Raw genomic sequence first — 70,166 nt, forward strand, 5'->3', positions numbered from 1 at the left:
TTCAAGCCCCATTACTTGTCAGGTTATCCGTGAACTCATAATCCTCCTGTCTCAGCTTCCCAAATGCTAGATTACATGTGGGTTGTCTTTTGTACATTGATATTTTTTTGTATGTGTGGGGCAGTACTGGCGGTTGAACCTAGGGTCTTGCAGTCTTGCTTATCTTTTTCTTTGTACCCAGGGCTGGAGCTTTCCCACTTCGCATTTTACTGGTTCATTGGAGATAGAGTTTCTCAGACTTTTCTGCTCAGGCTGGCATCAAACCAAGATCCTCCAATCTCAACCTCCTGATAGCTAGAATTACAGGCATGAGCCACTGGTACCTGGCTACATTGAGTTCTTTATATAGTTAGTATATCAGAGTTTCTTCTGATAAATGATTTGCAAACACATTCTCCCTTTTTTTTTTTTCCTACAGTTGTCTTTTCACTTTCTTAATGGTGTCTTTCAAAGCACAAATATTCTTCTCTGTTTCCCTTCACTTCTTGTGCTTTTGGTTTTACATCTAATCAGGAATGCTTTGCCTAGCCAGGGTTGCTAAGGTTTATACCTATGCAGGGAAGTCTTAGTTGCTTGTAAGCATATTTCTCATTTTTAACTCTTCCATTTAGGCTTAGGATCCATTGTAAGAGAACGTCAGAGCGGGATACAAGAGAAGGATCCAACTTCATTCTTTCACATGTTGATATGCAGGGTTCCAGCACTATTTGTGGAAAAAGAGTATTGTTTTCCTCTTTGAGTGGTCTTGACACCCTTTTCCAAGGATGCCAAACTGTTGACTTTATTTCTGGGCTCTCAGTTCTGTTCCAGGTCTGTCTCTCTCTTTATGTTACCACATTGTCTTCTTTGCATTAGCTTTGTAGTGGGTTTAAAAATCAGGAGGTGTGACTCCGACTTCATGCTTTCTCTCATTTGCTTCAGCTATTCCTGGGTTCTTTAAATTTCCATATGAGCTTTAGGATCAGCTTGTCCGTTTCTATAAAATAGCCTGCTGGGATCTTGATAGGAATTGCATTCAATTTGTGAATCAATTTGGAGTGTATTACCATCTTAACAATATTAACTTTTCTTATTCATGGACAGGAGGGGTTTTTCCATTTATTTAAATTGCCTTTAATTTATACCAGTGGTATTTTATGGTTTTCTTTTAGAGTGCAAGTTTTACCTTTTTTTGTTAAGTGTATTCCTAAATATTTTATTATTGTTATTTGTTTTTTAGCTTGAACTCAGGGCTAGGCAGGTACTCTGTCACTTGGTGCTATAACTACAGTGTTGTTTCTCACTGGTGTGTATGTGTGTGTGTGTGTGTGTGTGTGCGTGTGTGCGTGTGTGCGTGTGTGTTTCTTGAGTCTTGAATTTAAGGCCTGAGCTCCGTCCCTGAACTTCTGTTTGCTCAAGACCAGCACTCTACCACTTGAGCCACAGCTCCACTTCTGGATTTTTGGTTCACTTTTTTTTTTTTTTTTTTGTCGGTCATGGGGCTTGAACAACTCAGGGCTTAGGCACTGTGCCTAACCTGTGCTCAAGGCTCGTGTTCTACCACTTTGAGTCACAACTCACTTCCAGTTTTCTGGTGTTTAATTGGAGACAAGAGTCTCATAGACTTTCCTGCCAAGGCTGGCTTTGAAGGGTAATCCTCAGATCTCAGCCTTCTTGAGTGGATAGGATTACAGGCGTAAGGTACCGGCGCCTGGCTGGCTTTACTTGTTGTTTTTGACATAGGGTCTCTATTCCTATCTAGGCATGTACCTGAGCCATAATCTGCCTACCTTAGGTTTCCTGTGATTGCTGGGATCACAGACACATGCCACTACACCAAGCTTTCCTTAGAGAGATGGAGACTAGTTTACTTTTCTCTCTGGGCGAATCTGGAACTTTGGATCTTCCCAATTGAAGCGTCCTGTGTATCTTGGGAAGGGAACCATGGACCATGAACTGTGTTCAACAATGGATTGAAAAGGGCCAGAACTAGCATTGCATCACAATCCTCTCAACTCCAGCCTTCCGAATAGTTAAGATGATAGATGTGAACTCTTGGTACCCAGAATTTTATTATTTTTGATGCTATTATAAATGATTTTTTTCCCAGAACTTGGTTTTGAGCTTAGGGCCTTGTGCTTGCTAGGCAAAATGCTCTACCATTTGGGCCAAATGTCCAGCTTTTTTGATTTAGTTTTGATAGGAGGCCGAGTGTTCTGGTTAAACATGTTAGACCTTCCCCCTCTACCATTCCTATCTCATCACGTCTGAACATTACTAATCAAGGACTACATTAAAGGGACATTTCTGCTTCAAATATATTGACCTGCAAAGCTAGCTTTGAATCAAGGTGCTGGCTTTCCCCAGGGCTAGCTTAACTTATGCCTCCTCATTGAGAATATTTCTTCCCATCCATGACATCTCACTTAAGATGGGCACCTTTTCTCACTTCTCTCTTGTGTAGTGGAGCTATTTACACATTTGACACCCCAGTTTCCTGAGGACCCTCAGTAGACTCTCCATCTTGGACCAGCCACATTCCTTGACTAAGTTGTGTGTGTGTGTGTGTGTGTGTGTGTGTGTGTGTGTGTTGGTGCTGGTGATATGGAGAGGTGTGTGCCTGACATATAAAATCCCCTGTGACAATTCGTCATCATCCTGGGCACACTCCTGAGAAGCGTGGCTTGATAGTACTCGCTGGGGTCCCCCAGGTGATGGTGCAGCAGGGAAGAGGATGGAGCAGGAATGACAGCAGGTACAGTGATCCTGACAGGGATAGTAATTGTCATGCTCTCTGCTCTCCTGAGGCAGACTTTCCCCTCACAATTCTAAGCCAGCCAGCTGATCCTGCGTGCCGAGGGACTGGTTATTTCTTAAGGCTACCCCTGTGTGAAGACTTCATCCAGGATGTAGCTTGGGAGCCACAGGCCTTTAGAGGGGGAGAGCCATCATGGTGCCAGTGGAGACCCAGGCCATGCTTAGGAGAGGAAGTCTTGCCATCACAGCCAGGAGGATGCTGGGAATTTCCACCTATGGCAGCCCAGGGCCCCTCCCATGCCATACCCTGCACTAGGATTGGCCCTATTCTGGGGGGATAGCTGCAGTGGTCCCAGTAGCCCATGTTGCTGCATCTTGAGAGCATGATAAGCTGCCCTGTTCCATGCAGCATAGGATAAACAGCTTTTACAAATGGTCCCGGAGGAATCAGGAGTGAACAATCCAAGACAGGAGGGGAATGAAGTCCCTGTGCAAATGGGGTGATCTGGGCTACATTTCCTGAACTCCAGCCTCACCCTGGACCCTGAGGCTGTGTCTTCTCTCTACATGAGCTCAGGGATGTGAAGGTACCAGTCTCTGGCCACCCAGCTGGTGAGTGGAGAGGCCCCAGGGTGGGTGCTCCTGTCCAGCTCAGTCTCCAGCAGCTCAGGCTGGGGCAGCATTGGATCAGAAGGCAGGCAGCCTGCGTGTGCAGAGGTGGCTGAGAGGACCTTCTGTGAGCGTCCCAGGGGACAGACGCCCTTCCCCCACCCAGGATGTGTCATCATCCCAGGGTCAGCCAAGGGTGAAGGGTAAGTGGGCTTGGGGAGGATGGGACTAGAGAGGGTGACGTCACCACAGCAGTTAGTAATGCTTTGGCAGAGTCTAGAGCGTCTGCTTTGGGAGGGGGCCGCAGGGAGAGAGGCAGCGGCCAGGAGGGGACCAAATGGGGACAGGACTGGGCTCTCTGCCAGGAGCCCCTCGGCCTCAGGAGAGGAGAGCCCCCTTAGAATTTGGGAGGGGTCTTTGAAAAGTGATGACCATATCAGACTGATTGTTGAACGATCCTCAGGCTGTCGGTGTGTCTGAATGACTGGCAAGGCCTGATTGATGGCTGACTGTTGGACTGGCTTCTAGGATCAATATTCAAGAGGCCAGGAAGGCTGGGCAGAATCCCTGCCTCCTGTCTGAGAGCTTGGGCTCCTTTCTTTGATTCCATCTCTACTGAACACCCAGGTGAGATGGAAGGCAGGACACAAGCCCTGATGTTAATCCAGCCCACCTGGCGTGGTGGCAGGGGCCGCAGGGGGCAGGAGGGGGGCAGGTAGAGCTGAACTCTAAGCTGAGGAGACAGATTTGTCCTATGGCGGCTAAAACCGATGCCCTGGGTGAGATGGACTCGTGGGAGGGACATGGAGAACTACTTTATTCTTGTCTCCCAATGTCATTTGCTGAGTCCTCAGGAGGCATGGCCGCCATACTCATAAATAAAGTTCCCAGTCCCAAGAGTCCTCTGACCTCTATGAAGTGATACAGGTTCTTAGGTGGAGAAGAGACAGTTCCAAGACAGCCTGGTGTGTCCCCCCTGCCCCCCCGGCCCCTCAACTTTCAAAGCCTCCATGGGAGCTGGATGTGGTGGTAGGGCACATGCCTGTCACCTCAGCCACCGTGGAAAACAGAACTAAGGACCTCTGAGCATCAGCGGCTCACACCTGCGATCCTAGGCCTCAAGTTCAAGACCTGACACTGGTGGGCATGCGTGTGTGCACACACAGACACTCAGACACACACAGCACACACACATACAGACACACCCACATGGCATGTGTCCTAGTAAGGCAAAGACAGTTGAAGGCATGGTCCAAGAGGTAGAATGCAAGCACAAGTCCCTGAGTCCAAAGTCCAAACTCTAGGTGAGGGGGAAGGAGGGGGAGATTCTTAGGCCATTAGAGGTGGCAAATACTAGCAGCTTTGAACTGGTTGAGGCCAGTTCTCCTTTCTGCCCTCTCCAGGCAGCTGGCTGGAGAAGGCTTGCATTTTCCTTCTTTGGACTAGTCCTGCTCCCAGCCCCTTTCCTCAGCTGGCTATTTGCTGTTTGCAATCCTGGAGGCTTCTGGGAAGTGGCAGGGATAGAGAAGGGATCATGGGAAAGGAAGGATTTCTCTTCCTGGTTCTGCTGGGGTTGAGGGGCTGACTTTGGGGGTTCCCATGTGTCCCACTGTATGGGCCATGTGCCTCTACAGGGGGCAGCTCCCCCGCCCCCCTGGAAGCTGTATTCTCTCTGGAAATACTTGGCCATAATCTAGTGGTGGTGATGGTGGTGGAGGGGGAGGAAGAGGAGGAGAAGGAGAATGAGGAGGAAGAGGAGGACGATGATGACACAGGGACAGAGGGACATTCTCCATCAACCCCAACCTCTCTGGCCTTTTATCCTTCCAGCCCTGGGCTGCTCTACACAGAGCATAGGGAACATTTCAACATAACTTTTATTTTTCAAGCCACAGATGCGTGGCCTTGGTGCGATCATTTCTGCAATCCTAGCTACTCAGGAGACCGAGATCTGCGGATCCTGGTTCAAAGCCAGCAGGCCAGGAACATCTGTGAATCTTCAATTAGCCACACAAAATCCAGGAGAGCTGTGATGCAAGTGGTAGAGTGCCAGTCTTGAGCGGAAAAAGTTAACTCCTCCCCCACCCCCACCCCAAATGGCAACATTGTGGCAATGGAGGAGATAACCTGCCCGAATGCAGCCAAACCTGGAACCTGGTCCTGTCCTGGCTACTTAAGTTACATGGCCCTCGGGGTGGCCACCTCACCCTCCGCAGCTTCAGTTTTGTCACCCATAAGGAGGGGACAATCCTCACTCTGGCTGGGAGGACCACAGGGATGTAGTGAAGGCCCAGCACTCAAAAGGGACAGAAAGTGTGTCACAGAAGGAAAAACACCCAGGAGACAGGCATGTAACCTTGCCCTCCGTAAACACTTGCCAATGAAATCAGAGGTGATGTTAGAAATGAATCGCCATCACCCAAGGGTGTTGTGTATGCTTCTGTCTCTCCAGGAGCAGCCGGGCACGCGGCTCTGGCAAGGGGGATGGAGAGCAGGGTGAGATGTGACGTAATTCCCGGGAAGCGGAAGGAAGGCTGAGAACATCTGTATGATGTCAGCTCCCGTGTCCAGAATACATTACACCTCTGAGTGCTGCTGCTGCTGCTGCTGCTGCTCTGACATTAAGAATCATCTGGAAGGAGACCAGCAAGTGAGCATGTGAGGACAGACTTAAGTCCTGTCTTGTCTGCCTCTGGTGGCTTGCAGGCTTGCAACAGGTCACCATCACCCCAGAGCCTTCATTTCCTGGTCTTAAAGCTGAGCATCCAACACCAACCCTTAGGCTTCTGGAAAGACCCATTGAGTCTGTCAAGGGTTCACAGATGGGCCTGGCGTACAGTTGGCCCTCAATGCTTGTTGCTCAAGGCCCACTTTGTATTAGTCAGCTGCTGCTATGTAACAATCTGCCCCTAAGTTTTTGGCCTAGCAGAACCTTGGTTTATGCAGCCTATGCTCCAGTGGATTGGTGTTTAACTTGGTCTCTCCTGGGAGGCCAGCTGACCTCTTCTACCTGGACTGCAGGAGGGCAGGGGCTCTACAGGTGAAGGCAGGCTGCTGTCAGCCAGGACCTATCAGGACCATTTCTTTCCATCTTCTGTCAGGCTCACCTGGCTTCTTCACACTCTGTGAAGGAGTGTGCATGTGTGAGGACTCCAGCTCAGAATGGGTACACTGTCCCCCTACTTTTTGGTGTCCAGGATAAGTCACAAGCCAGGATTCAGAGTCACGGGGGCCAGGCATCTGATTCCCAGAACAGGGCTCTGCCTCTGCTGCCCTGTCTGCCCACAAAAGCCACAGGATGTGCTGCACCTGCATTCCTGTAGACCAAGCCAGCTGGGGCCCCTGCCCTTCAGTTCTCAGAGGAAGTCCTCACAGTGTACTTAGTCCACCCCGCACCCCTACCTCCTCAGATAAACTCAGCAAACTCCCTGATGGGAGTCTCAGACCAACCAACCTGTAGGCAGCTCCCATCCTCCTGAGAACAACTAAAAAGGTTTTCCCTGTAGGGCCTTAGGGGCACAGGGAAATCCCAGGAGAGACGCTCGTTTATATTCATTGTCTTTTTTCCTTCCGGTAATGCAGTCTGAACTCAAGGCCTTGCACTCAGTCAGCTTGCTTGCTAGGCTGGTGCTCTGTCACTTGAGAGACATGCCTCCAAGCCCAGTTGTTTTATTGCTGGTGAACTGGAAATGGCGTCTGGAGGACTGTTCTATTTGGGTTGGCTTTGAACCTAAATCCTCTCTCTGATCTCAGCCTCCTCAGTAGCTAGCAAGTCAGCCACCAGTAATTGGTTTTTCTCTCTGTTCCTGAATTTCAACCTCCCAGCCCATAACTTGTGTTTGTTCCCCCCCATTCCGCCCCTCCCTCCCCCCCCCCCCCCCCCCCCGTCCATGCCTTGCTATCCCAGGCTATGTGGACATCAGGTGATAGAGTACCCATTTGTATTAAACTGAGTCAGAAAGGGGCCACTTTCTCCACTAACTTCCTGAACCAAGGTCTTCATCCCCACCGGCCTTGAGGCTTAGGGGAGAGGGCAGTGACTGAGCCACCGGCCCCAGAGGCCATTCCCAGCTTCTCTACGGAAGAAGCCCTCTTTGTAGAAAGCTATCATGCACTGTGTACAGGTTGCTCGCTGCCAGTTGCAAAGAGAGCTATTTGTTTAGATGATAATGTGAATGACTGCCCCTGGATGTGTTTTCACAGCCATGTGGGGGTAAGGGAGACCTTATTCATCCCGCCAAGCATGGTGGGGGGTTCAAGGTTAACACAGGGTAAACAGAAGATGATGGTGGTGACAGGAAGTTGTGCCTGGCTATGCCTGATGGGGACTATGGTCCCCTCTCTGAGGACTCTTATTTCTTCTTTGCCTAGCTCTTCTTGCCTGCTGGGTCCTGTTCTCAGACCTGTGCTCTTTCCTCTCTGTCCTGGCCCTTCTCCTCGCTAGCTCTTTGGTTGGGAGCCTGATCTTCTGTGGAAAGGTGTCTCTCCTCCTCCTTCCTGCTGAGGTGGGCCAGGAGCTCCAGACCCTCCCCAGAGGCCTGTGTCCTCCACAGACTCCAAGATTTGGCTGCTGGATCCCAGGGTCCCTGTGTCCCCTTGTGAGCCTGAGCTGGGCCCATCCAGGTATGTGGCACAGGGGTTGGGGGGCAGGCCCGTACTGCCCCAAGCCTCCTCTAGCACCCCTTCCTTCCACACAGTCCAGCAGGCTGCCGGGGCCTCTCCAGCCCCCGCCTTCCACTCATCACCCCCACTCACCCACCTGCACACTGCTGGAAGCTCCTTCCTGTCCCAGAGGCTGCTGGGGCAGGTGTGGGGGAAATGATGTCAGATGGGCAACAGGGGACAGCTGGGGCCAGGACATTGCTCTCTGCTCAGATCCCCCTGACCTTCCTCTGAGTAGATTCTCACCTAGGGCCCTCTCCCAGAGGCCCAGGGCCTGATTCTCCTCATTCCTGTCCAGGGAAAGTGTGGAAGATTTCACAGGCCCAAGGTCCCAGGAGACAGGCTGCTCCAGGAAGCAGCTCAGCATACACAGAACCTCCGTAACTCCCCCAAGAACTTCAGGAGAGAGGAACCCATCAGAGACCCCATTTTCCACATGAGGCCAGAGGCACACGCTTGTTGTTCGTCCGTCCTTGCGAGCTGGGCTGCTCTGATCTGACCCTGCCTGGATCAGGGATGTGGAGGGAGGAGCTGAGTGATGAGCGAGCGCTTTTCCCTTTCCTGTTTGTTCCACTCTGGTCCATTCTTCTACTTCCTTCCCCAGGATGGGCTGGAGCTCCCCCAGGGCCCCGCAGCAGCGCTGGACTTAGGTTGTGTGCAGTAATCAGCTAGCAGTCGTGTGCAGATAAGCATCTCCATGTGTGTTTGTGTGTGTGTGGTGTGGGGGGGAGGGGGGTTGTGAATGTGCCCAGGTGTGCAGGGCCATGGGCTCCAAAGAGCCTAGGACTGGTCTATTCCATTCAGCGTGCGTGAGCTGTTTGGATGATCCAAACAGACCCCAGGATCAAGATCCTAGAGGACATTGGACATTGGCCCTGAGAGTGTGACAAAGACAGGGCCACATAAGGAAAATGAAATAGATCCTTTTTTTTTCCCTAAAGCATGTTCTGAGTTGATTTTTATTTTTTTGTTTTTCTCCTCTAGGCTGGATGTTAATTAGAGTAGAATGGGCTAGTAATTAAATTATTTGATATAAAGAAAAGAAAGGAGCTGGTGGCGGCCCTAGCTGGGCTACCCAAGCTGGAGCCCTAGGTGAATGGCTCCTTGGAAGGCCCCCAGGGCTAGGAACAGGCTGGGTGTCACACTTGGGGTGCTGAGAGTACCCCAAAGGAAAGGCTGTCATGGGGTCAGCCATGCCCACCATGGCTACCCACAGCCCAGTTTAAGGGAAGATAGCTGGGGTCCTTCCTAGCTGAAAGTGGACTGAGCTCTGGGCAGGGGAGGTGGGCTTTAGGGTCTCTGACACGTGGAGGGGTAAAGCGAAGGGCAAACACATGCAGGCACATCAGGCTGATATCCCCAGTTCCCCCACTCCCCTCCCCCCCACCACATACACCAAGCCAGGGAGTAAAACAAAGTTCTCTACCACTAGCTGACGAAATTCCCCGCTCACCCTTCAGAGGTCTGTGCCATTCTCCAATCCACACACAAGGATCCTGCCCAACTCAGTTCTTCTGCTCCCATTGGTCAGTGTCTATGTCCATCAGCCTCCCCCGTGGCACTGCCATTGACTCCCCAAGCAGCCCTGAGAGCCAGCTCTGCCTAGCCCAGGGAGAGGCATAGGCACCAAAGGGCAGCCTCGTACCCCCTGCCCGCTAAGGCCCACAAGCCCGTTCTCTGCCCAGTGTGTCCCTTGGTCTAGACTATGGCAGGAATGAGGGCAGCCTGCAAGCCACCATGTCTGGCCCTGAAGGCCTAGCATTGGCTCAGAGGGCCCATCAGCCCCTGGCTTGCCTTGGGAGAGAGGATCCTGGGGCCACAGGCTAGGGACAGGCAACAGAACACTTTAATGATTCAAGAAAGAGGGCTAGGTGCTTCCAGCCAGAACTTTCCAGGCCCAGAGGGGACAGGAAGTTGAAACTGAGATGTTATGAGAGATTTCATTAAAGAATGTCACAGGGCCCCTCTCTCTCACACACACACACCTGGGAAAGCCGTGTAAGTCTGAGGTTCAAATTCTGAGGATGTCCTAATAGAGATCTCCCCTGTCCTCCCCTCCCCACCCCCTGCAATCTATCCCAAAGGCAGAAAAGCTCCGTGCACCCAGTCCCCTCTTCCTACCTCCAGAGTCCTCCTGTCCCCGCCCACCCCCATCCCACTCCTGGGTCCTATCTCCCTCATCGCCTCTCCTGTAAAGCCCCAACCTGCAACCGATCTCCATGGTTACACTCTGGGCTGGAGGCCCAAAGCCAACACCTTCCTGCCCTTCAGTTGGGATGACCAGGTGAACCTGGTCACCCCTGCTGAACAATCTGCACAGTGCACATCCCAAACAAGAGCCCCACACAGCCCTGTTCATACTGCTCAGTGCTCAGCAGAGGCGTGCTCAGAAGAGGCTCAGGGGGTCTGGCAGGGCCCTTGAGGCCACACAGCACCCCCAGTCTTCACTAAATTTAGTCTGTCCCATTTGTCACCCAAGCCCTCCTCAGAGTCAGGCCACCAGGAGCCTCCCTGTGGCCTAGGGACTTGGAATCTGCTGTTGGGACCAGGGATGTCTGAGCTGGACCAGGCCACACAGTTCCACGTTCAGAAGACGCCCTGGCTTCTAGCTGTGGGTACAGGGCCAAGCCTGCAGGGAGGAAGCAAGCTTTGCCTCTTGGCTTAGCCGGAGCCCTCACGCTGCTCATTCAGCTCCCTCCCTGCCACAAAGCATCCTGGGGCGGGGCCAGCAGCGTGCCCTGTGCTGCAGAGCGGACAGTAAGCCTGGGACAGCGTACTCCAGCTCTCTCTAGCACTGCATGTGGCTGGCCCCATGATTTCCTGCTTGGTCCCCTGGCTTTGCAGTTCCTCCATGGTTAACAGTTTGGCTTCGGAGCTCTCTAATAACCAGCACACGACCAAGCACAGTAGCTCCTTTGTGTGTGTGTGTGTGTGTGTGTGTGTGTGTGTGTGTGTTTTGGTCCAATGACTTCTGTTGTTCTCAACATGAAGGCTATCATGGTTTGCATGAGTGTGCAAGTGTGTATCAGAGTGTCTGAGTGAGTCCAGCTAGCCGCACTTCTCAGTGCTAAGAAGAGTATCCTTTAGGAAAGGAGAGCTATACAACTATATAACTGATAAAAAAAAAAAACAATTGTTTTTGTTTTGTTTTTGCTTTGGCTACCAGGAAGCTCAGAGGCAAAAATTGTTTGACAAAACAATGACAGCTCTAGGATGCGGACGGCTTTCATCTCACATTCCCGTAAACTGATGGATGGTGCTGAGCTGAGAAGAAGTGAAGCCACAAGAAGTGATGTTGGCCATTAAGTAGGGCCAGGTGCATGTGGGCTAAGAAAATGGGACCAGCGATCAATTAGTGATGTCTGCTGGGAGCACAGCCATGGAGAATGCGCTCAGCACACTGCAAGCATTTGCCATCCTTAGGTGAGTTGCCTTGTGGAGAACTCAGCTGTGTTGGCTTCTTCCAAGCTTATATTTTAATGTAGGCACTCGCTTTGCAGAGCAAGGTAAGTTATGGATAAAATATGCTGATGGGGCTCTGCCAGGAGCCCTCAGCCCAGGGCGAGCAGCTGGAAGGCGGAGCCGCCCAGGTCTCCTTCAGGGCTGAGTGGTACAGCAGGCCCGATTTCAGCCACAGAAAGTTCCCTGAGGAACATCCGTTTCAGGGCACTCCCCTGAAGTAAAAGGGTGCCACCCCTCCTAGTCCATGACTAGACCCACAGCCCATATCTCTTTGGGGCCACAGTCTGTGGCTACATCTTACCAGGGCCTGGGGATCTAAAGCAATGTGACCCAGGAAGCACTTCAGAAGACTGCAAGGGGGACTCCTTGTTTCCTTCCCAGCCCGGCTGTGCCAAGGTCCCTGAGCCCTGCCTGCACCCTGGGCTTTGCACTGTCACCCAGACTCTGGGCTAAGGTGCCTGTAATCAGGGAGTCTCCAGGCCCCGCAGGGATCCTTGGCTGAGGTGGCAGCTCCCCCTAGTGGCCACTGTGGAAACACCTCCGTCTGCAGGGGCCCGGCCCCCTTTCCTCTTCTAGGTCAGCAGAGAGGAGCCCATGGGGTGACATTTGTCCACTTAGCTGTGCCCCACCCCACCTTCCACCCCTCCTATGCACTAGGGAGAACCTCTCTGTTGCATGTCTAAAGCCTGGGCCCATGAATGCCCCCGGCTTCAGTCGGAGGCCCAGGCTGGGCAGGACGTGGCCCAGCCGTGGAAGCCCTGAGTTCTGCACAGTGGATGAGGCTGATCTGTAGACCATCTGCACCTGTCAACACACAACATGGCTCCAGGCACTGCGGAGCCCCTGGTCCTTCAGGCCGGACACGGGCTGCCCTGGGGGCAGGGGTGGGGGTAGCAGCAAAGCCCCTCCACTTTTTACAGCAGCTGCAGCCTCTCTGCTCACACCCTCCCCGGACACCTTGGCCCCTCATCCCCGTGGAAGCACCCCTCCACCTCGGGCTGATTGTGACAAACTTTTTTAATAGCCTTCCAATGGTGAGGGTGTGTACAGAGCACAGGCCCTCTCTGGCCACGATACCACACAGCCTCACCCGCCCGCAGCCTGAGAGATAGGGGACAGCTGCCATGAATGGCCAGTCCATTTTCTTCTCTCTGGCCCCTGAACAGTTCGGAATCCTGGAGAACGCAGGGCCACTTCTGTGCTGTGCCTTGGGGGACCGGTGGCCCTGCACCCAGGTAGCGCTTGCTAGTTCCTTCCCACAGTGTGGCCCCAGCTGAGCCTGGAGGGGCTGTGTCAGGCCCCCGGGAAGGGACGAAGTCCACCCTCTCCGCTACCTTCCATAAAAATGTTTAAAGACAAAAGGTAGAAGCATTATGATAGGAATAAGTTGACCCACCCAGTGGGCAGTCCCCCCCCTCCCAACCCCAACAGTCCTGGGGCTTATTCGAGCCTCTCCCCGCCATTTTCAATCCATCTGCCTCTGTACCCTTCTCCATGGCATCCTGGGCAGGAGCAGCCCAGCCCAGCTGCCTGGGCAGGGACAGAGACACCACAGGGAGCCGGTCTAGTTGCTCAGAGAGCCTTAGCAGGCAGACAGCACAGGGGCCACAGAACCACCAGGGCTCGTGGTTGGTGGCAGGGAGAAGGGTCCAGGCCTCAGAAAGTCCCCGCCCATCCAGCCAGCCCAGGATAGGCAAGAAGCCTTGGCAGTGAGGTGGGAGATGGGCCTGGAAGAGGGAGGGGGTGTGGGGACCCCTCTGGGAGGTCGGGGTAGGAGGTGGGGAGGTGGGAGAGCAGCCTTAGTACTTGGGGACCTTGCTGTAGTCTTCCGAGTGGATGCGTCGGCACAAGCAGATGGACAGGAACATTCCGAAGAGCTGGGAGGGAAGAGGCTGAGGGTCAGGGGATGCTGGCCCACCTGGCCCCCTGCCTGCCCCCCACCATCTACACCAACACCCAGGTCTGCATTCAGAGAACAGATCCTCCGCTGTGCCATGAGCACCCTCCTGTCGGCAACAGAGCAGCCCAGAGAGGGACATGGCCTGACTGAGGACACAGAGGCACGTGGGACTCTGAGAGCCAAGCCTTCCCCGCCCTCCTCCTCCCCCCGCCAGCCTTGGGCTCCCCAGGACCGAGTGCAGGAAGGGCTGGGGGGAGGGGAGAGCAGTACAGACCTCAATGACCGCAACACCCACGCACACGCCCAGGATGATGCCCAGGTTCTCCTGCAGCCACGCCTGCACCTTCTCCATGCAGCCCTGCAAGGGAGCACGGGGCTGCATCACCCACACTGTGTGGGGACACCTGGGGCCCTCCCCTGGGGGCTCCGCTCCCGCAGCCAGCGCGGGCCGGCCGTGCACGTACCTCCTGGAACACAGGCCAAAACTCGGGGTCGTTGCCGCTCTGGGTGCTGTTGTTCTGGGAATGGCAGAAGCCCTTCCTCACCAAGAGGCTACTGTCCCCCTTCTCGCAGGAGCAGGGGTAGGTGACCTCCGAGTGGCTCATGAGCTCCTCATTCTCTGTCCAGTTGTAGGCGCTGACCCAGCCACAGCATTTCACCTGGTGGAGAGGGGGGCAGGCTGATGGGCCACTGTCCGTGGTACCTCAGTGGGCCACGCGCCCAAGCCAGAGGCCTGGATCTGCCCACCCAGCCCTGCCACTTCCAGCCAAACCACCAGCATTAGACTTTGGGCTTCATTTCAGCTCTGTGAGCCAAAAGGGACTTAAAGCAGCTTTGGGGGAAATACCATAAACCACAAAAAGTAAAAGTAAGCTGGGTGCTGCTGGCTCACGCCTCTAATCCTAGCTGCTCAGGAGGGTGAGATCCGAGGATCCTGGTTCAAAGCCAGCCAGGGCAGTAAAGCCTGTGAGACTATCATCTCCAGTTAATGACCAGAAAACTGGAAGTGGACTATGGCTCAAAGTGATAGAGTGCTAGCCTTGAACAAAAGAGCTCAGACAGGCCCAGGACGATTCAAACCCCATTATTGACCAGAAAAAAAAAGTGAAAGTAAAAATCAGGGCACAGCTGGGCGCTGGTAGCTCATGTCTGCAATCCTAGCTACTCAGGAGGCTGAGATCTGAGGATCATGGTTCAAAGCCAAGCCAGAACAGGAAAGCCCATGAGACTCTATCTCCAATAAACCACTAGAAAACCAGGAGTGGCGCTATGGCTCAAGTGGTAGAGCACTCGCCTTGAGTTGAAGAGCCCAGGGACAGCGCCCAAGCCCAGAGTTCACAATGAAAGACAAGAGGGAAGTTCAAGTTATAACGACTACATAGGTGCACAGGACATGAGGCAAATGGCTGAGTGTGTACTTTGGTGGATTTAAACCTCAGACCTGCCACCATAGCCGAGGTCCTAGCCTTGGTTTCCTTATCTGCAAAAAATCAGTGACAACCACAGTTCCTATCGTGGGGTGAGGGGTGGGGGTCTTAGGAGGGCCAAATGCAGCCTGCACAGGCCTGGGAAGCCCTGTAAGAGCTCAGTCCAGATCATGTGCTGAGCATGTGTAGGCAGGGTTGAGATTGGGCTCTGAGCTTCCTGGTTGGCAAAGTGAAAAGGGAGATGTGGTTAGCTGTGCTTGTTGTACAGGGGAAAATGCTCTCGTCTGGAGGGAACGGTGCCTTTCTGGGCTTTGTGCTAACAGCTGCTCTCTTGGCCCAGAGGAGGGGACTAAATGAGACAGCTTGGGTGAGCTACTGGGGTCAGTCCCCAGTTGCTGCCTGGTCAAGGAGGATGTGAATCCCTGACTAAGCCAGCAGGGGGCGAAAAAGGCACATGCAGGAACGCTGAGCTCTAGGCAGGAGCCCCTTTCCTCCCCCCCCCCCCCCCCCCCCACCTCCCTTGGGATGCTTCCTTTGGCAGCAGGGCTTGGCTGGCGCCTCTGGGGGTGTGGGGACACAGAGGCCTGAGGATTTGGGGCACAGAAGACTCCAGGCAGCCCTCCACGGTCTGCCTTTCCCAGGGACCCCAAGTGGCCGCTGTAGCAGTGGCTGGGATGCCAGGGAGGGGGCTGTGAGGAGATGCCTTCCCAGCAGGAACACACTCTTCACACTTACTCCTGCATCCCCGGCTCTGCCAGCCCCACCGTGCCCGGGCTCACCTGCGCCTGCACGTAGTCCCAGGCATCCTGCAGGCTGTTGGTGCTGTTGGCATCGTACTTCCGGATGAGGTCTGCCACCACGTTGCCCATCTCCTGCTTCAGCTGCAGAGTGGAGCAGGAGGGTCAGGGTGGGAGGTGGGCGAACCCAGACACTCCAGCCTCCCCTCGGCCTCCCTCCGTGGGGCTGCCAAGAGGGACGGGAAGACCATGGCCACCCCCTGGGCTGCAGGATCCTGGGCTGGCCCCCTGGGCTCCCGAGTTGCTGGACGTGGGGACACCAGACATGGGTGCTAGGCAGCGCTTCTGAGGCAGGGAAGCAGCAAGGAGAGTTGAGCAACATACCTCCTCTCCCCTCGCTTGGCCCCCCGAAGCCTGGCTCCCCAACACTCCCCAGTGTCACCCCGGAAAACCAGCGCTGGGGACAGCTCTCCTCTCAGCATCTCCCCTCTCCGGAAAGCTCCCAGTGTATTTATTTATTTAAGGATAAAAGAAGCCAGGTGCTGGTGGCTCCTGCCTGTAATCCTAGCTACTCAGGAGGCTGAGATTTGAGGATCGCAGTTCCAAGTCAGCCTAGGCAGGAAGTTGGTGAGACGCTTTATCTCCAATGAACCACCTAAAAACCAGAAGTAGTGTTGTGGCTCAAAGTGGTAGAGCATTAGCCTTGAGCAAAATGAGCTCAGGGACAGCGCCTGGGCCCTAAGTTCAAACCCTATGATTAACATTAACACACACACACACACACACACACACACACACACACACACACACACACACACACACACACACACACACACACACACACACACACACACACACACACACACACACACACACACACACGCTGAGGGCCGACATCAGGGCCTCACGCATGCTAGGCGAGCCTCTAGCTTTATCTCCAGCCCTTCTCTTGGTACTTTACATTTGGTCTCAACTCCTGGGCAAACTAGATCCTTCTGCCTCTACCTCTCACGTAGTTAGGATTACAAGTATGACCTACAATGCCTGGCTGAGTTCCACAACTTATACAGCTTTCTTGTCAGTAATCACAACCCCTATAGATGCATTTATCGAATGTGAGTTGTGTATCGGGACGGTGGCACACATTCTCTAAATTGTGTCTCACAGCGGGCCAGTCACCTAGGAATTGACCCATTCCCTCATTACAGAGATGCAGAAGACAAGGCTGGACAGGCTAATTAAGTCAGCCAGAGTCACACACAGCCAACACGAGGAAGAGCAGAGGTCTGGATGAAAGCGTGTCTTAGATCAGGACCCCCTTGTTCACCCAGGAAGCTCTGTCAGCATCCACATCACAAGGCTCCCAGATGCATCTGGGCAGAGTCGCCTTTCGGCACCTTCTCCACCCACTGGCTGGGCACCAGCAGCCCTCAGGTTCTGTTTATACCCTGTGTGGTTGCCATGGCAGCCGGACTCCCCAGTCTCCCTCCAGGGTCCCCCTCCCCCCACCCCAGACAGGAGAAGGTGAGGAGGCCGGTGGTTTCCACAGGGGTGGGTAGTTTCCGTGGGAACACCACAGCATCTTGCGGTTTAGAATGGGGCTGAGACACAGCAGGCCGGGCTGTGGGGACCAGGCCACACAGCTGGCCCAGCGTGAGCCTCTGCCTGGGATACCAAGTGCCCAGGGAGGTCACCTGGAGAGGTCACCAGAGAGCCGAGGAGGGAGGGGCAGGGAGGGACCTGTCACATGCCCTTCCCTCGTCTCCCCCCCCCCCACTTTTGGGGCAGCCAGTCACCCCTCTGTGGCTAAGCAGGTATAAGACCTGCTTCATGGCTACGTGGTGCCACATGCTTACCCTGGGAATGGCCGGTGACACAGACTCCTTCCGCTAGGATTGTTTACAAGGGTCTGAGCTCACTTTGGGCTCCACTGGGACCCAAGAAGGGGACCAAGAGAGGGGAGAAGGGCCCCCGGGGGCGGGGGGAAGGGCTGGGGAAACCCAGATCTGGCTGAGGCTCTAGCAAAGCCACTCTAGCATCTCAGCCTCTTCTTCCCAGTCCCTAGCTCACTGAACCACCCAGGATGGGTGCAGAAGGCTCCTTCCCCACAGCGACATGGGAACCCAGGATTTTCCTCTGGGGTCACTTGGCTTGCCCCTTCCAGCAAGGCTACAAATGTAATGCCACCATCCATGCTTTCCCAGGACATCAAATCACCCTTAGTGTGGGACTCCCCTGTGGGAACCCCATCTCGACTTCTAGCAGGGGAAACTGAGGCTCTGAGGCCTGGAATACATTCCCAAAGGAGGCGATAGGAGGCAGGGGCCTCTTTGGAGGCCATTCCTGGTCTATCATCCCTCTGCGCTGCCCCTGCCACATGGTGGTCACCAGGGATCCCCGGCCATCCCACAGGCCCATGGGAGAGGGGCCCAGTGACTAAGAGGACGGGCTCCAAAACCACGAGCTATGATACATCCTTCCTCCTTTCCAATGGTGCCCTCAGGTAGTGTGGTCACAGGCTAACATCCGGCCATAACCAGGTCTGTGCAGCCCCCGGGGCCTGAGTCCCCTTCCCCATAACTACCTGCTGTCTCCACCTGACCCTGGGTTGCCCCTGGCCTTTGCTGTTTTACCACACAGGGGTCACCGGAATCTTGAGTCAGACCTGGAAGATTCGTGGTGCAAGCGTGAAAACTTTCCAGGCACTTCAGGCTGCTTAAATGCCCCTGGCCACAGGAAACGCAGTGCCTTGCACAAGCGTGCAGGGCGGGGCTGGGGGCTTGGCTACGAGTTGTGACTTCCCAAGTGACCTCGGCCAATACCCCCAGCTGTGACCGCACAGTAAAAACCAGGTCTCCCTTCCCTAGGATCCCCCGATGGGGCCCGGCCAGACCTCTCCCTGGCCCCTCTAGTGCTCTAGTATTGGGGTGCCCTATTCAGTGGATGATCCACAGCAGCCTGCCCTTTCCAGGGTTCCCGGGCAGCTGCCTCTAGCCACTCCGCTGGCTGGGGGCAGTTGCCAGTGAGCTTTTGTAGGCAGTCCTCCAGGTAGTCTACACAGTTGGCTCCCCCAGTATCTTGGGAGCTGCAGCTGTGTCATGTCACGTCATCAGGTGAGTCACGTCCTGAGCTGTCCCAGCCACTGTCACCCTCTCCCTGGGTGGAGGGTGGGGAGCAGGCCTGAGTAGTCACTCCTTGCAGAGACAGGCCCCAGGCACCCGCGAGAAGCCCCCTCCCCTAGGAACCTCTGACATGGAGCAGCCTGGATGCCTCCTCCCTTGCCACAGGGGAAGAGAAAGGTCATCTGTCTGACCGGCGCGGGCTGGTAAGCCAGGGTGTTCTCATCGCAGTGGTCTCCCAGGTGGAACCGGTCCTACTGCTGGAGCCATGCATGGCGTGCACACCCGTGAGTGTGGGCTTTGGGGGTGGGGGAGCCCTGGTTCTCCTGACCAACCCTTCAGCCGCCAGCCCCACCCTGGTGGTCACAGGAGCCTCTCCTCCTCCAGGCTACCCACCCCAGGCCCTCTGCTGGTACCCCTTGACCCCATCTGCTGGGGTGGTTGGCAGAGTTAGCATATGGCCACCATGCTACCCAGCCCAGCACCCGGCATATCATCAGAAATGGCACATGCTCCCTGCTGCCCCAGGGGGTAAGTTAGAACCCCAGGCTCACAGCTGGCCTAGGGCCATACACAGCTCAGAAGGCAGGGCCACTTCTAGGAAGTTATACAGCACCATTGTCAGAGTTGGTCCACAAGTCAGGGTACCTGAATCTCAGACCTAGGCTCTGCCTACCTGGGAGTGGGGAGATAACACAGAGAGGAGACAGGGATGGCTTCTGACCCAGGATGGGGAAGTCTGTCTTTCCTGAGAAAAAGACCAGCACTAGCTGGCGTTTTCCTTTCCCACCTTTTCTGGCCACAGCAGTGTAGCTGCTGTGCCTGAGCCGGTGGCCACCATCTTGTGACCATGGGGTGACTGGCATGCTGCAGAAAATCCACCACAGAGAGGGTGCTGAGTGTCAGGCCAGAGTCAAGGTCTCTGGGCTCCCAAATCAGAGTTGTAGATAAGTTAACAACAAATGTCTTAAGGGTTTAGGGCATGGGAAGCCTGGTTTTCTATTCCTGAAATTTAAATGCTTTCCTCACAAAGGACCATGTTTTTATTAGCAGTGTCATTCCTGGGCCTCATCTGTGGCTGAGTAGCTCCAAGATGCCTTCATCACAACATGACAAGAACTTACGAAGTACCCACTGTGCTCAGTGTTTTTCCTAAGATTCCCCGCCCAATCCAACCCTGAGTTAACTTTTATAACTGTCCTCAGTTTACTGATGGTGCAGCAGGCAGCGAGGGAAGCGTGAGAGCCCTGCCCAGCAGTTCCAACTGTAGGCACTGCCTTCCCCCCTCAGGGAGGCCGGGGGCCTGTCGCTGTCACCTGCCATGTCGTGACAGCTGAGCAGCAGCTTGTCGGTCCCCCAAGCCTAGAGCCAGTGCCCAGCGATGGGCCCACCCGAGGGCCCACTGACTCACCTTGCCCGAGTTGAAGTAGAAGAGGGTCCCCACGGTCACCTGGGCTATGAGGATCAGCAGGAGGAAGGCGAAATACTGCAGAGAGAGGGGGCAGGGTCAGCCAGGCTGCCCTCTGGCAGGTGTGTGTGTGCGTGTGCGTGTGCGTATGTGTGTGTGACAAGCTGGGCACCCCAGGGTGGGCGGGGGGATGGGGACTCACCAGGCCCAGCAGGCAGCGGACCTCGTTGACAGCACCGATACAGCCCAGGAAGCCCATGACCATGGTGAGGGCTCCCACGCCCAGGAAGATGTAGGCCCCCACTTGCATGGTGCTGGAGGAGTTTTCTAGAAGGCAGGAGAAGGGGACATCAGGGTTAACAAGTATCAGGGGTCACAGACCCCCAGGGGTGAGGAGACCCAACCCACAGCCAGGGTCTGCTCCCCTCAGAGCAGTGGGGGGCTCACGCCCCTGCGAGTCACCCACATGGAGGTGTGTGCGCAGTGACAGCCCACCCCCCTCCAGGCAAGGCCGGCTCTGCTGTGGCTTTCCTCCCCAGTGCTCGCCACAAGCCTGGACTCTATCTTCTTCATCACTGGCCCTCAGCCCCTAAAATACGAACCTCAGGAGGCGGGGGGGGCCTCAGCTCGTCCTTGCTGATGGCAGAGCTAGCCCAGGGAGGTGCATACAGCGGGCAGGCTGGCTCTGTGCTGGCAATGGGCCACTGACACTGATTCCAGGCTGCTTCTCACCCATTGGCCTTCTGATTCTTTCCTGGCCATTCACTGGGCCTCCAGGACTCTGAACCTGCAGCCCTCCGTTCTGACATGGCCCTGCCTAGCAGCCACCAATGGTACTACTCCACAGAATGGAAACTGAGGCTCTGAGGCTGGGGTCAGAACTGAGATCTGGAAACCGCCCTCTGATGCCAGGCTCTCAGCCCTGCTGCCTGGCCCCATGCTGATGCAGGCCCTGATGCCTGGTCATCCGGTACCTGGTCACCCACTGAGCCATCCACCATGTCCTGGGTGCCCACCCTGTGCGGGGCCTGGGCCCTGTGCTGGGAATGCAGAAGAGCGGGGTGGGGGGAAAGGAAGGGGAGGTAAGTGGACAGCAATCTTTCTCGTGAAGGGTCATGAGGACCATGGGGCATGGTACAGGTGGGTGGTACAGGAAGGGAGGGGTATTCTAAACTGAGGGCATTTTCAGAAGCCAGGGGGAGGATGGAGCTTTGCTTTAGTATATTTGGGGAAGGGGAGAAGGGGAGCTCTGCCAGCCCTGACCTTGGTTGGACTGCTGGGGTTGTAGCCTGGCCTCTGCTTGCGGCCATCTCCCTGACTCCGCCTCCTGGGTGCTTTCAGATCTGTGTCAGAACCTGGGTGCCTGGGAACCACCTGGGGGTGTTTTAAGGAGCACTTGCCTGCGCAGGCCCCACCCAGGCCAATGGGCTGGGTTCCAGGAGAAGGGGGAGGGACATGGCATGTGTAAAAACCACCCTGGGAGTCCAGTAGCCTTTCAGGTCAGGCCAAGCCTGGGGGCAGGGTGCAGCAGGCATTCTGTGGGTGGGCCTTCAGACTTTGCCCAGTGCGCAGTGCCTGATGGGTGTGGTGAGCCCTGGTCAGGAGGGTGTGTCCCCAGTTGGGAGAGCATCTAGAAGGAAAGTAGTCCCTAACCCAGAAGGCAAGGCTGTATGGGGGAGGGGGCAGGGGAGAGGAGATCAGCCTCCCTTGTGGCCTAGAGCAGCAGGTGTGACCCCCTCCCTCCCCCCAATTCTGCATCCTGGCGAAGTTCATTGTATTTCAATTTGCAGCTGTCATGGGCCAGGGTCCAGCAGCTGCTGGGTGGGAAGTAAGCCACGACCAGGAGAGGCCAGAATGGGGGGCGGGGGTTTCCGGGCTGCTGCTCAGCTTTGCAAGGGTGGGAAGGTGGGTCTTTGCACTGGGGCTCACCCTGAATGCCACAGGTTGCCTTTATGATCAAAGGCTCTGGTTTGAATCCCACACCTGCCACTCAGCGGCTATGTGACCTTCAGTCTGTGACTCAACATCTCTGAACCTGTGTGTCCAATTGTGGGACAGGAATAGGACATGTCTGCTCCACAGGGCTACTGCAGGATTAGGACGGTGCATGGAGGTGGGATGGAGGGTGTGTGGTAAGTGTGATGCACGGCAGCTGTGCCTGAAATGTTCCTTATCCACACACATCCAAAGCAGCCCAAAACAGCCATCAAAGCTGAGTGCCCGTGGCTCACACCTATAATCCTACTACTCAGGAGGCTGAGATCTGAGGATCATGGTTCAAAGCCAGCCCAGGCAGGAAAGTCTCATTAACTACCAAAAAAGCTGGAAGTGGAGTTGTGGCTCAAAGGGTAGAGCACTAGCTCACAGACAGCGCTCAGCCCCTGAGTTCAAACCCTGGGATCAGCACTAACTCCTCATCTATCTCCTGGCTCGCTCCAACATCTCTCTAAAATTGGGAAGGAATGAACATTGGCCTCATTTTCCTGGACAAAGGCAGGCAGGGAATGTGAGAGGCTTTTCTAAGGCCGGGGGAAGGGAAGGCACTGGGTGGGGAGAATGTCCCCCCTCCCCTCATTGCCCAGCCAATCTAAACAACAGTGGCTTTGTTAGGGGGAAGGAGGAAATTCTTCCTAGAAACCCTTGCGAGGGACCCATTTGCTGTGGTCAGCAGAAGAAGCTGGCCATGTCCCCAGGGGCAGGGAAGGCCCTGAACCGATGTCCTCATGGGAACAGCTGTGCCCACATTGCTCCCCCCCCAAACCAGGCCCCTAAGCATCCCCAGTTGGGGAAACAGAGGTCTCCTTACGCAGGACAGAGATGAAGCTGGTCCTGTCCGCCAGGATCCATACCCCAAAGCCCAGGATCACAGCACCCAGGATCTGGAAGGAGAGAGAGGAGTTAGTGGAGGGGGTAGACAGGAAGAGGTCTAGGGGATACCCAGGGAGCTGCCTTTAGCTCAGGGGGGCCCAAGATGGTCTCTGGTCACAAATGTGAGCAACACGGGAGCAGGTATGGGAGGTCCTGGCTGCTTCTCACCCACGTGTGATCTCAGGGAGCCCACCAGGGCCCCTCCTGACAAGGGGGAGCCCTTCCTCTTTTGTCCCTTGGCCTTTCCTGTACTCTTGCCCTAGTCCCAGACCAGCTGGGGGCTCCGGCGCTTCCCTAACCTGCCCCATGCGAGGAAGACCCTGCATGTACAGTGCAGCTCGGCCTGGCCATCGGCTCTCAGCAGTGAGGCCAGCCTAAGTGTCCCCATTCTGTCTCCACCACTGCTGCCTGGCCTAGCTCAATTGTCATCCCCAAGGGGCCCAAGTCCTTCTAGGTTTGCTTCTTTATGGGACTGGAGCGCCAGAGGGCAGGGCCAGGTGCAGGCTGTGGCCTAGAAGGCTTATGGCATCAGATCTGGAGTGGTGGGGGGAATGGAGAGCTGCTCAGCTGTGCCAGTGCAGGGCTAGGAAGAGGAGTGACTGAGGTGAGAGGAAATGGCCCCAGGCCCCACCTCCCCTCTACCTGGGCCAAGTCCCTGACCTGAGCGAAGTGTCCAGGTAGAATCTAGATCAGCCACCCCATCGGACCTCGTGAGGACCCCGTCCCCATGAAGGCACAGGTTCCCTCTGAGGATGAAGTGGGCCTGTGTCTTCTTTCAATTACCTCTGTTATGGGCCGGGACTGGGCCCACCTGCTAGATGAGCCACCTGGGGGGCCCCACGTCCACTGCCAGTCCTAGGTTCCCCCTTGGCTGTTAGCCTGTAGTTGCAGGTCAAGTCCAAGGCCAGAAGCTTGTCCAGTGCATCAGCCTAGGGCCAGCAATGAGCCTAGGACCTCCAGCAGCCTCTAAAGATGGCTGGACAGAGCCCACTCCCCTCTTGGCACAGAGCCTGGCCAGTCCTCAACGCCCTGAGCGATCTCCTCACTCCCCATTCCCGGGCAGGGCAAGAGAGAGAAGAGCGCCTCTGAGCAGGGGCTGTGGGGAGGGAGGGTGGAAAACTCCCTCTGGGAAAAAGAATTCCAAGTAGAAACTCCAGACGACTCAGTGGGGTTGCCAAGAGGAACCCAGATAGGGAAGTCTCCAGAAGCCCTTCAGGCTGATGACGGCTGCCTGACCAGGAGGTGCGGCTGGCTCAGCCATGGGCCTGCCACGTAGCAGGAAGGAGGCTGGCCTGCTAAGCAGGACACCATGGAACCCCTTTCTCTGTGAACCAAGGCTGGGGCCATGGGGTGCTTATTACAGTAATCAACCCCAGCCCTGCCTAAGCCCCAGATGGCCCTGACCAGGAGCTGGACACTCATGACCTAGTTCCCTTCCTCAGAGTGTCAGAGTACCAGGGCCTCTGAATTCTTTTATGCCTAACAGAAGCATCTAAGCTAGGTGTTGGTGGCTCATGGCTATAATCCCAGCTACTTAGGAGGCTGGGATCCAGAGGATCACAGTTCAAAGCCAGTCCAAGCAGAAGTCTGTGATATTCTATCTCCCAAATAACTAGCACAAAGTTGGGATGGGGGTGTGGCTCAGAATGCCAGCCGAGCAAGCAACCTGAGCAAGCACGGAGACCTGAGTTCAAACCCCATATTGGCAAAGGTGGGGGGGGGAGTTGCGCAGCACCCTGGGTTATCATGGGGGCGTGTGGGGTCAGGAGGGAAGGTGGGCAACACTGAGCATGTGCACACGCATGCGTGAGCACACAAAGTAGCCAGGGTGAGTCTCAAAATGCAAATCTGCTCCAGGGTGCATAAAGCCATTGTCCTGAGCAGCTGCATGGCCAGTGTCCCAAAGAGGCTTTTGGCCTCTCCCCATGCTAGCCTTGGCAGCCCCGTTGCTAGAACCTTTCTTCCCAGCCACATGCCAGACTTTGTTGACCTCCCTGACAGGTCCTTGGCCTGACCCTTGCATTCTTCATCCCTTGCACACCTCACACCTCTCCCCCCACCATCTCTGCAATCCTATGATCTAGTCAAATGATCATGAAGCTGGAGCCAGAGTGGTGTAGACATACTCTGCAAGAGCAGGAAGCAGGCTCCTCTGCCTGCCTGGGGTATCTGAATGCCCAGAGGCCTGAAATACAGTTAGCCTGGGAATACACAGGGACTGGTTTCTAAGACCCTTTGATACCGAAGAGTTAAATGGCATAATACTTGCTGCTAACCCTCACGAGTACTCCCCTGTATGTCAAGCCTCCATAGATTACTTACAATCTCGACATGCAGAGCAAAACACTGCAAACAGTGATTCTACCACAGTTCTAGACACAGCAACAGGGAAATGGCTGCACGTGCTCATGGGCTCAGTGCGTGTGGGGATAGCTCCCACCTGCCGAAGGAGTGAGCACACAATCCCCTCCACCTGCTTTCTCTCCCCTACTCCTACTCCTGACAGGTCATCTGAGGCCTGGCACACAGGCAATTCACATCTGACTCCCCTTCCCTGAGCCCTTTGAGGATCTGGAGGGAAGGCCAAGTCCTGGCTAAGCCTGCCTTACCACAGTGCAGGCCAGAGAGAAGCACTTCTAGCCTCTAGTTCCTCTTGTTCCTCCGGAGCAACCCGGAGGCTGAACAGGAAGGGACATGCCAGCCAAACCATCCACAGCATTCCTGTTTTCCACTAGATCACTGCCCAGACGCCGCCTTGTCTCCAAGGCCCCAAGGGTAGCACCATTGTGCTCATCTCCCTCGGAGGCAGCTGGACGTTGGCCCAGTGCCCACAGCTAGGCCAGCCAAAGCTGGGGAACCTCACATCCCTGGAAGTCCAACATGACATCTAGAGCTGATTTCCTCTGCTCTCAGAGATAGGAATATAAATATAAAATCTGTGTATTATAAAAGGTAGAACTGGATGACCATAAGCGTTCTATTTTATAACCCGATTTCCCCCCACTCAAGATTGGGGCTCTAGCACTTGAACTGGAGCTCCACTTTCAGCTTTTTGGTGGTTGACTGGAAATAAAAGTCTCATGGATTTTCCTACCAAGGCTGACTTCGAACCCCAATCCTTAGATCTCAGTTAGGGTTGCAGATGTGAGCTACCAGCGCCCACCTTTATAACCTGATTCTTTAAGTTCAGGCTGAACAAACAACATGGAGCCGACCCGAGTCCCAGTGGTATTCTGGGCCCACAAAGCCTCAGGAAGGCCTCCCCAGGCCAATCACAACCCCAACGCAGGTGGGTGTACACACACACAGAACTTACACATGCACACATGTGCATGCTCACATACAACTCAGGTGCATATACATGTGCGCATGCATGCTCACATCTACACACACATGTGTGCACACCATCATCCTGGCAGCCCCATGTCAGCTGTGCCAGGCCAGAGGGAAACCACAGCTCCAGTTGCGCCATGAAGCTCACATCTGGAGAACCCCGGGTCAGGCAACCTAGGGCCTGAGGGGATCTGGGGAGGGGGGAGTGAGTCCCCACTGTACCTGGCCTCCCTCTCTGTGAGTTTAGGGGTGCGATGTGTGGGCAGCTGAAAACCAGCATTATAACAAGCAAGTGTTTCACATGGGCAGGGGACAAAGGAGGAGGGCAGACTAGAGAGAGGGGAGGGCTACTCATGCAGTCCTGGCAGAGGGCTCCAGGAATGGGCAAGCTAGGAAAGGGACGTGGTGCCTTTGCCGGGACCCAGCTGGGTCCATCTGTCATCGGCCTCCTGCAGCCACACCCTGCCACCATGTCCCTATGTCCCTGTCCAGAAGGGTCTCAGGCACAGATGCCCTAGGGAGCAGACTTTGTCAGAGGTAGGTGGACAACCGTGGCCATACTTACGAAGAAGAGCAAGTTGAAGAGGAAGAGGAAGTATTTGGTGACTTTGATACAAGCTGTCCCCATTCTGCCGGTTCTGGTGCTCCCTAGAGAGAGGAGAGAAGGCAGGCAGGTCAGAGGGGTGAAGTGGGGACAGGTAGAGGGAGTTAGAACAGGTAGCCAGTGCTGTGAGTCCCCAACATCGAGTTGTCTCTGTTCACTCGTGAGCTAGCAAGTGAATGCTACCATCCCCGCTTTACGGGATCTGAGGTCCAGAGAGGTTGGAAGACTGCCCAAAGCCACATAGCTGGGAAGTGAGGTCCTCAGAGCTGTTTACGGGGTTGTGGCTGGAGGGAAGTGCTACGTGTGGGGACCCTGGCCTGCACAACCCCAGGAGGCACTGGCTGAAGCCACAAGACCAGGAAGTTAGTGAGCAACTGATGGAAACCCAGAGGGGAGAATGTGGCTTGTCCCCAGCTTTGCACACGGCTCCTTGGGCCTGGGCAGAGGCTCCGGGAGCTGTTGGGGCAAAGAGACCAAGCCCTCCTCCCATCCATTATAATAGGTGTAAATATGCAATGTAAGACATCTAAGCAAGGCAGAAAACACAAACAAAACCATTTTCTCCCAAAGATAAGTTACCACGTTTTACTTTTGAGTCACTAGCTCCCTTTGTGTATGTTTGTGTAATGAGCAGTTTTAAACAAAATTGAGCTCACGCTGCAGTGAAGGCTTTTTTTGTTGTTTTATTTTGGTGCCAGTACTGGGGTTTGAACTCAGGGCCAAGGGCACTATCTCTTAGCTTATTCCTCTCAAAGCTGATGCCCCAATCCTATAACCGCAGCCCCACTTCTCGCTTTTTGCTGTTCAATCAGAGATAAGAGTCTCACGGACTTTCCTGTCTTGATCCTCAGCTCTCAGCCTCCTTAGTTGCTAGGATTCTAGCAGTGAGCCCGGCACTGGGCTGTAGCGAGGTTCTGTTAGCCTTCTGTTTTCATTCTTAAATATGCTGTTTACAGGGGCTGTGAACCCCTACACCCTGCGTGCTCAGAGCGCTTTCTTCCTTACCACTTGACACACGGCATGGGGTCCATCCAGTTGATCACCAGTTCTTGTGAACACTTTTGGGGTCACATACTCCCTTAGAAAAATCTGTATGTACGTAGCAGTTTGCAAGTAATTTCTGGGGGTTCATGAACCCTACCAAAGCCATCCTGTAACTCTAATGAACTCAGGTTAGAATTCCATGGAATTGATCAACCAGCGAAGCACCTAACTGGTACTCCAAGATGGGCCTACAGCTGTCTCCAAGTTTTCAATCGCCCTGAATGACACAAGCTGTGCTGCTGAGGTGCCACAGCTGTCCCTAGCCCCAGGCGTGTGGGGTGGGTGGCGGGGTACACTCCCTGTCCTCATGTCCTCCGGAGCCCAGACAGGCCCTGGGGTGCACAGCGAGCCAGCTCTGGGCAGCTGGGTTGGGACAGCTGGCCTGGGACAGCTGCATGGGTAAAGCTGGGCTGGGGGGGGGGGGGGTGGAGTGGAGAAAAGGTCCCTCTGCCCTGTGGAGGGGATGGAAGGGAGACCTGGGGTGCTCATACCCTTTATTCCTCTGCATTTCCCTGCCTGCACCCTTTTGAGGTGTGCTCACATTCACTCACCTCCACCCTCCCTGCCCAGGGGAGCTCAGCCCCCACCTCTGTGACTGGGGTGGGACTGGGTGGAGGGATTGAGTTCCACGTCAGTGCTGTCACAGCTGCAAAGTGCAACGTCGGCGGCGAACAGCGTGAAGTTTCCCTAAGAAAAGAAAGGCTGCCTGGGCAGTGGTGAGCCCCCATCCCCGTGGCATGGAAGCCCGGCCTGAATGAGTGAATGCCTAGAGTTCCAGGGCCACACAGGTAGACCAGATGGCTTTTCCAACCCACCAGGACTGAGACTGGGGACTGAGAACTGCAGATGGCAGGGTCTAGGAGCCAGGGATCTCCCACCCCACTAAGGAGAAAATGAGGACTCTCATGCCAGAGCCAGAGAGCCAAGATGCCCTCCTCCAGCCTGGCTGGAGGGTGGAGCTGCCTGGACACCCCAAGGACAACTCCTGACAACAGCTCTCACCCCACCCTGACCCCTGACCCCTGACCCCACCACAGCCTCTGACAATGCCACAGGCTCTTCATAAACTCCAGGACAAATCACTGAGGCAGGAAAAACGAAAACCCAGGCCAGGGGAGCTTTGCTCTCCTGCCAGGGACCAGCTTTATTGGGCCTGGCTGGGTCTCTCAGATCCCAGCAACCAAGTGTGAGTCTCGCTTCACTCAGAGAACTCCATCCGTCTCTTCAGCTGGAGCCGCAGGCCTCTGGCCTGCTACTATGGAAAAGGGAGGGGACGGCCTTGCCTTTGGGATCCCCATTGCAGGCCTATCATTGGGTTCCAGAATCTACCCTGTCGGTGTTCACGTCCTCTGGACAGATGAGCGCTCCAGGATAGGGAAAGTAAGGAGGTCCAAGAGGTAACAGCTTTAGGGAAGACTAGATTAGATATGGGAACTCCCTAGGACCAAGGAATGGCTCTTCTCAGACCTCAGCTCATTTACTCCTCCAATTAGCCCACAAGACGGACTATTTCTACCCTGGGGGACCCGAGGCTCAGTCAGGCTATAACTTGTCTACATCATAGAGCTTGTAAGTGATCTTGGGCCCAGAGCCCACACTTGACCCACTGTAAAGTGCTCCCTTCCGGGAGGAGCCTAGGCCATAAAGGTATCCGTGGGGAAGGCCAGATTCCTTCCTCTAGTTGGCAGAAGGAAGCTGCAGGCCTGGCTGCCAGCAAGCAAATACAGACAGGAAGCTGTGGGCTGTGGACAAGTGGTTAAGAGCAGAGACCACCAAGATATTGAAAAATCTGACTTGAGAACTGACCCTGAGCCTAATGGTACCTTATGTGACCACACAAAATGGGCTCACTTTGAGCCCTGTGCAAAGCAGTGCATGTACACTCACAGTCTCAATTGGAAAAGGCATGGATACTCAGGTTCCTCTCCCTCAAACCCCAGCCCCTGGCCATGAAAACCATACCTGGGGCTGCCTGCCTCTTTTCTCAAATATACTTTGGCTTGGTTTGGCTTCAGAGCTAGTCTGAATCTGATTTCTATGCTGCATGAGACAGATGAGGTAGGTGGTGAGGACCAAGGTGACTGCTCAGAGGAGCTCTGGTTTGGAAGGCAAGGAGGAAGCTAGAAAGCTCAAGACTGAGGCCCCCTCTTCATTCACCGCTTCCTACATGGAAGGCAGGTCATTCATGCTGCCCACTCACCCAATACTCCACACCCTAGGCACTGGGCCTGGCCTCCAGCATATTATACAGGCACTGGGCTAAGCTATTTTATATCCCAGAGTAAGGGAGGAACAGCTGAAGGAAAGACAGAGCCCAGGCCTCCTCACCCCATCTACTCAGTCCCATGCAAGAGGCAGAGGGTTCATACAGTGAAATAAGAGCCAGGTAGCTCTTGACTGGCAGGCAGCTCAGCCTATCAGGACAGGCCTGGTGCTAAGACCCAGACAGGGTCCACCAGCAGCTCCAAGAGAGCCGGAAGTCCAGGATACTAAGCCAGAGTGACAAGAGAGCACAGTGATAGAGCAGGGGATGGAGGACATTCTCCTCCCAGAGCAGAAGAGGCAGCTCCACTAAGGGGAAGGGTCAGCTTATCCCAGGCTGGGGCCACACCAGCAATGGAGCTAAGGCGCTGATTTCAGAGCATTCCCACCAACTACTGCAGCTGCAGGAGACCCTGAAGCTGCATTCTGGGAGCTTGGGGTTTTATTCCAGCCCCGTCCTCTCATACTGGGGTGGGGGAAGCAGAGTTCCTGTCCCAAAGATGGAAATAAGTTTTAGAGAGCAAGTACCACAGCCTGAGGACTCTGTCCAGCTCCTGCCCACTTCCTGTACAGCTTGTGAGCTAAGAACAGATTTGTGTGTGCGCGCTCATCCTGGGGGTTGAACTCAGGGCTTAGGCGCAGTCCCTGAGATGTTTTTTGCTTAAGGCTATAATGCTCTACCACTGAGCTAAAACTCCACTTCCGGCTTTTTGATAGTTAATTGGAGATAAGAGTTTCTCGGACTTTCCTGTCCAAGTTGGCTTCCAACCACAATCTTCAGATCTCAGCCTCCTGAGTAGCGAGGGGTGTGTCCACTGGCACCCAGTTCATATATATTTTTTATTCTTAACCAGTTCAAAAAAGCCAAAAGGGAGATCTTCTAACATATGAAAATGATACAAAAGCCAAATTTCTGTGTCCACACATGAAGCTGTTTTGGCACACAACCACACCCACTGACCTAATGAACAAGTCTCTTTACAATGGGACTGGCCGAGTACACAAGAGGGACAGGACAGCCCTGGGATGGGATCCTGGGAGAGCTCAGGAGAGGTATGGCAGCAGAAACTGACTGCCACCCAGAGAAGAAAGCTACGAGACCCCTGGACAATGGTCCAGGACCCGGGAAGACCTCATCTCACCGCACCGCCTGCCTGACTCCTGCCTGCCTGCCGGGAAGAGATGAGGTCAGCGCCAGGCACCCACAGGGCTCCGTGGCCGGAGCTGGCTTCCCATGGGTATCGAGTCCCATGGCACAGGTGGGGAGGTGAGAGGCAGGGGTGAGCTGTCCCCATTATCTCTCCTGTGTACTCTACTGTAATCTCCAGAGGGCTATCCATGCCTGTCAGGCAGGCTGTGCTAAAAAACAAAATGAATGGGCACCCTTGGTCCATGCTTGTTATCCTGTCTACTTAGGAGGCTGAGATCTGAGGATCTTGGTTCAAAAGCAGCCCAGGCAGGAAGGTTCAGGAGATCCCATTAACTGCCAAAAACCCAGACATGGAGCTGTGGATCAAGTGATAGAGTGCTAGCCTTGAGCACAAAAAGTCCAAGGACAGCACCCAGGCCTTGGGTTCAAGCACCAGGAACAGCACCCCTACCCCACAAACAGCAGCAGAAGCAACAAGAAAAACAACACACACACACACACACACACACACTGACAGCATAAAGGAATGCAAGCACAGCTTACAGAAGGTTCAGGAACTATCATGTTGACTATACTTTATTTCAGGTAAATGAACCATTTCTAAGTAATGACAACTTAAATTGACTGAATGTATCATTTGTCATATGCCAAGTCAGTTTGTATAATGGAACTGAGGTCCTAATATCATATGAACTTCCACTCATCTTTTTTCAGATATATCTGCTCCAGGAAATTCTCAACAGTCAGTCTTGTCACCAACACCACACCTCAGCCTCCGCCCCCGCCCCCCCCTCAAGGTGGCCCTGGATACTGAAGCACGCTAACACTACACTGCTCTCCAGCTGTGTCACCTGGATACTGAAGCACGCTAACACTACACTGCTCTCCAGCTGTGTCACCTGGACAGCGAGTGTCTCAACTTCTTAATTAATCACTAAAAATGGAAAGGTGTGTCTCAAAGCTAGGGGAAAGCACTCTGGCCCTGAATTCAAGTCCAATATAGGTGTGCTCATGCTTGTGCAAGCACAATCGCGTGCACATGCATGCACACACACACACACACAAATACATTGTACTCATATACTGAAGTGTTGAATTGAAACCCCTTTAAAGAACTACTTAATAATAATAATGCCGAATGCTGGTAGCTCACACCTATAATCCTAGCTATTCAGGAAGCTGAGATCTGAGGATTCCAGTTTGAAGCCCGTGGGGGCAGGAAAGTCTGTGAGACTCTCATTTAAATACTCAGAAAGACCAGAAGTGGTGCTGTGGCTCAAGTGGTAGAGCACTAGCCTTGAGTAAAAGAAGTTCAAGGACAGTGCCCAGGCCCTGAGTTGAGTTAATTGATCAATTAAAAATAACAATCAATAATAAAGAAGGTACCCAACAAATGGTACTGAATAAAATGCTAGATGAGGAAGACAGATGTATAGATGAATACTGAGAATGGATGGATGGATAAATGGAAGGAAAGGAGGAAGAGAGAGAAGAAGAAAGAGAGAAAGGGAGGGAAGAAGGAAGGAAGGAAGGAAACAAGGAAAGAGGGAGGGAAGGAAGTAGGGAAGAAGGAAGAAAGGAAAGAGAAGGAAGGAAGGAAGGAAGGAAGAAGGAAAAGTAAAAGGAAGGAGGGAGAAAAGGAAAGGAGGAAAGGGGGAAGGAGGAAGGAAGGAAGGAAGGAAGGAAAGAAGGAAGGAAAGAAAGAAGGAAGGAAGGTGGAAGGAAGAGAAAGAGGACGGCAGAAGGAGCCCCTGGGCACAGGCTAGGGCTGGGGAGGACCCCTGTCCGCCCTATGTCACCCCTCCTTGTGGATTTGCTGTGTCCCTCTCCTGGAAAGGGGAGGCAGGGGTAGCTCTCTGGCCTGACCCAAGCACCCACATGTTTCTGAATGGCCTGGTGGGTGGGGAGTTGGGACTGGTGGTCCCGTATAGGTGGCTGCCCTCCCCAGACCTGCTTCCTTCTCACCTGTGTCCAGAGCAGTGTTTTCCCCAGCAGCTTCTCAGAGATGAGTGTGGAGGCAGGAGGGAGGCTCTGTGGAGAACAAACGGCTCTGCTGTTACCTGGTGTGGGAGCAGCAAGGCTCCTTCCTGAGAGTCACTGTGCATCAGACCATCCCAGCCCCAGACGCCAGCGGTGTGGCCAGCAGTAAATACCGAGCCTGAGTCATTCCCAGACACGTGCGAAACACCCAATAGCTCCAACACTGTGTGCATTGCCTCTTAGGAAGCACTGAAGCAAAGGCTTTCAACTCCAACATCCCCCTGTGGGGCTCGTGGGTTCTAAGTGCTACAGGATTCAAGAGAAGGAGAGGAAATGGCTCCTTCACCCATCAACATCAAGTGCTTAGAACAAACCCCTGGGGGCCAAGCTGCCTCTTCCAACCCTCCGTTCACCAACAGCCTCCTACCTAGGCCAGCACAGAGCCTGGCTAGGCACTGGTTATACCCCCTCATCAATCCCTTAACCACATGCCAGGAGGGACTGCAGAATACAGTCCACAGCTTGTCCCTCTCAGCCTGCAACCCTCCAGTGAGAATGCAACTGATGATGTGGAAGCTATAAAATCTGTATGGCTTGCCCTGTCCCTCTTCTGTCCTTCCTTGGATCACCCCAGGCCCCTTACACGTACTCATCAATCTCTTTTCTAATGTCTCAGTACACCTGGCCCTTCTCACCCCAGGGCCTTTGTATTTTCCATTTCTCTCCCAAAATTTCTCTCCCTAGGGGCAAAGCCAATCTCAGAGTTCAAATCTCTCTATTTAGGATTCTTTTTTAAAAAAAAATCACAGCAGATGTGTAGACCGATGTTTCCACCCAGGGGCTCACAGGCCCTGGGGAACCAACCTGGATCTGCCAAAGGTCTGTCTTCCCTATTGCAATGCTTCAGTACAGTGCTCTGTCGCAACTGCATCTCAGCAGGACTGTGGGAACTCTTAGGGACTAGTCACATGGCCCCTGTGACCAGTGATCCTGATGAGTGAGTGCCTCTTGTGCTGCAGCCTGGGCCCCGGGGGTCTCTGAGCTCTCTGGGGTAGACAATAAGTGTTGCGACACCTCTGTTCCACCCCACCTTCCTCAAAGCTCACTCCCTTCAGGCTGTTTCCCCCAGAGCAATGTCGCTGGGCCTGACACCTCTGAGGTTACTGCAGGTTGAGGGTTCAGAGACAGCAAGGGATGGCATGCAGCCAGCAGGGGCTGAGCATGAAGGAGAGGGCTTCCGTCCACAGCTCTGCCCTGGAAGGGATGCTGTCCCTGCTCCCTGGGGCCTCTCCATGAAGAGGTGTAAGAGTGCTGGTCTTAGTTACACTGCCAGCCCTCGGTCCCACCCCTCGCTCTGCTGTGTATCTGCTAACTTGCCATGGGACCTTAGGAGACAGGGACTCTGCCTACCCCCGCAGGTGTGACAGTAAGCTGCCACCAAGCCAGTCCCATCCTCCCAGTGTTCCTGCATGAAGAGGCCGCATCTTGCCAGCCTGTGTGGCCTCACCTCAGGGCCTCAGTGTCCCCCACCTGTAAAATGAGCTCCAGAGAGGGTATATGAGAGGTGTCTGGCCTTCAGCAAGTACCAAATAAAAGACTGAGATGATGGGGATTGCAGAAAGTGGGAATGTCCCATCGAGAGTCAGATGACCTCTACAAGTTGGTTGAATCCTCTGAGTGCCCAGCCTGGAGCCCCAGGAGACCTTACCGCTCCTGGGAGAGGATGGGCCACCTGCAGGAGAAGGCCTCTGCCCATAGCTCAGCAGGGACCTCGAGGCCACCCTGAGATCAAAGGTCCCCCGAGTTCCCAAGTCCAGCAATCTTTCCACCTGGGAGAAACCAAAAGGAGAGCTGGCCCAGCAGCCTTGCTCTAGAAGCCACCGCCCTGAGCACTGCACTGTGGGCAGGTGGCTGGCACACACCTCCATCCCTCAGGACTTTGTCCCATCGCTCAGAGAAAGAGGCCACTGTGGTGTGTTTGTTTTCAGGTTTGACAGGTGATGTGTTTCCTGAAAGTCCTGCTGACTGGGCTGGCAGTTTCACCTCCTGCGATCTCCTTTTTCAATCTCTACTTGGACGTTTTGTTGTGGTTTAGGACAGAATGGGTTTGTCAGATGCCCGTGTAAAAGGGCAATGGCCAGGCCAGATGCCAATGGACACTTTCTCTAGCTGGCTGAGACAGAGGTGGGCACAGGGCCAGGCTGAAATACCAGGCCCAACCAGTTTAGTGTTCAGAGACAGCCTCAAAGATGACAGCATGCACCAGGCACTGGCGGCTCACTTCTACAATCCTAGCTATTCAGGAGGATCTGAGGACTGCAGTTTGATGCTAGCCTGGGCAGGGAAGTCTGGGAGACTCTTATCTCCAGTTAATCACCCCTCCCCGCTCCCCTCCGAAGTAGAGCTGTGGCTTAAGTGGTAGAGCACCAGCTTTGAGCAAAAAAGGCCCTGAGTTCAAGCTTCAGTACTGGCACCACAATGAAGGAGGAGGAAGAGGAGAAGGAGGAGGAGGGAGGATGAGGAGGAGGAAGAGAAGGAGGAAAGGAAGAAAGAAGAGGGCTGGGAAGGTGACCTAGAGGAAGAATGTTTACCTAGCATGCATGAAGCCCTGGAAAAAGAAAAAGAAAAAAGAAAAAGCCAGGAGTGGTGCTGTGACTCCAGTGGTAGCAAAAGAAGCTCAGGGACAGTGCCCAGGACCTGAGTTCAAGCCCCAGAACTGGCAAAAAAAAGAAAGAATGAAAGACAGGAGAGGGGAGGGGAGGGAAGGGGTGGGGAGAGGGGAGGGGAGAAGAGGGGAAAGGTGGGAAGGGGAGAGAAAGGGTAGGGGGAGGGGAGGGGAGAAGAGGGGAAAGGGAGGAGGGGAGGGGAGAGGAGGAGAGGGGAGGGGAGGAGAGGAGAGGAGAGGATGGGATGCTCTCCTCAGGGTGTAAGGCTCAAAAGATCAGAGGCCTTGAGGATCAGCCCTGCCAGAACCAAGAGTTCCATCCTGAGTGACAGTCCCTCAGCCCTATCACAGGCTGCCTCCAAGATGGACATAGGAAATGGATGGACAGATCATACCCAGTCCACCAGAAGCACCCAGCTTATGTGAAAATGGCAGTTGCACACCAGGAGTGTGTGTGACAGTGCCACCCCTGGACACTCCCTCTGAGGGACAAGCCAGGTTCCGGGTTCCAGTTCTTCAGTGACAAACCTGGCTCTCCTCTGCACAACTGTCCTTGCCAGCCATTGTGCTAAGCACTTTGGCTCCCTTCCTGGGAGATAAAGCACTCTCTGTGATCCCATTTTACAGCTGAAGAAACTGAGACCAGATAGGCAAAGAAATTTCCCAGAGGTTATAGAGCTGATAGGCCGAGAGGAACCCCAATAGTCTGATACACAACCCCTCTTAACTGCCTTGCCTGGAGCCTGCAGTTTACATGATAACTGAAATAATCCACCAAACTTAGTGGTGCTTTGTAGCCCAGATTGCAAACCCCACCCACCAGAAGACACTCTGGGGACAGACATGAGGGGGGGCGGGGCAGATCACAGAACCGTCCCAGGCCTGGCTGGCAAGGCAGATGGCTGGGCCACAGTTAGGGCTCCCAAGTCCCAGACTGGGTGTGTGGCTCTTTGCAGATGATAGGGAGAGGGAGGAAACTCTAATCAGGGATCCCACATGGCAGCAGGAGTCCTTTTAGCCAGTGTCCCTTTCCCAGGCACTGAGCTCAGGAAGGGAGAGAGAGGCCGGTGTAATGCCACTCCTCCATGCAGCCCTCCCAGACCACCCTCCCACACAGATCTCAGGGATCACTGCCTACCTTGGCATGAGAGCTTAGAACACACCCAGAGATGTGGGTTCAAAACCTGGCTCTGTGTGCTCCTTTGCCATGGGCAAGTGTCTTTGCTGAGCTTCAGCGCCACCTCTGGGGAGATGGCTCTGACTTCCTCTCAGGCTGCAGGTCTCTGTATTATGGCTCTCAGGGTACAGGGTAAGAGGTGGGCAGGGTAAGGGAGACACTGTGCCACCTGCACGCACAGGCACAGGGAGCCTCCACGGATCCTCAGGTGAGCGGAGCGTCTGGGCAGCAGGAGAGGACACAAGTCTGTGGCACCAAGAATGTGGCAGGCGGTCTTTCCAGGTGAAAGCGCCCAGCCACCAGCCCAGGCCAGGAAGAAAGGGCCCCCTTGCCTGTTTCTGCCCTCCTACAGTTCTGTATCTGTGGGGTCCTTGCCCTGGCTCTCATATTACCTCTCCAATATGCACAGAGTCCGTGGACAGCCAGAGTGTGGGACCCCAGGCGGTTACCCCTGGGCAGGTCGGGTACTAGGCAGCAGCAACCTGGCCCTGAGGTCTGTATACAAGGAAGGAGGACGATCAGTCCAGCCAGTTCTCTCTTTCCATTATTCACTATTTCAACCTCAGTTTACCTATCTGTGGAATGAGGATAGTCCCTAGCCCTGACCCTTGGACACCTAGCACTCAGCACCACCCCTCCTCCCAAGTGATAGAGGGTGAGCCCTTTGGGAAGCAAAGCAGGAATTGGCCCAGGGACTGGCAGTGGGGTGGAGGGTCTTGGCAATGGCCCCACCATTGCTGTGGGAGGAGTCTGAGGAGGGAGAGTCTCTGGTACAATCGAGGGAAATGTGTTGATGACTATCAGCGTGAGAAGGTTCTGGACCTAATGACATTGAGCAAGGGGAACCATGCAGACAGCCAGGCAGACAGGAGGAGAGGTGTCAGGGGTTTCCAGGAGGAGTTTGCTCCAGAGTACCAGGCCTGAGACATGCGTTGATACCCTGGTCTCAGGGCCTCACATCTGGGCAGGATCTGTCTCCGAGGAGAGGCTCTGGGTGGGAAGAGGGAGCTGGTGTTTCTTTAGGAAGAGGGACGTATCCCTGAGCTGTGCCACAAATGGACAGGCCCGGGGTCCTGGGATGAACCCCTGCCTTCCCACCCCTGCTGATGTATCTTGAGAAAGACTTCCTGTTGGCTGATCATATCAGAGACCCACAATACCAGGGGTGAGGGTCCCCCTCCCCCGGGAGCACAGATCTGGAAACTGAGTCTCAGAGAGGTGCAGGCAGAGTCCCAGACTACCATGAGAACACACCCTTCCTCCAGCAGATAAAGTAGGGCCTGAGGCCAAGGCCCAACCAGACACTGCCTCAGAGGCATTGGGGTGGGTGAGGCAGGATGCAGGCCCTGCTCACTGCAGGGAAGGGGAGCAATGGGCATTTCCGGGCCGGGGGCAGGGGAGAGCTGGCCTCCACAGGATGGTTTGGGTTTTTTTCCTCTGCAAATCTCAGAAGTCATGGGTGAAGATAAGTGCTTTACTCAAAGTCATGAGCCAGCGTGAGAGTCACTGGTCCTCCGGGCCCATAGCCTCATCCCTGTGGTCAGGCCAAGCCCAGAGCTCACTAACTGGGTTAGCCAGTAAGCCCTCAGCACGGCATCACACAACAAAAATTGTCTGGCCAGAGTCTCCTAGGGATGACATGGACAGAGGCAGCCTGGGAGAGAGGAAGACAGGTCGTAGAGGGGAGGAGACCGAACACAAGCATGGTGCAGAGCGCAGGTATCAATGGTGTTCTCAGCCTGAGAGTCTCACTCCATTCCCAGCAGGGCTCTCAAACACCAGGGCCTGGGCAAGAACAGACAGCTTGGATTCTCTTTTCTGTCAACATGGGGTTCTGTCCCAGGGTGAAGATGCCAGATCAGCCTGTGCGGGATCCTTGGGCCCCTTGCACCCAGAACCCTGGAGCCTAATGGGGTCCCTGAGCCTAATGGGGTCCCTGCTCCTCTAGGAGGTGGGGTTGAGGCTGAGCAGGCTCAGATGTGACCACTGATCTCAAAGACTGAGCCATGCTCTAGCACCTGCTGACTGGGGACCCAGGACATCTCCCTCACTACCCTATCTTTGCTTGTAAGATGGAGTTGTGTAATGATACCTTCCAACTGGGCAGCCTAAGGGGCTGAGATTGAGAAAGCCACCGCTGGCAACGGCTGGAAAGCACAAGGAGTCATTAGGAGAGATGAGAACTGGGATGACCCATGGGGGACGGCCTTCCCCACGCCAGGCAGCAGCACAGCGAGATTTGAACTTGGTCTCCGGAACACGAGGTAGGACCCTGAGTCCAGATAGAACCCTGCCCCTGAGGCTGCCCGGGCTGCATGCATGCATGCATGCAGGGTGGGACACAGACTGCATGCAGCCCCCTATCCCAGCTCCTTTGTATCAACGCTAGCCTGGGAACTTGAGATTGAAAGCTCAGATCTGCCCCCTTTTAACAAGGGTCATAGCGCCCAGAGCCTCAGTTTTCTCATCTGTAAAATGGGGGAGAGGGCTATTGACCTCCACTTGGGGAGGTGACCCAGTATCAGTATGCCTTGGTAGGGATCTAGCCAGGGCCTGGCCCATACCCAGTGTTTTCCCTTCCTCTGCTGGACCTGCTGGGCAAGGCCTAGGCTTAGCAGGAGAAAGTTTCCGGATTCCCGGAAAACCTGCTGAGAACAATGACTGGGAACAGAAACTGGCCGGAGAACACAAGACTCAGAAGATCACTTTACAGAGCAGTCAGTGGGGGAATACAAGAAGACCCTGGCTCAGAGGTGTGGCGTGGGGGGGGGGGGGGGGGAGGGGAGGTCTCTGTTTCCCGCAGACCTATGGGGTAGATCCTGGGGCGGGGTGAGGGTGGGGGCTCAATGGGGCCACACTTTCAAAGTAAGGGCTCTAGTGGGTGCCCTGAGCATTCCTGGACACAGTGAGTTGCTTGCAAGAGCCTCAGTTTACTTTCTGTAAAATGGGCTGGTAACACTGTACTGTCATCCTGGGCATTGAGTTCAGGCTTCATAAGGTGAGCTGACATGACAGGACTGGCCAGGCCCCCACCCCACACCACAGCTCTGCAGCTCCTGAGAACTGGTGTTGTTAGAAATGCACGTTCTCAGACTACACCCCACACCCACAGAACCCGAAACTAGGGGTGAGGCTGACATTGCCCTGCGCGTCAGAACCCACCTCCTGCTCCCAATGGGCTTCCTCCCACGATCTCATCTCCCCTGTCCCTTGGTTTCCAGAAGCTACTGGGAGGAAGGAGTCACTGTGGGGACAGGTCATTAAATAGTAAAGAGATCCCATGATTAGTTAATGATACCACAGGCTCCCAGAGAGGAGAGGGGAGAAAGGTCAGCAGCCAGACTATAATTGCCGAGAAAAAAGCTCCTCCATCTATCTTTCTCTTACACACACACACACACACACACACACACACACACACACACACACACACACACACACACACACACACACACACACACACCTTATTCCTATGGGTCTACTAGTGCAAGGACAGATGCTTTCCCTCCCTAAAGTAGGCTAAATTTAGGTGTGTCTGCTGCTTCCAGGTACCCAGGGAAAGCACTTTCCTTGGGAATCTGGTCCCCAGACCTTGAATTTGAAGACCACCTGACTGGAAAGCCACTTGTAGGAATCCAGTTCACGGCACTTAGAAGAACTGGTACAAGTATAGGACAATGTGGATACAGATTAAACTCCAAATGGCCTCAGGTGCCATAGCAAGGGAGACTAGGCCAGGTTACTGAGAGTTGTATGGCAATGCTGCCAGCTGGGAAACAGGCCTGGAGGGACCCTGAGTCACACAGCTAGCTCCTCCCTAGGCACACCACAGAGTGGTGTGCATGGCACCATCCCAATCTGAGCTGCTGCTGCTTCTTGGGGTGGCCGGGGGGGGGGGGGGGGGGGGGAGTTGTTTTCTATTAAAGGTCCAAACACTAAACTGTTCACAGTGGATTTTTATCTCAGAGTGATTATTTCCTTCTGAGTGTCTGTTCTTCGCTTGAAAATTTTCCACCAAAATCTTTCTTCAATAACTAAAAGGCTTTGTTTTCAGAGTTTTGTTTAGTTGGTTTTGCCATTTGGTTCAGATGAACATGAGAGGTTTTGTTTTGTTTTGTTGTTGTTTTGCTGGTCTTGGGGCTTGAACACGGGGCCTAGGCTTTGTCCCTGAGCTTTTTTGCTCAAGGCTAACATTCTACAACTTGAGCCACACGTCCACTTCCAACATTTTAGTGGTTAATTGTTGATAAGAGTTTCATGGACTTGCCTGCCTGTGCTGGCTTGGAACCATGATCTCAGATCTCAGCCTCATGAGTAGCTGAGATTATAGGTATGAGCCACCAGGGCCAGGCCTGAATTTTTTTTTTAATTAATTGATAGAAACATTTTTTCTCAGCCAGGCACCAGTAGCTCACACCTGTAGGCAGAACCTGTAGAGTTCGAAGCCAGCCCAGGTAGGAAAGTCTGTGAGATTCTGATCTCCAATTAACCACCAGAAAACCAGAAGTGAGACTGTGGCTCAAGTGGTAGAGCCCTCACTTTGAACTGAAGAGTTCAAGGACAGTGCCCAGGCACAGAGTTCAAGCCCCATGGCCAACCAAATAAGAGGAAACATCTTTTCTCTATTAGATGCCAGGCCTTGGGACCCCAGCAACATGCTGTGGTCCCAGCAGTGTGTCTGCCATCTATATGGTCTACACAAACCCAACAAGCACAGTTGGGATGAGGAAGTACAACCTGTACCATATTTTCTGAGTCACATCTGTCCAGAGATGAAAGGGGGTGAGCATTCCAAGCCTTGGGGTAAACAGGCAGGGGCTCAGACTGGACAGGTAGACGAGTCAATTATTGTAGAGATGTGTTCACAACACCAGGATCCTGAGATTCTAGACACCAGCTGGCCCCAGCTCTGCCCTCAACTCACCCATGTCCAGGCTGGGCTCAGACAGGCTCATTGGGAAGGATGACCACTGTGGCTTGCCACAGAACTCCAGCAGTCCTGGCAAGCCCCTTCATGCCTCATCAGGAACCTCAGCTCTGAAGAGGAAGACTCTTGGTTCCTTATTCCAAAACGGCGGCAAGAGCAGCTGCAGTTTTCCTGCTTACTAACCTCTGGTGTTTCCTGACGGAGCACCCTTCCGGCCACTAGCCATTTCCCCAGCATCTTCTCACTTAACCCCCCCTGGAAACCAAAGCCCTGGTTGCTGACAAACATGCTTCAGGGGAGCAGATACTGTGAGCAGAACTAGCCAGAGCCGAGGTCTGATGGACATGGATGCCCGTGCTGCAAGAACCCCAAACTGAAGGAACAGCCCTGTGCTCCCCTGCTTGCCATTTGCAAGACGTTTGAGAACCTCAGCACCGTGCTGTAGCTGGCTCCTGGTCAGTGAGGAAGCTGCTGCTCACCTTGGGTCAGAGAAAGAGGATCAGAGGGACTCAAAAGCCCAGACGCCGAGACACTTTCTCCCTGCACTATTTCTCTGTGTTCAGAGATCAAGGGTCATGGAGGTAGACTGTCCAGGTGACAGAAGATGACCTAACTCTTGGATTTAAGGCCTCAAAGAAATCACCCTGCTACCCACCCAAAGAATGTCTAAGTCCTCTATAAATGACACCTCTTTACAGCTACCATTGCAACAGTAGTCTGCCTCCTAGGACAGAGGATTTCCAACTACCGTACTATAATTAGTGGTATTATCATCAGCCACAACAAGGTAACATTTATTGAGCGCTTGTAGGATACCAGGAGTCATCTGAAGGGCCCGGTACACGTCTGCATGGGAACACATAATCCTCTTCCCATTAATTTCCCGGGGGAAGGGACCTCTAACAGGTAAACACCTCTAGCCTTGCCCCGCCCCCCTTCACGCCCAGCCCCAAGCCTTATCTGATTGGCTTCCTCAGGAGACGTACTGAGCATGCTCAGAGGCCCCACCTGCTTGTCAACAGGGAAGCTGGCTAGGCACCAGGAAAAGGCTTTTCCAGGCCATTAGCTGTTCTGGCCACCTGGTCTTGTAGGAAGGCAGGCTCCTGTCAGGCTCTGTTTGTATCCAGACAGGTGACTCTGTTAGTACCAGGGCTAGCTGTTCACAAAGTCCTCTGGGTGCCACATCGAATGCCACTACCTCCGGTAGGGCTGGTCAGCAAGGACACCTGGGTTTGGAGGTATTCTATCTTTAACATGTGTTAACCCACTGATGTAAGCAGTAGACCCTCCTGAGTCCATGGTGGGCACACAGAGGCTTAGAGAAGCAATTAAGCTGTGGATTTCAGATACTGTGGAAAAGCTTTCTGCACCCTGTCCAGCACTTGCGGGTGGGTCCACCCCTGCAAGGCTGGATTAAACTTTCACCTGTATCTGAACCACTCCCTGAAGTCTCCTGAAACTTGACAAGTTCATGAACACAGCAAACCCATACCGCACCCGCCTTTGAAAATGCAGGATTTATTAATACCAGAAAGCTCCAAAGGACCCCGAGTCTACATTAACATATTTTGGCTAAAGATGAGAGTTTTTAGAGCTTTACTGTATGAGTAGGTTCATTAGTTTTCTTGGGCATAAAATTTTGGACTCACTGCTGAAGGGTCTAAGAAACAAGGGAAAGTAGGTAATGAATGCTTTTAAGCTAATATACGTAACTGTATATTGCAGTGTGTATATTTACCCATGTTTATCTACATTGGCACCTCTCTGAGTATGGGGTAGGGAGGTGCGGGACAGCTCTGACATTCAAGGTGGGCAAAGCCTCCCTTGCTGTAGCTGGGACCTGCAACCCATCTTCCTCCCAGGCTGTATCAAGACAGGAGAGAGGCTAGCACCTAGAAGCTCTTAGCCTGGGCAAAACCCAGAGATGGCCTACAGTGCAAAAGCCAGGAGAGAAATCACTGCAGGATAGCAGTTACAAGAAGGGCTGTAACTTGTCCCAGAAAGAGATGAGTGGGTGGCTGAATCTAGGTGCTCAGTCTGTAGTCTCAAGCTCAAAGGCTTACTTAAGTCCCACTTCCCACTAATAGCAATGGCCCTGAGCACTGAGACACATAAAGCACTATGTATCAGGCACTGGTCTGGGTGTCTCACAACGGTAACTCTTGTATCAGTGCCAAACAGCACTGTCAGGTGAAGAGAGTTGTCCCTTGGGACCCACAGAGGATACAAAATCCCATGGATGTTCAAGTCCTTTATAGAAAATAGTGTAATATTTGCACATAACTTCCATATAACCTATGTGTCTTAAATCATCCCTAACTAGTTACACTACCTGATAAATGCCCCTGTTAACAGTTGTTAGAAGAGAAAGACAAAGTGTGCCTCTGTGTGTGTGAGTGCATGCATGTGTGTGTGCACATGTGTATATGCCTGTATTGGGACTTGAACTCAGGGTCAAGGCACTGTCCCTTAGGTTTGGTTTTTTTTTGTTTTTCTGTTTGTTTTTTTTTTCTTTTTGCTCAAGGCTGGTGCTCTACAACTTGAGCCACACCTCCACTTTGGGCTTTTTGATGGTTAATTGGAAATAAGAGTGTCACAGGCTTTTCTGCATGGGCTAGCTTTGAACCTCAATCTTTAGATCTCAGCCTCCTTAGTAGGTAGGATTATAGGTGTGAGCCACCAGTATGCCCAGCAAAAACGAAAACTTTAGAGAACCCATGTGCAGTCAGACACAGTCTTTTCCCAAATCTCTTTAGGCTGTGGTTGGTTGAACCTGCAGGTGTGAAACTGGTCGATAACAAGGGACAATGGTCCCACTGTTGCCGGCCCTTACAGCTGCTGACACTGCAGAGAGGGGTTAAGGCACTGCTCAAAGCCACATCCAGTTTGGAAGAGCCCCCCACCCCCACCCCTGAAATCACCCTCAGTGTGATCCTGGAGGTTGCAGTCTTGCCTAGGGTCCCTTCCTCATTCTCCCTGCCCAGGCCCAGCTGGGCTCCAGACAGGATGCTAAAGCCTCTATTGTTTGAACAGAGAAGAAATCAGCCCGGAGGTTACCTTCCTGGCCACGGTCCCTCAACAGCTCTGCAGCAGAGCAGGATCTGAATCCAGGCCCCCAAAACCAGAATTCAGCCCTCCATCTCCTTATGGGTTTGGCCCTAAGGGCCTAAGCTCAGGGCTCTATCCCTTGTTAGGACATCCCTCAAACAGCAGGGAAAGCCAGAAGCAGCACCTCAAGAAGGCACAGAAGCCACTCTGCTGTGTAAGAAGTCAGTGTGAGCACCTCAAGCTGCCCCTAGCTGGTGTGCAAAGATGGGTCCTAAACGGCACATCTCCATTTGCCCAGCCCAAGCCTCAGCAAGCACAAGCCCTGTCCGCAGAAAACTGCTGATGGAGAGGTGCCTTTTCTGGCTGAGTCAGGGTTCACAGAAGGCTGTAGTGGCCCCTGGCCGGGCTAGAGGAAGGAAGCCTAACTGTTCCTCTCTCTGTAGGATAAGGGCCAGGCATCACAGGGCAAGTGGAAGCCCTAATGACAAGGGTCCCGGCCAGGCAGCTCCTTTCTCCTCCCTAGACCCAGATGTCAGAAGGCTGGCCAGGCCGGCAGAGAAGACTGGGCATCGATGCTCTGACTCTCGGCTCCCTGTTTGCTAAGATGTATTGAGTATCGACTCTGCATTGTGCTGAGTCTCTGCTCAGGTTCCCTACAGTACAATCCCACCAACATTTCCTGAGTGTCTGCTACAGGCCAGGCCTGGCGGATGTAGAAATGGGCGGGATAGCATCTGGCCACAAGGGCTCAGGAAGCACCCTAGGCCACGGAACCACACAGGACCAAAGAGGAAGGCCTCAGTAGAGACAGAAAGAGAGGAGATGGGAAGAGAAAGGAGGGGTGTGGGAGACAGCAGAGACATCGGATCTGCTTCCTCCACAGAGCTTGGGGTGATGCTGGGGAGAAGGCAGCCAGCCTACTGGGGGGCAGGGGGCGGGTCACAGAAGGCACACTGAGGCTGGTTGCTAGAGGCCTGGTACAGGCCAGTCAGGTGTAGAAACACTTCATGCGAGCTTTCTGTCAGCGCCTCACACCTGTCCATGGCATAGCTAGGAAGAGCCAGTGGCAGCACTCTAGCTTCCGAGGGCCATGCTGTGCCACGCGTGCTAGCCTCCGAAGCTTCCTGATTCTGGAGGGAACACAATGAGGAGGGGAAGGAGATGGGAAAAGTAGTCTTTGAGGACATCAGCCAACCCATTCGTTGTTGAGAACTGTAGTGTGCATGCACGCATGTGTGTACATGCATACATAAGGCATGCACTTGAACATGTGTCCTATTTTCAAACGCAACATCCCCGGTTTCAGAAATCCTTTAGCTAAATAATGGGCCACTAGCAGGGCAGGGCAGGGCAGGACAGGGCGGTTCAGAGAGGAGAAGGAACTTAGCTAAAGTCACACAGCATACAAACAGTGGAGCTAGGACTATTGGCAAGATCAGAAACCAGGTCTCTTGTCTCCCCTCTGACGCTTCTCCAAGTCAGCACAGAGTTCAAGTGCGTCATCTGCTGACAGGAAACTCACTGCTGCTGGGGGAATCCCTGGGTGAGTCAGGAACAAGCCATCCCCACCATCCCAGAGGACACCAATTGGGCCCTCAGGGCGGTGTACTGGGTTCTGCCAGAGTCAGCATCTGGGGCAGGAGGAGGAGGAAAGCCACACATCCCACACCACACGTTCCCTGTTTACCTCTGGGCTTCCTCTCCAGACTGTGCAGGCCAGGTTGGGGTGTGGGGAGCCACAGGCAGGGCAGTTCCCGGCTGAGATTAAACAGGGCCTCTCACCACCACCCCAAGCCCCATCCTGTTTTACAAAGGGGCCCAGACCAAGCAGCTCCACAGAGCAAAGCCAACTCCTGGCTGTTTGATGCTCTTGATTAAATCAGAACCACCCCCAGGCTTCCCACGAGACAGAGGAAGTGGGCATAACGGGCCCAGGACCAAGCCAGGGAAGCCAGCAGGCCTTGGCCCTCCGAATCTGAAGCAGCACTCAGGGCCTAGATCTACTCAGCAATGGAAAGAGCTGTCTGCCCCCCCCCACCCCCACACACCCCTTCAGAGGCCAGGGCTGGGTCGCTGGATTGGAGGAGGATGGCCAGACAATGGGAGCTTCCTCTTGTAAAGTCTAGGCCTCAAGAGAGGGGCTGTCCCTGCCTACAGAAACTCCACCGAAATCCAGGGAACCCCAATTCACCTAGCTTAAGACTGGCTGCCTGGTACCAGAGATGTCATGTGGCTAACTGGGATAGGTAGGGACTTGGGCCACTCTTCTGAGCCCATACTAGGGTGGGGTAGAGAAGACTGGCTGAGGAATAGAAGGAAAAGCAGGGCATGGCTGGAAGTCTGGTCCTCCTCATCCCTGTGGCCCCTCCTCCTTCTGATGGTGCTCCCCTATGGCTGGAGCCTCCTCCTCCATGCCCAGCTGCAGTCATCTCTAGAGCCACCAAGATCCTTCTTTCCCCATCACTATGGCCAATAATCTTTTACCCTTCAACTTCAGGATCCTTCACCACAGCACAGCTGACAGACTATCTGTCCTGTAGTTCCCACTCTGCTCAAAAGGCTTCACCTGCTTCCACTTCTATAGTTTGAGTCTAAACACCTCACCGCTGCATTCAAAGCCCTCTGTGAGCCTCCATCCCACCAGCCACTCATGCTTGGCTGTCCTTTTAGGCAAGCCCACACTTTAGCACCGATGAACCCAGCCATTTCCTGAGAGATCCGTGGGCAGGCACTGAGCTCCTTGCCTTTGTCTAAGCCAGAGACACCATCTTTGCTCTCTCTGGCTACCTCCACTTTCCAATCTATAAGGCCTTGGAGATCCCTTAAAGGCTTTTCCTGCATGTATCTTATATATCAAAGTCCCAGCTATCCCTGATCCACACAGCTGTAGGACAGACAGAGCAGTGAGAGGAAGGCTCTGTTTAGAGGTTTATTAAGCACAAATAGTAGTCAACATCGCTTTCCCGCCACCACAGGCACTATCTAGCAAGTCCCCTTTCTCCCTACATACCAGACCCTCATCTTTTTTCTTTTCTGCTCTGGGGCTGGGTGCTGTCCCTGAGCTCCTTCTTGCTCAAGGCTAGTGCTCTGCCAATTGAGCCATAGCACCACTTCCGGCTTTTTCCATGATTAATTAGAGATAAGAGTCTAACATACTTTCCCGCCTTAGCTGACTTTAAACTGCAATCCTCAGATCTCAGCTTCTTGAGTAGCTAGGAATACAGGTGTGGGCCACGGCCTGATCCAAACCCAACCAACACTGGGAAGTCTAGGCAAAAAGTCCTGCTCAAGTTTCACCCCTTACCCTGCACCCTGGTTTCTCAAGTGTTTCCCAACTTCTGAATATTCCCCTTACTCTCTCTCCCCTCCCCAACACAACCTCCTCCACATGGTACAGCCTTCCATCAGACTCTTGTCTCATGGTATTTCCCAGCTGGTCCCACAGCAAATGACTCATCTCTCCAGAAGGGGTAGAGATCTAAAATGCAAGTGTCCTTTGTGACCAGCCATGCCCAGCAGATAGTGGGTGCCCACATGACCCCTCACCTGCACACCAAACCACATATTCATTATGATAGCTGGATTCCAGCCCCCAGGTTGGTACATCCCCTTGTAGATGCTCACTAAGCAGTTTGGGTTTCTTTAATAGAAACTTCTCCAACTTTAACCCAAACTACAGAAAACTCTGCCACTCTTCAGGCCAGGTGTCACACTCCCCAACCCACAAACCAACCAGAGTGATTGCAGTGGCAGGTATCAAATTCTGGCTCTTGAGGTGTGTGTGTCTGGGGGTCTGTGGTCAGCTTTCAGCCCTCCATCCCTGCCCATCAGGGTCATGTAGTGAGCTGTCATGTAGCGAGGTCCCTGGGCACCAGCACCTTGTTAGGCACAGCGTGTGCATCACTTTGTTCTCTGTTCAGTTCAGTGCTTGCTGTAACTGATAGGTTGTCACTACCCTCTCACAGATGAGGAAACAAAAGCTTGAAAGGGGAGTGGAATCCAAATGAATCCCAAAGCTCTACAAGCCCCTTGACCACAGACAGTGCTGGCATCCCAGTTAGTGCAATCTGGCACACAGCACTCACTGCCAGGCAGGAAATGAACTGTGGGTATATTATCAAGAGCCTCAGGGTCTAAGCTTAACTGGGCCCAAACTTTCATGGGGTTTCCCCTTCTCTTCCCCTATTCACTGCAACAAGAGAACTAGTCCTTCCTGGGCCTCTTCCAGCTCACCTGGAAATGCCTTGCTAAGTTTCCCGGGTCAAGTCTCAGCCCCACTGAGCTCTTCTCCAGATTTCAGGGCGGAGGGAAAGAATGGAAACTTTCTCCTGGCGTTGAGCTCCCCTTCCCAGGGTCCGGGGGCTTCAGTCCCAGGCAGCTACTGGGGAATTTTCTTTTTTCTCTTTACTAGGCCCTCACTGTGTAGACCAGGCTGGCCCTCCAACTAGCCATCCTTCTGCCTCGACCTCCCCGGTGACTGGTGCCCACATCTGGCTCCAGTGCAATTTAGGAGAGAAAAAAAAAAACCACAACAAAGCAGCTTCCCTTGGTCTCAGTTTGCAAGAAGAGAAACTCGAGGGAAACAACGCCACCCGCCATCTAAATACCTGTGGCCTCGCTGCGGGGCTCTCACCTGCCAGAGCTCCCCTGCTAGATTTGGGTAGGAAAGCACACACAGGATTCTGGGGTTACCTGGATGAACTTGCTCGTTTGGAACCCGAGAGCTCCAGAGCCAGGGGCGGGGACGGCCCGGAGTCGGCGGAGTCGGAGCGGGTGGGGGGGGGGGGTGAGGGGGGGAGAGGGGGCGGGGGGCGAGGGGGGATCCGGACGCGGAGGCCGAGGCTGCTCACAACACACCAGCTGTCACTTGTTGCGAGAAATCGGCTCCAGCTGGCTGCAAAACTCACTTTGCTTCGGGATGTCCCGCCGGCCCTCCACCGGGTCCCGTCTCACCTGCTGGCTCTACTTCCTCCTCCGCGCGGCAAGCAGGAGGGCTGGCGTCCCCGGCTGGCGTCCGGGTCCGACGGCGCAGCTCCGGGCTCTGCCGCTCCGCCGCCGGCCCCCTCCCGGAACGCAACGGCCTCGCCCAGGCCCCGCCCCTCGGGAGGGAGGCCCCGCCCATGACACGCCCCCCTTCGCTGTCCCGTCAGCCCCGCCCTTGACTCTGCTGGAGATAGCTTGGCTCTCAGTCGGGGCCAGGCCACGCCCACTAGAGGTTGAGTAGCGAGCAGAAGAGACCACGCCCCTTCACCGCAGATAAAAGAGGCCACGCCCCCTGTCCCCAAGGAGAAGAGGCCCCGCCCCTTGGCCCGCCCTGCTCTGGCCAGGCTCCAGTATCCCCAGCCCGCTCCAACTGCTGGTCGCTCCTGGGCCCCCGTACTCGGTGCGCTCCCGTAAGTCCAGCCCCCAATCCTGCTCACTCACAGCCCAGCTGAGAGGCTTGGTCCCTCTTGGGCCTCCCTCCCCCGTCCCGCCCCCCCTCTCCAGCGCTCCTTCCTCCCTGGGGGCCCCAGCACGGGCTCTCCCGGGGTGAGGCACGCCCCTCCCCAGCACCTCCCTAATCCTGGTCTCCCTGGCAACCCTGCCCGGGGCCGCGGGCCGGGCCCCCACGCTGGCATTCCAGGGCGGATGTACCCGGGTGCCACCCGGGATGGGCTCCGGCGTGGGAGCCGCGCGCGCTCCAAGTCGGGGCTTCCACCCGGAGGCCGCCGGGGCGCCGGCGCTGGCGGAAAACGCAGCCTCCAGTGACCGAACTCCTGGCCCGCTGGGGCCAGGCTCTGTGAAAGTACTGACCCTTGAGTTCCCACCACCCACCAGGTACGCCTGCTGCGCCCATTTTATGGACGCGCAACCTCAGGAGAAGTCGTGGGCCCAGTCTCATGCTGGAGTCCAGCCCCCAAGCCCTGAATCACAGCCTGGACGCTGCCTCGGCTTGCCTGGACTGGCCCCGGCAGACGCGGCCCAGACCGGCCAGTCGTGGTGGAGCAGGCAGGGGAGGGAGGAGGGGAGGGGGTGAAGCAGGAGGGGCTGCTGCAGGCCTGAGTGCTCAAAACTGGCCTTGTCCCTTGAGAGGTAGCCTAGAAATGAAGTGTGCGAGAAGTTCACCAGGTGGCAGTGGGTTGGGGCCCAGCCTGCACGCCAGCCCTCAGGACTCCCAGGCTCTGCGGGCTTACCAGGCTGGTGACCAGGGCCATTAACCTGGGCAGCTGACAGGGCTTTTTCACCCCATTATCTCACTGGTATCTCACAACAGCCCCATTGTGGGGAAGGGAATGACTCTGCCTGCCTTGCATGGCTGGAAGAGGGCAGGAAGCTAGATCTCAGCCCTGTTCTCCAAGCTTGGTTGGTCCTGAATCAGTATGGTTGGGGGAGGGGGGGGGAGTTGTCTTTGGGGACCTTAACCAGACCTACTGAGTGAGAAATGGCAGCAATTTTTTTTTTTTAACCAAAGCTTCTAGATGATTTGGGACTACTCAGATGTATGGTGAAGACATTGCAGTGCTCTGAGGCCTAGGTTCCCTCACTGGGTGTTTTGTAATCCACTCCAAGCAATTTTTCTCACCTTTCCAGAATGAGCCTTTAAAGAGCGAGTATATGAATGTGAATGCCAGTCCTGAGGGCAGCTGTTGGGAAGTAAATGTGATGGCATACGTAAAGGGCTTGGCCACAGCTTGGCCTGTCCATACCTGATGGGTGTTCTCTTTCAGGCAAACAGTCTCTTTTTATAGAATTTCCATGCCAAGTTCGAGAAGTGAGACCAAGGAATCCCTTGGCCTGTGTCCCCCTCTTATCCTCACAGAGGGACACCATCCATTTTGTAAGATGCCGAGGTCAGGCTGGTGGCTCACACCTGTAATCCTAGCAACTCCGGAGGCTGAGATCTGAACATCTAGGTTTGAAGCCAGCCCCAACAGAAAAGTCCTTGAGACTTATCTCCAATTAACCACCGAAAAGCCAGAAGTAGAGGTATGGTTCAAGTGGTAGAATGCCAGCCTTGAGCAGCAAAAGCCAAACAAAAGTACACACACACACACACACACACACACACACACACACACACACACACACACACACACACACACACACACACACACACACACACACACACACAGCTAAGGTTGAGAAGCACTGAGCTCTTCTGTCTTGACCTGAGTTCCAGTTCCCCACCCTACTCAGCCCTCTCACAATGGGTACAAAATGCCCTCCTCCTCCACCCTGCACCATGTCAACCCCCCCCCCCCTGCCCCGGCCATGCTGAGGGTGTTTTCTATGGTGACTCATAGTTGGGCAAACAGCTGGATCCCATCAGTCCCCCTCTCCCCAGAAGTCCCTCATGTGAGTCCCATTTGCTGTCCCTTCCTGTCTCTGCCACTCAGGACTCTGCACAGAGGCAGCTGGAGCAACAGGGAGGTCAGTCCTGCAGGCAGCCTTGGGAATCCCCCACACACAATCCTCTGCCATCTCTCTGGAAGAGGGATTCAGAGTCTGGTGAGCCTGCCTGGAACTCCCAATTGGGTTGCTCTTGTGACTATGCAGAATGAGCTATAACAGCCCAAATCAAGGCCTGTATACCCTCTGACTGACGTTTATTCTCCTACCTTGACAAATACTCTTTTTGGTCAGGCTTAGGGCTGGAACTCAGGGCCTCACCTGCTAGACAGGTGTTTTGCTGCTGAGCCAGGCCTCCAGCCTCTGGCCCTTTAAAACCATCAAGAAGGCCAGATTCATTGGTTAGGATTCCTGCAGTTCTGGGCAGTAGTGTGGTGGTTGGAGAGGTCACTCTGACTCCAGCCTACAGTCATCCTCCTGCTTCTCTTCCTATCCTCATCTCTGTCCTGTGTCACAAGTAGCTAAGGACTCAGGATATGATCACCCACTTGGTCTACATGACCAGTGCATAGCCAGTGCTTGGTCCACCGGGGCTTGAACTCAGGGCCTCAAACTCTCTTGGCTTTTTCATTCAAGGTTAGCACTCTAATTCTCGAGCCCTGTCTCCACTTCTGGCTTTTTGGTAGTTAATTGCAGGTAAGAGGCTTATGGACTTTCCTGTCCAGGTTTGGCTTTGAACCTCGATCCTCAGATCTCAGCCTCCTGAGTAGCTAGGATTACAGGCGTGAGTCACCAGTACTCGATGGAAAAGTTCAACAAAACTTGGAGGACATTCAAACCCTAACCAAACTGTATCAACCATGTTAAACAAAAATGGTCTATAAGTCTAGTTGGAGTGGTCTCTGTGGTGAAGACTTATTCTCAATGCAGTGTCAGCTGGTGACCTTGGGGTTGGGGGTCCATGTTCAAGATTGCACTAGCCTGGCTCTCAGCCCTCAGCCACGTGCCCATCTAATGCTATCGATCACCAGCCTTACTTCTCCATGAGGCCTCCAGGTAGCTTGGGCTTCCTGATAACAAGGCCGCTGTGCTTTAGAGCAGAAGAGAGGTCACATAGCGTGGCATCTTTTAGCCTCCCTTTGGGAGTCAGGTGCAGCCGCTTCCTCCCCACTCTGCTGCAGGGGTATCCAGAGGCTCAGGAGAACACATCTGTCTCCCTCTGGGTGGGGGCGTGGCCACCGCAGAGCACGCGACACACTGTAAGCTTATTCCTTTAGTTGCGTCTTTCACAACGTTGGTGCTTGGGAAACAGTTCAGTGATGTCCCTCTACCCACAGTTAACTGTCACACCTGCCTTCATTCCCTTTTTGGTAGCATCAGCTCATCCTTCAAGGGGAAGATGTTGGACACCCGAGGCAGTCATGAATCATACCCCACCATCTGCGAGTTTGTGGATAATTGATACATATCTGTTATTTTGCTGGTAGCTTTGTAAATGATGAGCCATACATGAAAACAAAAAAAAAAAAAGTAAGGCCAGATAAAAAGGATTAGCTGCATTATCCAATATATGTAATTCATATATATGCATATATATTATATATAAAGTACAAAGCCTCCTGAGTAGCTGGGATTAAAGGAGTGACCCACAGTGCCTGGCTACTATGGCTTTGCTATCAGTAGACATCTATCTTGTGCTTTCATGTAAGAAGTAAGTGCTAGACCAGGAAAGCAGGAGCAGAGAAGGAACTCCCTGCTTCCTTGCCTTCTAATCAGCTTTCTTTCCCTGACTGTGGGAGCCCCAGAGATGACCAAGGATGTCCTGGAAGGCAAGCAGACAGGACACCCTTACACCTGCCCCTGCACAAAGCCTGATCGGGAGGATTATTGGGGTAGGGACTCAGGTGCCCAAGAAGCCAGGCTGTGGGCCCTCTTCCCTTACACAGCGGACAATATCAAAGCTCAGAGGCTTGAACTGAAAAAGGTGTGAATTTGTAGCCAGTATTTAAAAATGAGAAGAAAGCCACACGTGGGTGGCTCACGCCTGTAATCCTAGCTACCCAGGAGGCTGCGATCTGAGGATCGTGGTTCAAAGCCAGCCTGGGCAGCAAAGTCTGTGAGACTCTCATCTCCAATAAAAGCAGGGGAGAGATTTCACATTATGTTTTATAGCACTCATTGAAAAATAGTGATATGAACTTAATTTTTTATGCCGGTCCTGAGGCTTGAACTCAGGGCCTGAGCACTGTCCCTGAGCTTCCCAAAACTCCCTCAAGGTTGGTGCTCTACCACTTGAGCCACAGCCCCACTTGTTTTCTTCAGTAGTTTATTGGAGATGAGATCATGTCTTTGAGACACAGTCCTCAGATCTTAGCCTCCTGAGAAGCTAGGATTATAGGCATGGGACACTGATGCCTGGGTTGACACATTTTTTTTTTTTTTTGCCAGTCCTAGAGCTTTAACTCAGAGCCTGGGCATTGTCCCTGATGAGCTTCTTTTGCTCAAAAGGCTAGAACTCTTATCACTTGAGCCACAGTACCACTTCTGGCCTTTTCTGTTTATGTGGTACTGAGGAGTCGAACCCAGGGCTTCATGTGTGCTAAACAAGCCCTCTACCACTGAGCCACATTCCTAGCCCTACATGAATGTTTCGATGGGCATTCTGACAGGACGATCCCTGGCTGGACCTGGGCTGTGGCTGCCCGCTCCTGCGCGCACACACCCTCCGGCTGGCCACAGCTCACACAGCTCCCAGCCGGCTTCCCTTGTCTATAGGACCTGGGTGCTTCCTACAGGCACTTGAGTTTGCACTTCACACAAAAGAATATTCTGCCAGGCGCTGGTGGCTCACGCCTGTAATCCTAGCTACTCAGGGGCCTGAGATCTGAGGATCTTAGTTCAAAGCCAACTCAGGCAGGAAAGTCCATGAGACTCTTTATCTCCAATAAACCACCAGAAAACCGGAAGTGGCGCTGTGGCTCAAGTGGTAGCAAGCTTGCCTTGAGCTGAAGAGCTGAGGGACAGTGCCCAGGTCCAGAGTTCAAGCCCCACGACCACCACCAACAACAAAAAAGAGAATATTCTGAGCAGCCACAGTACCATACAGATCCTAGAGGGAAGATACAGACAGACTTCAGACTTCCCTCCTGAGATGCTCCCTAGAAAGGGCCATGTTCACCTGGGCACCAATGGCTCACGCCTAGACCCCTAGCTTCTCATCAGGCTGAGACTACAGTTTAGGGCCCGGCTGGGCAGAAATGTCTGTGAGATTCCATCTCCAATGAAGCAACAAACAGCATGGAGGCCTGGCTCAAGTGACAGAGCGCCAGCCAGAGGCAAGAAAGCCCATGGGTGGTGAGAGGCCAGGCTCTGCTTTCTAGCCATAGCCCTTCACCTCTCTGGGTTTGTTTCCTCACCTGTGCAATGTTACATTTTTTTATATGTGTGTGTGTGTGTGTGTGTGAGAGAGAGAGAGAGAGAGAGAGAGAGAGAGAGAGAGAGAGAGAGAGAGAACAGGCAAGATGAGACAAAAAGCCCTACTCCTTCCTCTAAAATAAAGCCTCTATTGCCCCCTGGTGTCCACAGTGCTCAGTGCAGCCAACATGAAGAGATGATCCTTACCTGTCAGTCTCAGATTAACTCTCCCTGACCTGGGGACCAGGAGAGGACAAACACCGTGTCAGGTCCCCACACTGGGCTCCAACTGCAGACACTCCACCCAGTTCAGACAAGGATGCTGGGGGTGGGGGCTGTCAAGCCAGTGCGTGCCTTCATTTAATACAAGGGATGGAGCGGGGAAGCTACTCCATCAGCCCTGCTCAGGGCCAGCGGGTCAGATGGTTACTCAGCCGCTCTGCAACCCCACCTGAGTCATTGGAGGGCGGGACCAGGGCAGGCTGGAGTCAGGGTCCAGCTGGGTCAGGGGCAGGAAAAGCCTGGAACTACATTACATCACCAGCAGTCTCCTGATCTCCAACTGCTGCCCTGCCTCCCAGGAAGGTGGCTTTGCTCACCAGGGAAACCACAACTAAGCCGCTCCTTGCTCCATCAGCACCTGCAAGGCCTGGGAAGCCCCCGAGGAGCTGGGTCTCCTCCCAGCAGTTCTTGCAAGACATGGCCTGCGGCTTGGCTCTAGGGAAGCTGGGGGTTTGGAGGTGCTGATGGGGGTGGCCATGGTGCTCCCAGCGACCTTGCTGGCAGCTCTTTAACCTGGCCCAGTTCATGACTCCCCCTTTCTTTGTGAAGTGACACCCAGATTTCCAGTCCTAGCCTGGTGTACAATACCTAGACACACACACACACACACACACACACACACACACACACACACACACACACACACACACACACACACACACACACACACACACACACACACACACACACACACACACACACACACACACCCAGCCTGGTATACAATACCTAGAGAGACACACACACACACACAGAGCCATCTTTGTGTTCCCCTCTTCTTCAAAGCCACACATGGAATCCTTTTCCCCTCAGCTGCTGCTCCTCGGTTCACATCCCCACGGATCATGGCATCTTCCATCTGCAGTCCGCCCTGGGGATCCCCTCCCAGAGACCCACTCCACCCCATCTCTGAGCCCAGCCATCTCCATCTCCTCCACTGGAACCTCTGCTTCTTCGTCTGAACCTTTCACCCAATTCCAAATCACATCTCCACCTTCCACGCAGTCCAGGCTTCACCTGCAGGCTTGTCCTACATTCTTCCTCCACTCGGCAGCCAATCCAGTCAGGGCCTGGCGTCCTGCTCGCCGGGGCTGTCCTCTTGCCCTGGACAAAAGTACCAGTTTTGTGGTGCATGTGGTCTGACTCTGATTCTGTCTCTCATTACTCTCTACCCAGGCTTCAGTTATTTTTCTCTTTCTTTTAAATTATTCTAAAGGGGATGGACAGAGGGGGTTACAGTTCACATAAGTCAGGTAATGAGTACATTTCTTTTTGGGTCTTTTTTTTTTAGGCCTGAGATTGGGACTTGAACTCAGTACCTGACACTTTCACTCACTGGCTAGTGCTCTGCCAACGGAGTCACACCTCCAACCCCTTCAGCTACAATTTTTGTTTCTCGAATGTGCTCCTCTCCTTTCTGCCTTAGGTCCTTTGCAAATGCTGTCTCCCCAAACCAGAAACACCGTCTTCAGGTCTGCAGAGTCAGTGGCAACATAAGGATTCAAACCAGTGGCTCTGGCTCTGAGATTTCTGCTGTTCTTTGGTGCCAACATTGCTCAGCACCCCAGAATACTGACTGCCTTGTCCATATTTGCTCATGGCATTCCCTTTCAATTTCCCCTACTCTCAGAGGAGCTTTGTGATTTCCTCAAGTCCCACCAAACCCAGGGGCTCTATACACACGTGGAATGAACCAGTTGGCTCACAAGACAAAATGAAGCTACATCTCCCCTCCCCTGCCCACACTGAGGAAATGAAAGACTAAGCTATGGCTCCCTGGTCTCTATGGTAACAGCAGGTCACCTTCCTTCCTCTGTCCTCCAGTCCTCTGTGACTGCAGCCCTGACCCCTCAGGCCTCAGTCCCCAGCCCCTGGCTCCAGCCACCCCTGCACCTTCCACCCCAGCAGGAGGTGCCCACTGATAGAGCAGTGGACTGTGCACTCACCTCTGAGATTCTCAGTCTCGTGTGTGAACTAAAGACAATGCCTTCCTCCTCCCTCCCAAGGGTTGCTGGGGGACAGGGGGAAAAGCACTGAGGACTGAACCCGGCAGTGTAAATGCTCAGTAAGCATCGGCTAGTATGGGAAATGACATCTCCATGTAGGTAGTCACTTCCAGTGAAAATCAGAAAGTCTGAAAAGCACCACGGTGCATTGTAATCGCAATTGAAAAATCTCAAAAGAAAATTCTGAAAACCACTGCTTTGCATTGTAATCCTTGTTGCAGGCCTCCGCTCTGGGCCCAAAGGTTTTGCAGGAAAAGATATTCTTCAGTGTCTGTTCCGGGTTCCCCGAAAGCCATGACTGGCACATAATAGCATGGAAGGAAGGGAGGAAGGAAACAAGAGCAGGCCAGGCCCACAGCATGTCATGGCCACTAGTGGCCAGTGGGTGTCACCCTTGTCCCTGCAACAGGCCCCAGTGTCCAGCTGTGTGGGCTGGGCGGGAGGGTGGGGTGGGGGAGGGGAGAAGGCATTGGGTGTGTGTGTGGGGGGGGAATCCAGTGACCCACCCTCCCCTGGGAAAAAGCACCCCACACTCTCCAGCCACTGTAGCCTGCCGTCTAGGCATGGGTTCCAGACCCAGCTAGCGAAGGTTCCACACTGCTCTGAGCCTCAGTTTCCTCATCTGCGAAATGGGCCACCTTATTGTGACTGCAGATAAGCTGTCACCCAGCCTGACAGCCTGGGGTGGACAGAGCTGGAAGCTCCTCTTTCCACTCGCAGCCCCCCCCCCCCCAGCTGTGTGACCTAGAGAGAAACACTCCCTCTCTGACCCTTGGTCTCTGTATCCCTAACAGAAATAATAACAGTTGTTGGTAACAAGAGGATCACCTTGAATATTGACGGATACAACACACAAATACATATATGCTATGGTTAGATCCTTTTAGTTTTTCAGGTGGTCCTAGAAGAAGAAATGGAAACTTCCCTTCTTGGTAGAGATTCCGGGATCTCCTAGTTTCTCTTCTAAAAGGTCCCTTTCCTGACCTGACCCTTTTCTGCCAGGTGCTAGTCCCTTTGCTGTGACATCAAAAGCCCAGCTTTCCCTGGGCATGACACCTTTGCCTCTGCATGCAGATCTAGGGACTCCTCCCTTCCTCTGACCCCTTCCTCCTTGGCCATCTCTGTTCTCTGGTATTGTGGGTAGCATTTTCTGGACTCAGTTTCTCCATTTCTGGGAAACTGTCGGAACAGGCCGCGCTTGCTGCTGCCCAGCTCAGGGTCAGGTACACAGATGGCTGTGCGCTGCGCAACCAAAGAGGTACCAGTCACACAGAGTGGCAAAGGTCTCAAGTGGGTTCCGTCCAGCCCAGGACAGAAAGGGCTGGCTCTCGCTGTGCTCTGCCCTGTCCTGCCCAGCTCCTTCTGTAGTGGTAAGAACTCTGCCATCTTCTGGCCATTTGGGGAATTGCCTCTGAAACCTGCTGCCCCTCACTGGAGTCTCACAGCTCCATGCCAGGCCATCTCATCTAGGGAAGTGATCTCTACCTCTCATTGGCCCTGTGACCTTGGGCCAGCCCCTCTCCTCGCTGGGCCTCTGACTGGACAAGGAAGGCCTTTCTGCCTTGTATGAAGACCAGCCTTCCAAGATTAAAGAAGGACAGGGCCTTGCTGGGCCAGGACAGGAAAGGGACCTGGCAGGTTCTGGCAGGGTGCCTGCTGGGCATTGTAGATAGATCACATCATTCCTTGAGCTGTTCTAGCTGCTTCTGTGCCTCGCTTAGAAATGAGAGAAGTCAGAAGCCCTGTGAGCCCAGGGCCCGCTTGATGAAGGGCGGCTGGGCCTTCCCGGGTGCAGGCTGTGACCTATGGTGAAGCTGAGGCCCAGAGGCAAAATCAGTGCTTTAAGGTTACACAGCAAGTGTAAGGGCAAGGTGAGCCCTCACACCTGGGTTTTCTGATTCTCAGTATGGCTTTCTATTGATTTCTGGAGTGTAAACCTCCATAGGCTCAATGCTGGCTGTGTCTCCTGATCCACAGATAAAGCTGCCCCCACCTCTACTTCTAGCTTGTATTTCTGGTTAATGGGAGATTAGGAATACATGGCCTTTTGTCTGCCAAGGCTGGCTTCAACTCAAGATCCTCAGATCTCAGCCTCCTGAGTAGCTAGGATTATAGGCGTGAGCCACTGGAGCCTAGTAGGGTGATTTTTTTTTTTTTTTTTTTTTAGAAAAGGTGTTGCTGCCTTGGAGCTGGATTAGGGAAGGGAGACCTGGGGGTGAAACCAGGAGACTGGAGAGATCCCAGGTAAACAGTATAAACACAGGCTCAGGACAGAGCTGGGAGTGGTGGCCACATGTATGGGCCCCATATAAGAATTTAGAATTCACCTACAAGAGCCTGTGAGATGGGGAAGCTCCTGCTGCCATTGTGGCTGAACTGACCCCGAATGACTCTGGACTGGAGCTGAGCCTCAGTTTCCCCTCTGCAGAAGGGAAGAATGGCTGTGCCCAGCCTGTGACGTACACTGCCCTGAAAGTCAAATGAAATTGTCCTCATTTCCCTTTTGTTCTCCTGATTATTTGGGTCATTCTGGTTTCCTAACTCCCAGGCTCAGCCCCTTCCAGGGGACACCTAAGGACAGAACTGATGTCCCCACCCTCCCAGACGCTTGGGGGTGGGGAGGGGTGGCAGGGTCTTAGAAGCCTGGCCTCAGGGCTGTGCAGAAACATGGGGAGCTCTTTCCCAGGGCCAGCCTGAGACAGATTTATGGTCTGGCCTGCCATGTGGTGAACTGTTAAATATGCAGATGATGGGTACAAATCTGGGGGTGGCAGGAAGGCAGCCAGCCAGGGTTGGGAGGAGTGTGGGGCGCTGGATGTTTTGCTGCCAGACCCCCGTGTGTGGGTAGGGTTCAATGGTCCATATGGGGCTCACATGTGCCTGTGGGGAGTGTTCACCCCTCCCCCTCTTGCCCTTGTTGGGACCCCGGGGCCTCCAGGGCAGTGGAGTGGTGTGCCCATGGCAGTAGTCACTGAAAGTCTCACTGTGTTGGCTCCTTTGAATCTCTGGGTGGCATGAAGAAGAGGGGTGCTTGGATGGGGAAATGAAGGGACATGGAGTTAGCTACCCAGGCCAAGGATAACTCCGTCACCAGGACTGGAAGCATAGGTGGGCAAGAAGAAGGAGGAGACAGGCTGAGGGAGGGCAGGCTGGGTCATGAGCCCAGCAAGCAGGAGGGACAAAGCTGATAGGACTGCCAGGACCTCCTGCCTGAGGTCTTTGCTGTGTGCATAGCATGACCTTCCCTTCCATCCATAGCAGAGCCGGGGAAAGGGCACCAGGAAGGGGGGACCTCCAAGCACGTGGAAGGGGTACGCTACTTAAGTTGGCTAGACATTCTACAGAACACCAAGGGGGCAGGCTGCTGTAGTGCTGGGGCTGGATGGAGCCGGAGGAGATGCTGACATCCCAGGGGGTGGAAGGAGTAGGGGGTGCTCCCTCTAGTGGTCCAGGTAGAAACTCTCCTTCGTTTAAGGAGCCCAGCAGCTGAGTGGTGGTAGAGATGATCATAGTATCTCAGTCTAATCCTAGACTGCCTGGGGCGACAGAAGGGGTACGGAGTCCTGAAGCCACCTGGATCCTCGCTATGGTGCGGTGCAGCGTTGAACGGCTTTCCTCCCTATCATCGTCGTCCCTCTCTCTGCCCCAGGCCTCCATGAGCCATCCAGGGGGACGGATTAGCTTTCTCCACTGATTAAACAATTAAAAGGCAGGAAAGTGCTTAAAACGGACAGCAAGGTCACTTAAAAATGCAACTAAAGGAAAACCGTGAAATAGACTCTCCGTGGAGAGGGGCCACCAAAGATCGAGTCTAATGGAGTCCTCTCATGGAGTGGTTATAATTTGGAGCTTCTCCCAGACTCTGATTGCTGATTGCTTAGGGGTTTGTACCTGTGCTGACCTGGACCTTGTCGTTGGCTGAGCTGGAACCCACAGAGTTGTGGGTAGAAGTGTTGGAAAGGGGAAGAAGTGTTGGAAAGGGAACCCAGGGCATTATGGGAAGAAATGTTGAGAAGGGAACCCAGGGCATTATGGGAAGAAGTGTTGGAAAAGGAGTCCAGGACATTAAAGGAAGAAGGAGCTCCAGGATGGGCTACATGTTGCCTTCCATGTGTTATGTCTGTGTTTTTTTTTTCCTTTTTTAATCCCTGTCTACCTCTCCCTCATCACCATGTCACTGACTCCTTGGCAGTCCAGGGTCTTGCACATCTATGGGTATGGCTCACAGACCCCACCCCCTCCCATCCAGCCAATCCCCTTTCTCCCCTGGGAGTCCAGGTCCACAGGAGCCACAACAAGAGCACAATGCCAGAGCTCAGTGAGCCAGGTTTGTGGCAGCTTCCTATTTCTGGGCCTGGACTCTATCAACTTGGCCTAAAAGAGGGCATAATGGCCTTGGCAAGAGGCCCCAGTGGGCAGAGCAGATGAATGAGGGATGGAATGGAAGCCCTGGGCCCCAGGAGGCAGAGCCCACCTGGTGTGGTTCAGTGAATAAGATGTTCCTAGGATATGTGGTGGCTTCCCCTGGTCCTCAGGGAAAGTGACTCGGTGCAGACATGACTGGTCCAGACAGGGGCCCATCTGAGGACTTGCCAACAGGAGTAGCCTGAGCATTCTGATTGGAGGGGCTCAGTACCTAATGGAACACTTTTCATGACTCTGTGTGTGTGTGTATGTGTGTGTGTGTGTGTGTGTGTGTGCGTGTGTGTGCTTGTCCTAGGGCTTGAATGCAGGGCCTCTTGCTCCTACTTGGCTTTTTTTTTTTTTTTCTTAAGGCTGGTGCTCTACCACTTGAGCCCACTTTTGGCTTCAAATGGTGACCCTCAGATCTCAGCCTCCTGAGAAGCTAGGATTACAGGCATGAGCCACCAGTGCGTTGGTCCCTTTTTATGGCATTTGGGAGACATTTTCAAGCAAGAAGTAAAATAGGTATGGACTGGGAGTCACACAGAAATGAGCTACGTGGCCTTGAGCAAGTACTTTACTTTCTTGGACTTTCTGGAATAAGAATTATTTTCCTGGTACTTGGGTTGAGTTGCTAGCTGTCAGCGGCCATCCCCTTCCTCTGCCTACAGGATTTATGGCCAGGACCTGTAGCTTCCTCCTCCCTCCCCAGAGATAACAGACTTAATGAAAAGGAGCAAGTAGCCACCCAAGTACCGTGATGGGTACTGCTGAGGAAAAAGAAGCACAGAGAGGAGTCGTCTGTTGCCTGAAGCAACCAAGAGGCCAACGAGACTCGAATCCAGGTATTTGCAAGCCCAGATATTTTCCGGTCCTCACTACTATCTGCCTCATGGAATGAATTGTAGACTTTAAGCTCAATAAAAACTCACAGACATGCAGACCCAGACAAAGCAGTGCGGTTATAGCAGCACGCTGGGGGGAGGCAGGGGAGCGGGGCTGAGGCTGGTCGGGCCTGGAGAGGGGGTAGGGCATTCCTCAGGGAGCACATTCTGCAGAAGGAAGGCCTACACTACCCTTCTGAGTGACTCAAGATGAGGCTGGGACTGGTGGGGTGGGGTGGGCCAGACAAGGGCAAGGATTTGTTCCCACAGAGCAGAGCAAAGCAGAGATTCCGCCTTTGCTTTGGGGGTGGGGGCGGGCTGGACGCCAGCTGTCAGACAGGCATCTTCAGCCCAGAACTTTGAGCCTCAGAGAAGTTGGACTCCTTATCCCTTTGAGACAGCCAAGGAATCAGGGCCTTTCATCCTAGGAAAGGAACTTCCCCTCCAGGCCCTGCCACTTGATTGAATTCAGCAGGGCTTTTTATTTCTAGTTCAGGAAGTGTCCTGACAATAAAGACATCATCAATACATTAACTCACCTCTTCAAGATTTCAAGCACATTCTAGGGAGAGATTTTTCCAAATGGAAAACAACACCACACTATGGCCAACAGTGTGGTCCTGGCTGTTGCTGCTTTTATGGCTGGACTTTGAGGAGGGGCTGCTGGGGAGGGGGGAGAGGGGGGAGATGAGTGACAAGCTCACAGGCCAAAGCAGGGCAGGGTAAACTCCTGCCGTGAGGATAAGTCCCCACCACTAGGCATTCATTTCCTTCCATCTGCTTCTGCAAAAGTTGTAATGTAAGAACTTGCAAGCAGCAATGACAATGCTAGAAATCTTGGCCATGCTTTTAATCCAATGTCCATCCCCAAAGGAAGGCATTGCAAGCTGGACGCCAGTGGCTCTAATCCTAGCCACTCAGGTGGCTGAGATCTGAGGATCACAGTTCAAAGCCAGCCAGGGCAGGCTCCTCCTGTTCCGTGGTGCCCCTTATCCCTGTAGGCCATGAGCTGTCTTTGGGGATGGAGGGTCAGGGCGGGGGTGTTCCTGAGAAGCTGTGCCGATGGTTTTCTTGGGGGTGGTTTCATTCCCTTGTCATTGGGTGCCATTGATCCCTCCTGTCCTTCCTGCATTCCAAGGTGGCTGCAGAAAGATTGGCCCAGATCAGAGACATGCCTGGTGTGGGAGCTGGAAGGCCAGCTTTTAATTCATTCATGGCTCAAGTAAGGAGTCAGTGCTTTCTAGGAAACGCAATTTCTAAGTCCCTGCTCCACAAATAGATGACTAGCTAGATAATGGTGACAGCGTCAGGGTGGTAGCAAAGACTCTGGCCCAAAGCCCTTTGTGGAGGGGAGGGGAGGGGAATGGAGAAGAGGAGAGAAGAAGGGAGAGGAAGAGACAGGAGGGGAGGGGAGGGGCCAGATGAGGCCCAGGTTCAGGCTGTCTGTGGTCTCCTTCACCCTCAGCATCAAAGCCCAACCAACTTTCCACCTTCATTCATTGGACAGATTCCTACAGAGAATCTTCTAGAAGCCAAGGCTTGTGCAGCTCATTCAGTTATTTATTTATTGAGTAATAAAAGCAGCAAGCACGGGAAAGTGGAAGACAGTCCCCAGCCCCCGTCCCCTATCACAGCAGGGGAGGTACGCCTCAAATTCTTCCTCACCCATGAGGAACCTTTCCACCGCACCCCCCCCTCCCCACATGCCTGGATAGGTGGGAGTAAGTGCAGGTGAGCACTTTTAGGGTCTGCCCTTCATCCCTCTCCACCCCCACTTCTGGCCTCTGCCCTACAACTTTATGGTTTCAACTCTGCCTGGGACAGGCCAGGGGCTAGAGGGCCTCCAGGGAGCCTGGATCTGCTCCGGGAGGGGGTGGGAGGAGGGAGGCATGCAGAGGTGTGTTTTGAAATCTGCTTCCTTTTGGCCACGCTTGAACTTCCAAGCTGCCTGGTTTGACTGACAGGCGGGAAGGGAGCGCTGGCTCCCCGTGGAGCCCTGGGGCAGAGATGGAGGGGCTCTGCAGGGGCTCTGGCTGCATCCTCTGCCTCCTGCTCCCAGAGCCTGGGGGGTGGGGGGAGGGGACTTAGGTCTGGTCTCTCTGGGCTCAAGAAGGCCAGTGTGGGGATGGGGGTCTTGATGGTAGACAGAGACCCCAGATTCTTGGCAGGTCTGAGCCTCCTGGCACCTATCTGGGGGCAAACCCCACCAAAAACAAGGCAAGTTTCCTTCACTGAACTCCTGTTCATTCATGGACTCTGCTGATGACAGGAGCCCCACACCTGCCATTTGTGGGCCTCACGCTCAGTGTTATCCCTGGCTCTTCTCCAGCCCTACCTTGTATCTCGGGACCATTCCTGCCAAACTCTGCTACTGAGAATCCCTGGCACCTCCACGTCCTGGCAGCCTGGGCCAGTACAGATGACTGGCTGGGAGTGAAAAAGGCAAGAGAGGAGCCCGCGTAGTACTTCTACCCGCCTCTCTCCCACTTTGATGGCCTCTGAAGCCAGGGCTAGGGGTGACCTCCCTGCGTCCAGCTCCAAAAGAGAGCCCCATACCTCACTCCTCCTCCAGCTGGTTCCTCCAGGGCTAGGGATGTTGCAGATCCCCACTAGTGCTGGTACCAGGGCGACCCCACCCCCCAGGCAGGCCCCTCAGGGGTTCCAACCCCCTTAGGAACAAGCGCCTATATTAAACACCCTCTGTTGGAATCCCTGGTGTGAGCTCTGGCTGTCTCACCGCATCCTGACCCACAAGGGCCTCACACACTTGTTGAGGACTCTGTCATCCATCCAGGCAGAGGACAGCCATGGTGTGAACACAGAGGCAGTCAGTACGGGGCAAGCAGGACTGCAAGTGAGGCAGAGCCCACATGGGGGTGGGGCTGCTCTCCCCCTGGTCTGCAGAGCCAGTCTGCAGGCAGCGAGCTAGCAACGTGTGCACACTGTTCCCCAGCCCGATAGCCATTCTGAGGCTTCTGTTTCCATTGGGAGAAGGGGGAATAAAGGATGGCAAGGCCCAGCGCTTGACCCTGGCTGTGCCAAGGACGCTGCCTGCTGCCTGCAGCTGGAGTTTTGCAGAGGAGGGATTTGGAATTATCCTGGAGAGGGACAGTGATGTCTCCAGGGTCGTCACTGAGCCAGGGGACACAGGTCACCTTATCCTGGTGTCCAGCCGAGGGCCTCCTCTGCACGTTGAAATCTTCCTATGTGTCATGGTTCAGCTGCAGATTCAGCATCTCCCTTGGCAGCTTCTCTGCGGGTCACAGCGGAGGCAGTACCAGAAACCACAGTGCGGGGCCTCTGCCAAGCCCGCCCCCTCACGACCCCCTTCCCAAGGCCAAGATCCGTACATGGCTGTTCATCTCAGTGTGTGCTGTGTGTGCACTTGACCTAGGCCATATCTGCCTGGCAGTGTGAAAGGAAGACTCCTCTCTAAGATTAGGGTGCCCCTTTTCTGCACTAGGAGGCCCCCCTCTCCTGCTGCAGAGGGCAGATGGGCAGGAACTGGGGGCTTCTCAGGGCAGAGCAGCCCCCGTGTTAGCACTGGGGGTCTGAGGAGGGGCCAGGCAGTGGCAGAGAGCAGAGAGGCTGGACTCCAGGACATCTGGGCTGGGGGAAGGTGTGAAACACCCATTTAGCCTGGCCTTGCGAGTTCCCAGGGGAAGCTGAAGCCTCAGGAAATGGTGAGCTGGACTAGGTAGGCGTGTGTGTGTGTGTGTGTGTGTGTGTGTGTGTGTGTGTGTGTGTGTGAGAGAGAGAGAGAGAGAGAGAGAGAGAGCCTTCTCATGCAGATGGGGGAACTGAGGCAGAAAGGAGGAGGATTTGTTCATGCGAGGTTCCTCTGACTTTCTTCTTTACCTTTCATAGATAGGAGCCAATCAGGTGGGATGTGTGTGTGTGTGTGTGTGTGTGTGTGTGTGTGTGTGTGTGTGTGTGTGTGTGTGTGTGTGTGCGTGCGCACGTGCGCATGTTTGTTTGTGTGTTCCTGCTGTCCCTTAGCTTTTTCACCCAAGGCTGTGCTCTACCACTTGAGTCATGGCTTTTTAGTAGTTAATTGGAGATAACAGCCTCAGGTACTTTCCTGCCTAGGCTGGCTTTGAACCATGATCCTTAGATCTTCACCTTCTGAGTAGCTTGGATTACAGGCATGAGTCCCTAGGGCCTGGCCAGAAATCAGTTCTTTAACATCCCAAATACTTCAGCCTAAATAGCCAGGTAGAAGAAGACAGTCAGTCCCAGGCCACAGCAGCCAGGTTTCTTAAATTCCATGTTGTTCCTCTGCCTGAAACACTCTTCTGTCCTTATCTGTGTCCTTCAGCCCTTCTTTTTTTAGGGGGGAGGAAAGTGGGCACCATCCATGTATTTCTTCTGCATCATGCATTCATTCATTTCTCACTAAGCCAGCAATCACTGAGTCACTACAGCATGCCAGATGCCGGAGACGGAAGGAAAGGTCATATGCCTTCATCCCAAGGTCCATAGCTGAGAAACACAGGAAATAAACCAACTAGTAGGAAGCTTCACACCAGACACTTGTGCTGCCATTTAGAAAAATGCAGGACAGAGGACAGGGATTCACAGATATAGGGGGCGGGGCAGTCCCGTGGAGGGAGTGACAGATGACTTATGACAGCATGAAATGACTTATTCTCTGAAGTTGCATCTCATGTCTGCTACACTTTCAGGGCTCTTGCTCCATCAAAACAAAGTAACTACCTGTCTGTGCACTACCTTCCAGTGGGTGCCCTGTGCGTAGTAGGTAAAGGGCATGATTGAATGAATCACAGACAGAGGCCTGAAGTCTTCGTAGGTTCCTGTGTTGATGATGGCTCTACCCCAGTGAGGTGGCAGATCGGCATCCCAGCCTCCCCTCGGAGCCTCCCTTTCTCGGGAAATCAAGGGTGAATACCAACTTGACTGATCCCCTGGAACCTGTGCGGAGGGTCTGAGCCTGTTCAACCCCCCACAGGAGAGAAAAAGACCCAAGAGGCACAGGTTATAGGATCTGGAGGGCAAAGAGGGGGACATGTTGCATTGCTCTGGCCCCTTCCCAGCCAATCTAGGTGGTGGGAGAAGGCAGCTGTGAGGCTGTGAATCTGGATAGGAGGCGAAGTGGGTTGGAAACTCCACTCACCAGCTTGGAGGTGTAGTAAGCCCATGGGGGACCAGGTAACTAAGTCCTGGCTCAGTATAGTCCAGCTGGTTGGCAACCAGGGTTTTATTCTACGAAAGAAGAAAGATCCTTTTGGGGCAGAGCATGTTGTAGAAGACTGTGGGTCTTCAGGGAGGAGATGTGGTACAACTACTCTGGACAGCAGTCTGGAGGTTCCTAAAAAAACTAAACATAGATCTTCCCTGCAACCCAGCCATACCATTCCTGGGCATCTACCTAGAAGATCACAATCCAGGATACCATAAAGACACTTGCGCATCCATGTTCATTGCCACACTATTCACAATAGCCAAGCTGTGAAAACAGTCCAGATGCCCCACAATAGATGAATGGACCAAAAAATGTGGTACCTGTATACAGTGGAATTTTACACAGCCATTTAGAAAGAATAATATTATGTCATTTGCAGGGAAATGGATGGACCTAGAGCAAATCATGTTAAGTGAGGTAAGCCAAGCTCAGAGAGACAAACAGTACATGTTTTCCCTTACATGTGGAAGCCAGATCTAATATACACTGGAGCATGATAAATTATACAGGACTCTAGGCATTTACACAGTGAGACCAAAGGAGGATGTTCTTAGGAGAGGAACAGAAAGGTATAATGCCTATATGCATCTCATCATACAAAATTATATTTATCTAAATGAACTCCAGGAAAAGGAAAAAAAAGATTATTTTCTTTTTTGCTGTTCTTTTTGTTGTGTTTGTTCATTTACCCATCTTTGGGAGGGTAAGGGGAGGTGCAGAAATGGAGGGACTAAGAGTGAACAAATGCAGCAGTGGTACTTACTAGATACTATGTTGAAAATGAACTGTACAACTAGTGGGTGGAGATGGGAAATAAAAACTGGGTGAGAGAGGGAAGAGGTGACATTGTCCAAAAATAAATGTATTCTTGACTTATGTAACGGTGACTTCTCTGCATATCACCTTTGTATAACAAAAATTTTCAACAGGCCAGGCACTAGTGGCTTACGCCTGTAAGCCTAGCTACTGAGGAGGCTGAGCTCTGAGGATCATGGTTTGGAGCCAGGCTGGACAAGATACTTCGTGAGACTCTTATGTCCAATTAACCCCCAGAAAACCGGAAGTGGCACTATGGCTCAAAGTGGTACAGTGCCAGCCTTGATTGCAAAAGCTCAGGGACAGCACCCAAACCCTGAGTTCAAGCCCCACAACAATCAAAACAAAACAGAAAGAAAGATGACCCAGGAATTCTGCCTTGAGATGCCCCTGCTACTCAGTGGGAAAGGCCAGGCCTCCGGGCACAATGTTCCACCGTCACTCACATCTAACCTCCCGCACGCACCAAGACTGACCAGATTGGGGCGGTGTGGGGACATCTGAGGGGCTGGGGAGAGAGGACCGAGCACCCCAGAGCCATGGCCTAGCCATGAGGCTCTGATATGAGGAGTCACCCATGTCACTCCTCTCTGTACCCAGTGTTTCCAGTGACAATTGTGGTGGTAGTGATCATTTTCTGACCTCACAGGACAGCTGTGGGAGTCAAGAGGAGGAGAATGCATGCAAAGACACAATCTTGGATGAGATAA

At 53.7% G+C, this 70,166-nt stretch overlaps 1 protein-coding gene across 4 annotated transcripts; it reads right to left on the reverse strand.

Moving 5' to 3' along the window:
• Positions 1 to 12,468: 12,468 nt before the first annotated feature.
• Positions 12,469 to 50,184, reverse strand: Cd82 (CD82 molecule). 4 transcript variants are annotated; one of them, XM_042671104.1, is made up of 10 exons: positions 50,072 to 50,184; positions 33,287 to 33,352; positions 26,827 to 26,909; positions 22,867 to 22,939; positions 20,263 to 20,387; positions 20,064 to 20,138; positions 15,576 to 15,677; positions 13,834 to 14,028; positions 13,644 to 13,727; positions 12,469 to 13,346 (listed from the first exon to the last, which is right to left on the reverse strand). In XM_042671104.1, exons 3-10 carry the CDS (start codon positions 26,887 to 26,889, stop codon positions 13,269 to 13,271), a joined length of 795 nt encoding a protein of 264 aa, XP_042527038.1. In that variant the 5' UTR covers positions 26,890 to 26,909; positions 33,287 to 33,352; positions 50,072 to 50,184; the 3' UTR covers positions 12,469 to 13,268. The 4 variants fall into 4 exon arrangements, with proteins under 4 accessions (XP_042527038.1, XP_042527040.1, XP_042527041.1 ...); XM_042671106.1 differs by having other exon boundaries at positions 50,026 to 50,184; XM_042671107.1 differs by lacking the exons at positions 33,287 to 33,352; positions 50,072 to 50,184 and adding exons at positions 33,272 to 33,274; positions 36,495 to 36,499.
• Positions 50,185 to 70,166: the final 19,982 nt, after the last annotated feature.

Source organism: Dipodomys spectabilis, unplaced genomic scaffold (assembly GCF_019054845.1).
Source record: "Dipodomys spectabilis isolate Male_0828 unplaced genomic scaffold, ASM1905484v1 ptg000599l, whole genome shotgun sequence".
Taxonomy (NCBI): Eukaryota; Metazoa; Chordata; class Mammalia; order Rodentia; family Heteromyidae; genus Dipodomys; species Dipodomys spectabilis.

Coding starts and splice junctions, on each gene's coding strand:
- Cd82 (XM_042671105.1), bottom strand. CDS start 26,889: ATGGGGACAGCTTGTATCAAAGTCACCAAATACTTCCTCTTCCTCTTC. Junction 20,139..20,262: donor TCCGCTGCCTGCTGGGCCTG/GTGAGTCCCCAT, acceptor CTCTCTCTGCAG/TATTTCGCCTTCCTCCTGCT. Junction 15,678..20,063: donor TCTACTTCAACTCGGGCAAG/GTGAGTCAGTGG, acceptor TCCACTCTGCAG/CTGAAGCAGGAGATGGGCAA.